At 38.7% G+C, this 71531-nt stretch overlaps 5 protein-coding genes and 1 pseudogene across 9 annotated transcripts in view; 3 read left to right on the plus strand and 3 right to left on the minus strand.

Annotated features, from left to right (window-relative positions):
- The first annotated feature begins 791 nt into the window (after positions 1-791).
- Positions 792-7947, plus strand: LOC127625403 (guanylyl cyclase-activating protein 1-like). Its single transcript, XM_052100686.1, has 4 exons — positions 792-1118; positions 3995-4144; positions 7264-7351; positions 7463-7947. Exons 1-4 carry the CDS (start codon positions 924-926, stop codon positions 7600-7602), a joined length of 573 nt encoding a protein of 190 aa, XP_051956646.1. The 5' UTR covers positions 792-923; the 3' UTR covers positions 7603-7947.
- A 1346-nt stretch (positions 7948-9293) lies between these two features.
- Positions 9294-19570, minus strand: LOC127624899 (probable dolichyl pyrophosphate Glc1Man9GlcNAc2 alpha-1,3-glucosyltransferase; annotated as a pseudogene).
- A 310-nt stretch (positions 19571-19880) lies between these two features.
- On the plus strand, positions 19881-23391 carry LOC127625313 (coiled-coil domain-containing protein 90B, mitochondrial-like). Its single transcript, XM_052100535.1, has 9 exons — positions 19881-20051; positions 20132-20251; positions 20578-20681; positions 20767-20868; positions 21021-21062; positions 21179-21250; positions 21351-21404; positions 21573-21687; positions 21980-23391. The coding sequence occupies exons 1-9, from the start codon at positions 19955-19957 to the stop codon at positions 22033-22035; spliced, it is 762 nt and encodes a 253-aa protein (XP_051956495.1). The 5' UTR covers positions 19881-19954; the 3' UTR covers positions 22036-23391.
- Positions 23392-29761: 6370 nt separating this feature from the next.
- LOC127625071 (pre-mRNA cleavage complex 2 protein Pcf11-like) lies at positions 29762-43732 on the minus strand. The gene is made up of 16 exons (XM_052100133.1): positions 43379-43732; positions 41328-41453; positions 40951-41133; positions 40652-40834; positions 37566-38563; positions 37259-37442; positions 36911-37148; positions 35256-36649; positions 35068-35119; positions 34802-34918; positions 34572-34686; positions 34288-34471; positions 33966-34121; positions 33721-33813; positions 33549-33584; positions 29762-30787 (listed from the first exon to the last, which is right to left on the minus strand). Exons 1-16 carry the CDS (start codon positions 43544-43546, stop codon positions 30575-30577), a joined length of 4440 nt encoding a protein of 1479 aa, XP_051956093.1. The 5' UTR covers positions 43547-43732; the 3' UTR covers positions 29762-30574.
- A 5401-nt stretch (positions 43733-49133) lies between these two features.
- Positions 49134-71199, plus strand: LOC127624900 (DNA polymerase theta-like). The gene is made up of 32 exons (XM_052099841.1): positions 49134-49171; positions 49548-49653; positions 49746-50439; positions 53657-53839; positions 55989-56119; positions 56371-56527; positions 56603-56711; positions 56840-57053; positions 57343-57484; positions 57582-57728; positions 57838-58050; positions 58699-58841; positions 58922-59120; positions 59203-59345; positions 59455-59648; positions 59740-59864; positions 63261-63504; positions 63676-66368; positions 66466-66606; positions 66777-66979; positions 67107-67347; positions 67440-67633; positions 68066-68194; positions 68299-68473; positions 68554-68668; positions 68750-68868; positions 69016-69200; positions 70115-70226; positions 70302-70426; positions 70520-70661; positions 70737-70840; positions 70926-71199. Exons 1-32 carry the CDS (start codon positions 49134-49136, stop codon positions 71037-71039), a joined length of 7974 nt encoding a protein of 2657 aa, XP_051955801.1. The 3' UTR covers positions 71040-71199.
- A 121-nt stretch (positions 71200-71320) lies between these two features.
- Positions 71321-71531, minus strand: part of LOC127625183 (baculoviral IAP repeat-containing protein 2-like) — an 11387-nt gene continuing 11176 nt past the window's right edge. For all 5 annotated transcript variants that reach the window (XM_052100291.1, XM_052100295.1, XM_052100292.1 and 2 more), the window contains one exon: positions 71321-71531. This exon is cut by the window's right edge and continues 173 nt beyond it. In XM_052100291.1, coding sequence (XP_051956251.1) covers positions 71511-71531 — 21 coding nt within the window. In that variant the 3' untranslated portion in view covers positions 71321-71510.

The raw sequence follows: 71531 nt of genomic DNA on the forward strand, positions 1-71531 counted from the left end.
TTGCATGACATTACTGAGCACAATGTTTTTTCACAATTTCTAAATTTTTCCATAAAAAAAGGTAATTTAAGTGCATGCTAATTAGCAAAGTGCCATTTTATGATCTGCAATAAAGTTATAGTGCATCCACTATTATCACTATTATCATCATTTTTGTTTGTAAAACTAAAAAGTGTGAAACCTTTTAGTTTTGGATGTTGTTATTATGTAAAATCATACCTGATTTTTTATCAGAAATTGTAACCTTTTTTATTTAAATAATTTTTCTTTCTTTTTTTACAAACTTTAAAAAAATTAATAAAACATGGATAAAAATCAACCTTAAAAACATAGCTGTATAAAGAAATTATTAAAATATTCAGTCAATTCTGTATGATCAGAATCCACATACAATCACTGACTTAACATTCTAGAATAAAAGTTTGTGGATTGAAGGATTATTATAGAGTCTACATTGAGAGAGAGAGAGAGCTATAGCTGTTAGACCTTAACACATTCTCCCTACTTTAAGCTTTACTGAACACTGTCCTCTGATGCACCCTGTATTACAATAACAGTACAAGCAGTTCATCTCAAGGAAACTCAAGACCTCTTATATAAGCTTGCTCTACTCTGTGCCAGTTACTCTTTTACCTGCCCATCAAGTGGAGTACAGCTGCCATTATCCCATTAGTGGTAGTTATTTTAAGTGACCACCTCTTTTTAGTGGTTCCTGGACATAATACGTTTAGACTCTCAGCATATTACCCTCTAGCTCTCTACAGAGGCCATTCTGCAGTTGTCACTGCCAATTTGCTCCTCATTGCTGGAGTTCACAGGCACCTCAAATGTAAAGGGCCAGCTGCCCCAAAGCAACTGCCTGGACCAGCTGCGGATCAGAAAGTGAGGGTGGGACTGGTTTCCTACCTCTGCAGGCCACAGCCATGGGTAACAACCATGCAAGTCTGGATGATATCCTTGCTGAAGATATGCACCACTGGTATAACAAGTTCATGAGGGAGTCTCCATCTGGCCTGATCACACTATTTGAGCTCAAGGCCATTCTTGGACTACAGGGTATGACTGAGGATGCGAACAGCTATGTGGACCAGGTGTTCTTCACTTTTGACATGGATGGGGTAAGATGGGGTCAAGTTTGCATTCTATAAAGTGTTTCTGTCTCGGTTTGGATCTCATGGCACAAATCATATATAACATCATTAACATTCTCTTTTATGTCTCCTATTATTTTCTACAGAACAAAGAAAGAAATTGAGGTTTGGAACAATATGATCAATATTCATTTTTGGGAGAACTATCCCTTTAAGTTGAACGAATCAGCCTTATGTTCTCTAAAGATTTGTGACAGTAAGATAAGCCTATTGGCAGATCTAATTATGTCACATGCGAAGAACAATCTTGCAAAGCAGGCCATCATGAGAGATCATCTTCCATAGGCTTGTTGCATAACTCTTTAATGGATATTTCAAAAGGACTAGGGATCTTTGGGCCAGTGATCAGGATGTGTAGAATAAGGTCAACCAAAGCAGTAAACCATTTATCTCTCATATACATGTCTAGAGCTTTTACCTCCTAATATTGATCTCAAGGCAGGTTACTTGCCCTCAGCAAAAAAAAAAAAAAAAAAAAAAAATTCAATCAAATTTAAATCGTAAGTTGCCAAAAAAAAGTTTAGAAATGGGAGAACTGGCAAAAAAAAAAAAGTAGAAATAAATAAAGTATGGAGGTTATTTTGTGGTGTAATCCTTCTGCATGAAGCTTACTTGGTTGGTTTACTGATATATTTAAAACAAATATGGATCTCAGTGTAGACTGGTCTGCTAAGATGAGAAAAGCGTATAATAGGGCCTTTCCCACTAGTGGTACTAAAGCCCGTTTTAGGTACCTTTCCCTGGGTCTAGTGCTTTTCGTCGCTTTCGCACCTGAGGAGCTATAGTTCCTCAAAGCCGTTTTAGGGGATACTTTTAGCTCCTACTCTGGGGTAGATACAGCCTGTTACTGGACAAAAAACCTGGATTGAGAAAGGAGATGAGCTCCACAGCCACTGTCAGTAAACAACTAGCTGCTAGCCTGCTACTTTTACAATTCCCTTAACAGATATAACATAAAACAAACAAAGTATATAAAGAGAATCACCCGTTTCACGTGTGTGTGTGTTTAAGTGTTTAAGGACTTTTTTTTAGGTTACAAACTGGTAATTACAAGGGTATTATGCTATAAATGTGGTTTATGAGTACATTTCCAGTGTACCCATAATAAAAATCGATTAAAAAAAACATACTAAAGGATTTTTTTGGGAATGTAAAAATGCAGAAAGTTTTTTGTGAGGTTTAGAAGTAGGTGTGTGCATGCGTGCGTGCGTCTTCATAGGGAGACACTATTTGAGTTTTCATTGTATCTGTACTGTGTGACTATACAGAAAATAAAGTGAATTCTGGATTACTACATCGACTTCCTCCTGGGATGACAGTAAATAATCATATGTTAAGTAAATGAGTGAGTAATTCAGTACAGTAATGTATGCATCATAAAAGCCTTTAATGTAAAAGATTGTGTTGATAAATAGGTTTATAGAGCATTTCAATATGTTGTCCACTGAGTTCAGCGTGTACTTCATGTTTAAAGAGTGCTTTTCACCACCTCATCTCATCCGGCTGCAGAATGGAGAACCGCACACATGCTTCACATGCCCAGTTTAAACTGTAACCTGAAGACACAAGCTGTGTCCAAAACCTGGAAAATGCTGCCTTCAGAGGCTGTATAAAGATGAGGTGGGATGAAATAAGGTGCTTTTTAAACTGTTCAGATAGTTCCATTCATCCAAAAACACTGGTTTATGATGCAGCCGCAGTTAGTATACAACAGCCCTAAACAAACAAAAGTGTAGCCTCGATCCCAGTGTTCTCTGTCATTGCTGTTGATTTTGTCGCTGTTGGCATTGAAATGTGCATGCAAACAAAGTAAAAAAAAGTTGATAATAGATTCCGTCATGTGAATGCAACAGGGAAAAAGTCTCCTCGTGTGATCCGCTCCTAGAGTGACTGAGGGAAAAGTACCTTGACTGTAGGTGGGAAAGGGCCTAAAGTCCTGAAAGCATTAGTTTAGGTCAAACAGCTTGTGCCACACATTGACCTTGCCGAAATTTTCTAAGGGAGGTTGTTCATCCTTAAATTATTTTACTGTTTTACAGTATTGAGAATCAATGCCAGCAAGGCCTCATAGACTATTCTGAAAATTCTCTCATAATTATCTTACCCTCATGCCATTCCAGATGTGTGTGACTTTCTTTCTTCTGCAGAACACAAACAAAGATTTTTTGAAAAATATCTCTGTTCTGTAGGTCCATACAATAAAATATGACTCCAGTGGTTAAATCCATGTCTTCAGAAGTGATATGAATGGTGTGATTGAGAAAAAGATCAGTCCTTATTTACTATAAGTATCCACTATCAATTTCACATTCTTCTTCTTGGGTTTTTGATGATTTGCATTATTTGTGCATATTGCCACTTACTGGGCACGGAGGAGAATTTATAGTAAAAAAAGGACTTTAATATGTATATGTTTCTCACCCACATGTATATCGTATCACTTCTGAAGACAAAAGTAACCACTGGAGTCTTATGGATAACTTTTAGGCTGCCTTTATGTGCTTTACAGAGCTTCAAAGTTCTGCCCACCATTCACTTGCTTTGTGAGGACTTACAAAGCTGAAACAATCTTCTAAATATTTTTCATATGTGTTCAGCAGAAGAAACAAAGGATGAGAGAATTTTCATTTTTGGATTTGAATGCCATCTTGCTCCCTAAAGTCAAAAAGTGTATTATTGGATAATGCGGTTAGTGTGGTGGAGCATAACATTATACATACAAATCAATGGCCAAGTGCAGAGCATCCTTAAAAGGCCAATCATCATGACTTTGCATGTCAAAAACATGAATACGACATAATGTACTTTCCTTGACTTGTTCCTCCCTTTCTCTTTTTCTTAAGGATGGATATATCAATTTTGTGGAATACATTGCTGCCGTTAGTTTAATGCTCAAAGGGGAAATCAACCAGAAGCTAAAGTGGTACTTCAAACTTTTTGACCAGGATGGCAATGGGAAAATTGACAAGGACGAATTGGAGACAATATTCAAAGTAAATGAAAGATTCAACAATTCTGTTTACATTAAGATTTTTTACAGCTTTCATTAGAGCTCTCTGGATTTTATCTGTAGCAAATACAATGTGAGACGAGGTTCATATCTGCTGATAATTGCTGGATTATCATCATAAAAAATATCCTCATATGCTCCCACATCAGGTCTTTAGTTAACGTGACATAAATAGAATGCCATTGCTGAAACTGATTCAGAAGTCAGGTGAACTTGGACCTTGGATCAGTCTGCTTATCTTGTGGATGATCTCATTTAATCCAATTAGGAAACTGGCTTCCTTGTGCCTTATCTGTACCTCAGTTTCTGAGAGGGCTGCTTTTTAGCATACCAATAGGATTGCATGTTCCAAGTGGTTCCATGTTCAGTTCACTTTGGCTGACCTCTGGCAGTGGTGGCTGGTTGCTATAATTGGCTATTCCACACAATACTGAAGCAGTTCAATTATCAAAGTTCTAGGGATAGATATATATAGTGTATGCAGCTGAAGTCAGAAGTTTACATCAACTTAGGTTGAAGTCATTAAAACTCATTTTTACCCACTCCACAGATTAGCAAACTATAGTTTTGGCAAGTCGGTTTGGACATCTGTGCCAATCTGTGACATCTGTGATACAAGTAATTTTTCAACAATTCTTTATAGGCAGATTGTTTCACATGTAATTGACTATATCACAATTCCAGTGGGGCAGAAGTTTACATACACTAAGATAACTGTGCCGTTAAGCAGCTTGGAAAATTCCAGAAAATGATGTTAAGCCTTTAGACAATTATCCAATTAGATTCTGATAGGAGGTGTACTGAATTGGAGGTGTACCTGTGGATGTATTTTAAGGTTTTCCTTCAAACTCAGTGCCTCTTTGCTTGACATCATGGAAAAATCAAAATAAATCAGCCAAGACCTAAAAAAAAAAATTGTGGACCTCCACAAGTCTGGTTCATCCTTGGGAGCAATTTCCAAACGCCTGAAGGTACCACATTCATCTGTACAAACAATAGTTCGCAAGTACAAACACTCTGGGACCATGCAGCATCACACCACTCAGGAAGGAGACACAGTCTCCAAGAGATGAACAGAGTTTAGTGTGAAAAGTACAAATCAATCCCAGAACAACAGCAAATGACCTTGTAAAGATGTTGGCGGAAACAGGTAGACAAGAATCTATATCCACAGTATGAGTGTATATATATATATATATATATACACAAAATTAGTCCTATATTGACATGAAAGGCTGCTCAGCAAGGAAGAATGCACTGCTCCAAAACAGCCATAAAAAAGCCAGACTACAGTTTGCAAGTGCACACGGGGACACAGATCTTCCTTTTTGGAGAAATGTACTCTGGTCTAATGAAACAAAATTTAACTGTTTGATCATAATAACCATTGAGGAAAAAGAGTGAGGCTTGCAAGCCGAAGAACACCATCCCAACCATGAAGCATTGGGGTAGCAACATCATGTTGTGGGGGTGCTTTGCTGCAGGAGGGACTGGTGCACTTCACAAAATAGATGGCATCATGAGGAAGGAAAATTATGTGGATATATTGAAGCAAAATCTCAAGACATCAGCCAGAAAGTTAAAGCTTGGTCACAAATGGGTCTTCCAAATGGACAATGACCCCAAGCATACCTCAGAAGTTGTGTCAAAATGGCTAAAGGACAACAAAGTCAAGGTATTGGAGTGGCCATCACAAAACCCTGACCTCAATTCAGTAGAAAATTTGTGTGCAAAACTGAAATAGCATGTGCGAGCAAGGAGGCTTACAAACCTAAATCACTGGTTCTGTCTGGAGGAATGGGCCAAAATTCCAGCAACTTATTGTGAGAAGCTGGAAGGCTACCCAAAACGTTTTCCCCAAGTTAAACAATTTAAAGGCAATGCGACCAAATTCAAACAAAGTGTATGTAAACGTCTGACCCACTGGGAATGTGATGAAAGATGTATAAGCTAAAAAATAAATCACTCTCTCTACGTTTATTATTCTGACATTTCACATTCTTAAAATAAATTAGTAATCCTAACTGACCTAAGACAGAGAAGGTTTTCAACCTTAAATGTATTTTAAACTTCTGACTTCAACTGTATGTATCCTGAGTTAGATACAGGGAAACAGAGAAAATAATATTACAATAGATGCCATTCACTTCTAAACCACGGTTATAAAATATGAAGTGCTTGGGGTTCCGGCAGCCCTGACTAATGCAGTATAACTGTGAGGACATGTACAAGTGCAAGACGCCTATATATACATATCCCATAGAGGATGCCAATATATTTAAGGTATGTTTCCATAGATTTATACTTTATGGGTCATTGATAGAAAAGGTTGTCAGAAATTGTCCAAATCTAGTTTCAAACACTTGTCAAGTTCATAGAAATCAAATCGTTGTGTCTATGAAGATTTAATATATTTGTGAAAAACATTTATAGTATTTTCTACCAATTTTTTTTTATTTAATTACTTAAAAAATGTCAAGTGGTGTTAACTATCAAGTTAAATGTATTAAAATTCTTTCCTTTGCTTCAACATATTTTCATACATATTTTTAAACAATATATATTTAGATATTTTTAATATCATTACTTTTTGAGTCAAGAATATCAAGACATTTCTCAGGATTACTCAACATGAATTAAACAAAATGTGCCTTTTCACAAATATATATATATATATATATATATATATATATATATATATATATATATTTGAACACTTCACACATTCTTAAGGGTCTAAAGAGGTCCTCACTGTCTTTTTCACAAGGCTACCTACATGTTGATTACACCATCTGACTTTGGACAAAAGTGTTTCAAATATTAATATTTTCAAACTTTTTTCAAGAATTTCAGCAATTTAATTAGACTTTTCTTCTGTGTCTGGTCACACCATGTGACATTCTATACTTTAAGCCCCAGAATATATCAAAATGACTTTGAACTCAGTAACTGAAAACATGTTCATCATTCAAGTGGTGTATGAAAGTAATTATTTTGTGTTAATTGCATTTTCATAAATTTTTGTATAACTCAATAGGTTCATACCACAAATGTATCACATCATGTTTAATAATTATCCCTTTTTGGTTCTACAAACTACAGGCAATACAAGACATCACACGAAATCGTGACATTGAGCCAGAGGATGTGGTGACACTTATATATGAAAAGATTGATGTCAATGGAGAGGGTAAGCACAAATTCCATTTAATTCATGAAAAATATGAATCTGAATGCAATTATATTAATCTTTCACATGTCTGTTGAGCTGATTGCATTTTCTTTCAACTGAAACTCTCAGGTGAGCTGACACTGGAGGAATTTATTGAAGGAGCAAAAGATCATCCAGATATTATGGATATGCTGAAGAAATTGATGGACCTCACTCCAGTCCTAGTTATTATTTTTGATGGACGACAAAAACCAACCACGGAAGGTTAGGCTGTTTAAACACCATCATAAGGACAAAATACAAAGAATACAAAAAAAGACAATCCCTGTTCTGAAATCAAAGTAGAGCTGAAATAGATTGGAGTTATACAAGATGTTTGGCAATTCAACTCTGAGGATCAGATGTACCTCTCCATGGCATCTGTGTGATCCCCTTGATAGAAAATTCAAGGGAGAACTCAGACTGTTGCCCAAACCTCGTGCTGTCCGATCCCAAAGGAGATACAGAGCTTTGCGTCAGATAGGTACTCTGATGCTATAAGGGGTTCAGAGGACTAAGGAATGAGCAATGTGGTGCTTTTTAAGGAAAGTCTCAGCGGAGAAGGCTAATAATATGATAAATAATGCTTATCCAACTTTTATTGGGTAAACTCATCATATAATCCGTGTATCGAGTGGAATTGTTTATGGCATCCAGAGGCATTTTTACGCTGCTATGAGAATGAATTGGGAGACAGTCCAGTCTATTACACAGTCTGAATTCCCTAGAACACTATGTCAATTATATAAGGTATAGGATACCAAAGGTACAGCACTTTATACAGGAAAATAGCAAATTTGCAGTTACATAATGCAGAAGAAATTAATTAAACGCATTTCCAGTTTCTGCTGTCTTTTTAGACAAAAACAATAATCTGATCAAAATACTTGTCAAATGGTAAAACTGAAAGTTAACAAAGTCTTGTTAAAAGCAACTACATGTTTCAGACTGATAGAGATATTTAAAGGTATTTCCCCCCTCTAATATCACTGTTTAGAAGTCTGAAAACAGTCTTGAACCCCCTAAAACACTTGGATTAGCTTTGAATTTGACAACATACATGACCCAACAGAATCTGCAAACTTTTTCAGATTTTCTGTGCTGATCTTGGCGGAAAATCTTTGAAATTCTGTGGATTCTTTCAAATAATCACCAGCTCCCCTAACAATAAATGTAAATAGTGTATCCATAGTATACATTAAATATACACCAGTGCAACTCAGTCGATATGATATTAATTTTGATGCAAAATAAATACAGACTTCAGGATATGGGCATGCTTCTTCACATGAGGGCAAGTTTGAACTCTTTTCGATTACTCTGTATTATCTGCATAGTGTTTTTTAAAAGCAAATATTCAATTAGAAGCTTTGTTACCATCTAGAGATGATGACATTTTCATACCATGCATGAAAATGTACACTGCATGTGCAAATGCCTCCAGAAACAGATCTTCTGTATTTAAACATTTTCAGTTTTGACACTTTTCAGGCAGTAAGCTTCAAGTACTCAGATAAGATTATCTTCCTCTACTGTGATATACATTCTTGTATGAAATATTTATGTTGCCTTACTTATAAAACTTTAAGCAAACTACTGTTTATTTTTATCCAAGAGAAAGTAAAGAAATGTTGAAGAAATAATGTTAAATTCTGTCTGTAGGTTACCAGTAAAAGCAAGTTACTGAGAAAATAAACTTGTACAAGCACCTTTAAAAAATAGACATTGGTTTCCACAGTCTACATAATACAAAGTATATAACTGAGCACCGAGACACTAATATACCACAATCCATTCCTAAACAAATCCCAAGAGATCAACTACAATCACTTATTTGATCCAAAGAAACATTTTGGTCACTCATCTAAATATAAGCAGTTCATCCAAATGCAAAGGGATAGTTCATCCAAAAATTATTTACTCAGCCACATGCCATATGAAACTTTTTTATTTTTTCTGTGAAACACAGAAGGAGAAATTTTGAAGAATGTTGGCACTGTCCCTTTTTACATACAATGAAAGTAATGGTGGACAGAACTTTTCGGCCCCTAACATTCTGTCTAAAACCTCCTTTTGTGTTCCACAGAAGAAAGAAAGTCCTACGGGTTTGGAACAACATGAGGACGAGTAAAGGTTCACATGATTCAGTGAGTTTTCATTTTGTTTGAAGTGTTTGAACAGGTAAGCAATAATATATACAGTCTGATGAAGGCACATGTCACTCCCAGTGCACAGTAAACTGAGGTAAGCATCAGAGGAAGGAAGGGGAAAATCTTCTGCCAGATAGTCAGTGGGTAAACTCACAGATGAGCTCCATGGGAATCAGGCCCAAGAGATATACTGCTTCCAGTGAGTTCACCAAAGCACCTCCCTTCCAGGAAAATCAATGTAATGGCACACATGATGAATGAATAACACTATAAATGGTTGTTTATTTAAAAATGCAATAAGTAAAAGACAACTAGTAATAAGTAATGTCATTATTAAATACTGACCTGAACAGATTTTTTTTAGAGAGGTGAAACTGAAGATTGTAAACAACATCATGAGAAAATGTTAATGGGCAGCAAATAAGAGGAGACACTGAAATCATTTAAGATCAGTGACTGTTATGAGATGGGTGTGGAGCTGAGGATTTCTTAAAGGGATATTTCATATATATATATATATATATATATATATATATATATATATATATATATATATATTGTTTCTTCACCCTCATGTTTTTCCAAATGCATGTGTCTTTCATTCTTCAATAAAAATGTATCATATGTGCCACTTTCATGCATTTCGTGCTGTCATTTTGGAGCTTGACAGCCCTAGTCCTCATTCACAGTCATTATATGGAAAAGACTCGCCAGGATATTCCACAAAAATTCACCTTTTATCTTCCACGAGAGACAAATAATTTTCTGCAAGAGGGTGAGTAAATAATGACAAAATTTGTAGTTTTGGGTGAACTATTCCTTTAATGAGACGTACCTTGGGTTGTGAAGAGGAGTGGAAATATGGAAGAATGACCAGTTGTACTGAGGATAAGACAAATCCTGGTGTCCTACCTACTCTCCACTGCAAGCAGACTGACAAAACTGTGTTTGTAAGATCAGCCGATTTTAAACCTGCCAATGTAAGAATACCATCAGATGAATACCTCAAAGGAAGTATGGCCATTAGAATGGCTTTTTCATGAACATGCTTGGATAAATGATCCAAGGACACAAACGACAAGACACCGCATGAATCCTCTTGCTCCATTTGGCCTATGCCATATCTTGAAAAGAGCAGGCAGCAACGGGAAAATTGACATGGTTTAAAATTACATCCACAGCTGTATGTCACAAATGGAATCAATGAAAATCTATTTATATGAAGATGCAAAATATCAATGCAAGTCAAAAAGAACTTACTAATATTGACAGTAACATACAAACAAGGGTTGCCAAAGGAAAAACTCTTGAACCAGACCACCAGCCGCTGATGCCAAGCAGTTTGAATCTCACACCTGAATGAAAGAAATAGTAACAAGTCATGACCAAGCTCATAATATGAACATACTATCAACTGATACTACTGTACAGTATACAGTATATTGTTTGTGTATTAAGATCAATGGTAATATTTGAGTTGTTGAACATACCCAGGATTGAAGAGGCTTTATCTGCTATATATTGCAAAGTGCCCATTTGTTGGGTGCCCAGTATGACACTTGAAAGGGAACAGTTGTAACAGGACTTGTGGAAGCTGACCCTTTTAAAGGTAAATTAAAAAGTTTGTCCTTTATCAGCTGGAAGTTTTTTTTTTTATATCTGCAACAAACCAGGGGTATAAAAGGTCCAAATGACACTGCAAATGTAGACAAGACAATTGTTCCAAGTGCTACCAATCGCAAAAGACTGAAACTTCTCCACAGCAATGACCCAACTGAACAAAAAGGTTGTTAGACTTTATTCATGTATTACACAATCCTTTTTTCTTAATTACTCAGAAAAAGAATTGCCTGCATTGTTCTGGGTGAAACAAAAACTTCTCAGCAGGTGCGATGTAGAGATATATGTGCATTAAGTTTAAAAGGATGGAAAACAGCCAAGGCCCCCTCCAAGTGTCTGCCTTGTTTATAGAGAAATGCTTTAATATATGCCTACAAACTTTGCAGAATATTAAAGACATAATAATAGTTCAGTTAAAGCTACACTATGTAACTTTTGACCCTCTAGTGGTTAAAAAATAAAACTGCTTGCATCTAGCAGAAGAACATTGTTTTGGAAATTACACAGTTTGTGCTTCGGCTCTGCTCCTCTGCGCGGATGAATATGGTTCGAGGCACCGGTGTACAATGGATACATCTTATCAGAGCGAATGGACAAATAAATAATGAAAGAAAGGAAAAGACAGATATCCGAATACATATCATCTGAGCAGGTGCCATATCATATGCTGTTGTTTTGACTTATTGAAAGCAGTGATAATTTGACATAAATGACGTTACAAAGTTAGGCAACGTTAGTTAACATTAGACACAATGATTGCTTGTCTAATGAGGTCACACGTTGTAAAGTTTTTATAACTGCAGGATATTCTGGCCCAAAAGACCACAGTAGTAACTAACTTATAGATTGTCATTGTTACCAACCAGTGGTCAACATAATTTCAAGAATCACATCTCCTTGGCAAGCCTAGGACTAAAGGATTTATTTATGGAAATGATTGCCGTTATAAAGAAAAATACACACGTATTCTAGCAAGTGAAATGTTCTGCACAGATTACAGTATAATTATTGTATTTCACTACACACACACACACACACACACACACACACACACACACACACACGTGTTATTACACAACTATACATAAAACATATAAATACAATATCTTACCTGTTGAGTAATAAAAAGCCAACTCTGGGTCACTTTTAAATCCTTTCTGATCTCTGAGTTGTCGCCACCTCTGAAAAGCCAAAGCCAAGCCGATGTTAATTTGGGTTTTATTATGGACTCTGTCACTTTCAGACTCTGCTCTGTTTGGGTTCTCTTACGAGAGGTTCTCTCGTATTGCGTAAGCTAGCTTACGCTACGGGAAAGATTCATCTTTTCTGAGATATTGAAGCCAAAAAATTATCCTTAATTTTTGTATCCATTGTCAACGCAGTCGCGGCAGCTGCAGACCTTGGCGGGCTAGCTAGCGAGCTCATAGGTTGCTCTGCGGCAACTGCTGCAGCCTATAGACGAGCTTAGGCGAACTCGCATCCAATGAGAGGCGTCCGGCGCTCACTGCAACAAAGCCCGCCAAAATGGGCGTGACTAGAGTGCATATAAGCGTGGTTCAGTAGGCTGGAACCCTGATTTTCATCTCTTCAGCGAAGCTCTTCGCATCTCTGAACTGGAAGCGGCGTCGCCGTTCGAGGGGCATCAAGCAAGCGTGGACAGCGCTCGAAGAAGCCGGCCGTCTTCGCCACCTTCAGCCGTCCTGCGAGCTCGCCATCCGGCGGCGTATCCTTTTAAAGCAAGCTAGTTCTTATGAACTTCACAAAAAGTACTGGCGTCTTTTTAAAGATGCCGCGCTCCTCTCAGCACCGGAGACCGCCACGTCATCTGCGCTCTCTGCCTGGGACTGGGGCATGCAGAGCTTCGCCCTAGCTGAAGGCGGATCGCGATCTCTGCGAGGAGCTTCGATGTCGACCCTGCGGGCTCGACTTCGAAGCGCTCAGGACCGAAGCCGCGCGCGCCTTCCATTCAGCAGCGCAGTAAAAGCGCCGCTCTCAAAGGCTGCGGAACCAGTGGTAGAAGCGATTGCCTCGCCGGAGCCCCTCCCTCGAGCATCGCCTTCACCCTCCCGCCCACTCGGGGCCGCGCAGTTGCCGCCCGGCGGCTGCTCTGCTGCCATCTCGGACGAAGCGGAGGATAAGGGCTGTTCCATCATGGCTTCGGACAGCGAGGTGGTCAGGCTCACGCGCCTCCTCCTCGGCCCAGGAATCCAGCAGGACCAGCGCCGGGTCGAAGGGGAACTAGCGCGCCTCCTCACACAGGCCGTCGACCGCCTCGGGCTCAGTGGTCACCGCCCCTGAACAGGCTCCCAACAGACTCCACGCCGCACCTTTGCCCGCCCTCCGCGAGATGGCGGTCTAAGCTGGTGCTCCGTCTAAGGCCTGCAGAACTACTTCCGCCTGTGTTGGCGGCGCCTATACCGCCGCCCGGCCAAGCGCATCTGCTCTGCATTCCATGGCCGTCTTACAGACAGAGGCTGTTTCAGATCTGACTAGCCGACTTGGGAGAAGCTGAGCGCACTATGCGCTGCTCTCTCTGTCCGGTCTCTTCGGTTCCGCGGTGAGTGGCATTGTTGACCGTTTCCGAGCCCAAGCCATGAATCTCTTTCTGCCTCGTCGCTAAGCTCCTCTGCAGGCCGCCGCGTGACCAGCCTCCTGCACGAGCCTCTTCACAGCGCCCAGCTCAACAAGCCAGACTTCTCAGCGTCGACAGAGCGGCCGCCCTCGATCGCGCTCAGACAGCCGCCCCCTGCGGGCCTCGGCCTAAGATTGTACTGAAACCTGAGCAACCGAAGTCCTCCTAGCGTTGTTGAGAAAGCGGCGGCTCAGTCCGCCCGCGGCGGACCACCGTCAAAGCTTAGCCCCTGTCAGTCCCCTTCTCTCAGGCTACTGCAGTGGTGGATTCAGCAGCCAACAAGCGGTGATGCTACCCGTTTGCCTGCACTCAAACGCCGTTTTCACGGCGACCCAAAGAAATCTTGTAAAGAGTAAACATGCCTTATGTGTAGAAAATGTGCCCACAATCCAGTGCTCACCCCTACACACAAGCATTACACATCCCGTGTCCCTATCAGAGCACACTCACATAAGCGGTTACAACCCGCTCGAGTGTTAGAGTTAATAAACGCGCCCACGAGCCCGTGCGTGCGCCCCTCCTCTGCCCGCTCTGTCACACGGCCAGCAAACACTTCTCTGTATGTAAGTCCCGTGCCCGTGGCTATGCTTGCGCATCACTTAACAGACGTGACTCTTTCCCCATTCACCTCAATCGGGAAGTCACTCACAGAACAGCCTGTCCATGCTGTCTGCGAGCAGTCCAGCATAAGCACAGTAAGCGCGCTCACACATTCTGTTCAGCGGCTGTGTGCGGCAATCAGAGCGATTTGGCCATTCACCCTCTAACATTACGGCTTCAAAGCGTGGGAAGATATTCCAGGGATATCCGAATGGGTGTTAAGCACAACAAAACAGGGCTATTTGCTACAGTTCGTTCGCCGTCCTCCTTGCTTCAGAGCGTGCTCGAAACTACTTTGAACACGGAAGCTTAGCGTGCATGCTTCGTTCATAAATAACAAACCTTCTGTGCAAAAGGGCCATAGAGAGTGCCGCCTCCCTGAGCGAGTCGGGGTTTTACAGCCGTTATTTTCTTGTCCCCAAGAAAGACGGCGACCTCAGACCAATATTAGATCTCAGGGTTTTGAACAAAGCGCTTGCAAAAGACAGTTCAAAATGCTTACAACCAGCAAACTCCTCGCGCATGATGCGCCAGGGGACTGGTTTATTTCTCTCGATCTGAAAAATGCATACTTTCAGATTCAGATAAATCCCGTCACAGGCCATTCTTGAGATTAGCCGGCGGCCAGGTTTATCAATACACCGTCCTTCCGTTCGGCCTGTCCTTAGCACCCGTACTTTCACGAAGTGCATGGGCCTTGGCTTCGCACCCCTCGCGGAGTCAGGGTTTGCGAATTCTGAACTATTTGGACGATTGGCTGATTTTGGCACAATCACATACGGAGCTTCTGTCTCACAGGACAGTTCTCCTCAGTCATCTGAACAGTTTGGGCCTTGCAGTCAATTGGACCAAGAGCTCACTACAGCCCAGTCAGGCAATTTCCTTCCTTGGAATAGAACTAGACTCAGTGGCAATGACGGCTCGCTTATCTACACAGCGGCGCCGTGTGCAGCGACTAGCAGCGTCATTTCAGATGAACAGCCTCACACCTCTGAAGAAATTTCAGAGAGTGCTAGGCTACATGGCCTCAGCCGCAGCAGTACTTCAGCTGGGTTTACTGCACATCGCCCGCTTCAGCATTGGCTAAACACCAGCGCGTCTCGCCGGGCTTGGGCCACAGGCGCCAGCCCATCAAGGTGACTCAGACCTGTATTTCAGCTCTGCAGCCCTGGACAGTGGCGAATGGTATCAGCGGGGAGTGACAATGGGAGCTGTATCTCGCCGAAAAGTCATCTCGACAGGCGGCGTCCAACACGGGTTGGGGCGTGGTCTCGCGAGGAGCTCTCGGTTTTCGGCCTATGGTCAGTTCAGGAAAAGCTCCTTCACATAAATTGTCTGGAAATGATAGCGGTCGATGCGGCTGTCGTCGCTTTCTCCCGGTCATTCAGGGTCACCACGTCCTGGTCCGTTCGGACAACAGATCTGTGGTATCCTACCTAAACCGTTAGGGCGGTGTCAGATCCAGGAACCTCTTCCATCTGGCGAACGCATACTGAGTTGGTCCCAGTGCCACCTGCGCTCGCTGAGGCGGCGACGCGTGCCAGGCCACCTGAGCGGCGGCCGGACAGACTGTCCAGAGACAATATTCCCCAGGGGAATGGTCCTGCACGCTCAAACAGTCCAGGCGTTATGGCACCTATTCGGCAGAGTGGAGATAGACCTCTTTGCGTCCAAAGAGAACTCTCACTGCCCAATATTTTTCTCAGCGAGGGCAGCTGGCCCAGGACTGGCCCAGGCGCCCGCTTACGCCTTCCCTCCCATCTCGCTATTGCCACAGGTAATGCAGAGGATCAGGAAGCGGCGTCACTCGGTGCTCCTCATAGCCCGCGTTGGGAGAATCAGACATGGTTCCCGGAGCTTACGCAGCTGTCACTGACAGCGCCGTGGCCCATCCCAGTGAGAGCAGATTTCCTCTCTCAAGCTCGCGGAACAATTTGGCATCCCCACCCAGAGCTGGGCTGCATGCGTGGGTGATCAGCGACTACCCGTCGCTCTGCCAGAAGGAGTAATAAACACGATCATACGCGCTAGAGCCCCTTCCACGAGAAGACTCTATGCGTCAAAATGGTCTGTGTTCTCAAAATGGTGCACCGACCGAGACCTGGACCCGCGGACATGTGGGGTGTCGTCGCTGCTCGTATTTCTACAAGAGCTGCTGGATAAGGGCAGATCCCCATCCACGCTCAAAGTGTATGTGGCGGCCGTTGCGGCGTTCGCTGAACCCCTGCACGGCCAGTCATGGGGTAAAAGCGAGCTGGTCATCCGGCTTCCTCAGGGGAGCTAGAAGGATGAACCCCAGCGCCCCCATCGGTTCCTATCTGGGATCTTTCTATAGTTCTCGAAACTATGAAAGCCCCCTTTCGAACCACTTCAATCCGTGGATTTGAAATACCTTTCACTCAAAACCGTTTTTCTGACTGCCCTGTCATCAGTCAAGCGTGTGGGAGACCTTCACGCGCTGTCTGTCAGCTGCGTGTCTTGAGTTTGGACCAAGTGACTCCAAGGTCATTTTAAAGCCTAGACACGGCTATGTTCCCAAGGTGATCGGTACTCCTTTCAGAGCACAGGTCATTTCCCTATCGGCGCTGCCAGCATCCGTTAGCGAACGCGGCGCCAATCTCCTTTGCCCGGTCAGAGCACTGAGATTGTATACTGCGCGCTCCGCCGCTTTCAGACGCTCTGAGCAGCTTTTCGTTTAGTTAGGGCGCACCAAAGGTCTCGCCGCCTCGAAACAGACACTATCTAGATGGATAGTGGACGCTATTGCTGCTACATACGGCGTCAAAAGACCTGCCATGCCCGTTGGGCATTAGGGCTCACTCCACTAGAGGCATGGCATCCTCGTGGGCATGGTCCAGCGGGATTTCCATTCACGACATATGTGTGGCAGCGGGATGGACTTCCCCTCCACCTTTGTCAGATTTTACAATATGGAAGTGCCCGCTCTGCAGGCAAAACTACTAGTGGTTTAATACGCTACAGCTCCCTGGTGAGCTGCACTGATGTGACACATTCCACACAGACCGGCACCGCCGCTCTGTCGTTCCCTTCCCACTATGTGCTTATGTATTACACAATCAATGACCCGCATTCTTGCCGGCCAAATATTATTTCCCCACTCATAAGGGCTCCCACGGGTCCCCCTTAATTCCCTGGGGCTCATACAGTGGATGCTTGGCGCGACGGCGTTGACAATGGGTTCCGTGAGCGTAAGCTAGCTTACGCATATCTGAGAGAACCTCTCGTAAGAGAACGTATCGGTTACCTAACGTAACCTCGGTTCTCTCTAGATGAGGGAACAGTATTGCGTAGCCGGCCGTGCTTCAGCGCCACGGCGACTTTTCGCTTCAGTCAATGAAAACCAGGGTTCCAGCCTACGAACTACGCTTATATGCACTCTAGTCACGCCCATTTTGGCGGGCTTTGTTGCAGTGAGCGCGCGGACGCCTCTCATTGGATGCGAGTTCGCCCAAGCTCGTCTATAGGCTGCAGCAGTTGCCGCAGAGCAACCTATGAGCTCGCTAGCTAGCCCGCTCAAGGTCTGCAGCTGCTGCACTGCGTTGACAATGGATACAAAAATTAAGGATAATTTTTTGGCTTCAATATCTCAGAAAAGATGAATCTTTCCCGTAGCGTAAGCTAGCTTACGCAATACTCGTTCCCTCATCTAGAGAGAACCGAGGTTACGTTAGGTAACCGATACGTTTTCTTTGCTTTTACAACTGGTGATTTTTGCCGTTTTGAATGATCCATGGTTTGTTGTGACAGCAAACTTTCAGCTTCACGCTACTCCAATACCATACATGTGCTACAGATGCCACAGCTTATTTTCTCTGTGTACAGATATGACGTGACACACACGGGTGAATGACATATGTATGCAATTTCCCGTGAAATCCGTCACGACATCTCTAAAATATAAATCATTATTATGGGTTTATCAAAGTGTATTTGGGTAAATACATGATTTGGAAGATGGATTTTTGTTGCAGTCTCTCATTAATAACATTTTGTTGTTTTTTTAACAAAATAAAGTTACATAGTGTACCCAAACCAAACAGAAAGCTGTTGTATTGGAAATTAATATCTGCAGGAAATCTGTCATTAACTTTACGTGTATGAGCCACATTATGGGATGCGTAACTTCACTTTTTTTGAATTTTTATAATATGCAAATTCTGCAAGGATACGGTCAACAATCAGAAACCCAAAGATCCATAGCAACAACACTGGCAGGATGAAAGACAGATTCCCTGTAAGGTCTCTTGCTTTGTCTTCTCGCAAACATTTGCAACACCTAGGCTAGAATAATGCAACAGTATTTAATCTTAGATCCAGCAGTATAAGTAGACAATTAATAGTTAAATAATAGTTGTGTATTTAAAGTTTCTAATCGTGAACAGGAATTTTTAAAAGTGACATACACTGAAAAAAATTGTAGGGGGGTTAAATAAAAAAATTAAAACCTTAGGAAACAATTTCCAAACAGAAATGTATAATAAATTTAACATACCATATTTTCAAGAAAAGGCTACACACATTTACTCCCAAAAGCGAGTAAAATGTACTTAAAACTGAGTATTGCAAACTGAGTAAAGCCACCTTTAATTAGATATTCTAAAGTTAAGTTTACTTTGTTTGCAATACTCAATTTCAAGTACATTTTACTCGCTTTTTGTTTGTACATTTTGTAGCATTGGATTAAGCCCTGCTTTTAAGTGTTCTAGCATAAGTTAACTGCAGACTGCACAAAACAAGAAGTTACCAAACGTTAAACAAACAAACAAAAAAAATGGTGTAAATAAACTTGCAAACAGTGAAACCATGTAAGCTCATTAATTATTAAAGCATGCTGGGAACACCAGCTTCAAATCATTATGCAAAATGTACTCGTTTTATTTATGAGTCAAATTTACTCAAATAAGCAAATAAATATGACAACGTTTTCTATATTAGGACTGAAACATGATGATGCATTATAAAGATAACAAACAATAAAACATAATATTTACTTTATAAGCTAGACTCCAGACCTTTTTAGTTTTACATGTTTTAATTGTTTACAAGTTGTGTAAAAAGTTACCTGGTACCTGACATACAAACTGAAATCGGCAACAGCAATCCATATAAAAGGATTGTTTAAAAAAAAAAAAAAAAAATCGAAGCAGTAATCACAAACGACTGTGATTGGTCCATCTTGGCCCACGTTGAGTACAGGAACAGGTACTATGTGGCTCCGCCGTCTTAACGGTGAATAATTCAAACAAAAAAAAGACATCAAGAAATTAATTAGCCAGTCAATTTCAATAAATCATAATTTAATAGTTTAAATATGATAATTATTATTTAAATAATAGTACCTAAGAACCTTACATTTGTTTTACCAGACAAAGCTAAAACACCTAAAAATACGTCCGGGCCGTTAAGCTCCGTCTATTTTATAACTTTGTTTCATGCTAGTGGTCATTCTACATACTTCTTCTATTTCACTTTTAACGTCGTCAAAAGTGCATATACTTTACCTTCTTCACAATACTATCAAACCGAACCTTCGTTCAGTCTGGCAATATTTGGTCAACAATGTCATGCTGGGGAATCTTTCTGCACAGACAATGTCAGTTCTCCTCCCTTTTAAAATTGCACCAGCTCAACATGCAACAAAAGTGTCAAAGGAGAGGTAAGGTAGCCTTGCCGTTGTTCGATGGACACATTGTTGTGAAACGCATATTTCGACAGACAGATGTCCGTTTCCTTTAGGGTTCCATGCATCGACCTCTGTGAACACTTATGATGTAAGGAAAGTGGAGTTAACGCCACTGGAGCAGAGGAAACTCACTTTTGACTCCCATGCGCTTGTGACAGAGCTGGAATCCAGCGGTATGTTTACTGTATGTGTCAGGCTGCCCAAAATATATGATGAAGCGCTTGCCATAGTTTTAAATACATGTGTTGCAAATACATTCCTAATGTGCATGTAGCTCAAATGTAAAATTAAAAGATTTAGATATGTATTTACATGTATCATTTATGTATGTCATTTACAGGTAGATTTATTTTTATATTTGATTAAAGACACATTTCAAACACCACACATTTTCAGTGTTTATTTAATGCTTGATTAAAATCTGGTAAAATTGGAAAGGTACTTTTTTTGTAATGCATTTTTTTTTTTCATCTTGTCATCACATATATGTATGTCTCAGGCTTTGAGAAGAGGCAGGCAGAAGTGATCGTAACCGCAGTGGTGACTCTTACTACAGCCAACATGGACATTGTATACAGAGATATGGTCACAGGAGCCCATCAGGTTAGCAAGCCGACAAATGTGCTGTCAGCTAAATTGACTGATAATGAACTCCATTTAATGGTATGGTTTCTTCTTCTTGTGTTAGGAAATAGCGCTTCAACAAATCATGGCTCATCTAGACTCAATTAGGAAAGATATGGTTATTCTGGAAAAGAGTGAATTTGCCAACTTGCGTTCAGAAAATGCTGTAAGAATGAAGTGTAATTTAGCATTTCTTTCATTGGTTTTGATTCTACAGTCAGAAAATAAAGCAAATATTAATACATGAATATACCACTCATATGAGACACATGATTTCCATTATTTAGTTATTTACCATTACAAATATTTTACACACAGAAATTGAAAACAGAACTGGAACAAATAAAGAACAGACTACAGGTGAGTAAATGGTATGTTCTGTGAATTTTAATAATCATTCATCACAAAAAACTTTGTTTATCCCATAGTGGATTGTTTAATGTATGCTGTGTCGCTCTTTGACCCAAACACTGAAGGAAGAAAGTCAAAAAATCAGAGCAGATGCAAAGTTAGATATTAATCTGGAGCGAAGTAGAGTTACAGACATGGTACGTATGCCTTTTTCCCATGAAAGAAATTCATTTGTTTTTTAAGATGACCATTTCGTAAACGCTTTAAATTCAATTGATTTATTTATTTTTATTTCAGTTTACAGAACAAGAGAAGACTCTTATGGAAGTTAGGACAGAGTTTCATAAAAAGGTGGGGTTTAAAAATGGTCATGCTCGCATGTCATCTTTTGACAACATAAACAATCATTAAAGTTTAAGGGAAAGGCAATTTATTGATGCACTCAAATATAAATTAATATTATTTCAAATAGAGCTTCATTTGTACTCAATTATGAAAAGAAAAATCAACATTTTTCAGAATGCAGAACTGGAAAGTGAAGCAGTGGAAACCTCAAAGACAATAGACATTCAAATAGCCTCTTTGAAAACCCTCCTGGAATCACTTAAACTGGAAACAATTCGTTATCTTGCAGGTAAGCACATATGAATTACAGGAATTGTAACTCTCAGTGGTGGCACTATTGAGCTATTATTGATTCCATACATTGTGTGGAAAATTTCATTTATTTAGCTTCTAAATTATTTGATTGCAAGCCCTTCAGATAAGACACTGAACTTGATAACAGATGAATACATTAATCAAGTGCAATTCAATTCAAAATCAAGTGCATTCAATATGACTTGCACATATACACACTAATAACATAATCTGTACTGTTGAATTGAATGATTAATTTATCAGATCTTTCATATTCTTTTTCACAGTGTGCATCCTCACCTGCTTGGCAATTGCATTGGGTTTCTATCGCTTATGGAAGTGAATCTAAAAAAAAAAAAACATTTGGAAGGGATTTTTGTTGATTTTAGTGGTGCTTGCGGAGCAAAGCATCACTATTATAATCTCACATATTTATTATTATTCCTTACAAAACTTCGGCACCTAACCCGTCCCACACTGTTTGTAGTAGATTGTAATTAGGTGTCAAAACAACAGGCCTATTGACGACACCTGTGCTATGACTTTTCTAAGGGGTTGAGGGTACGGCGCACACCTAGGGGCAAAAAACGTCCCGAGAGAGTCCTATAGGCATACTATGACAAGAGTCTCGCCCATGAAAACAATAGTTTTTTCCTACTTTGACAATACTGAATTTTGTGGGATCATATCTCACAATCAGAATGTCATAGAGACATGGGGATGCGCTCATTTCACTCAGCATTTCACTCAGGTCTCTACCAATCAGTCTTTAAGGATCATCTTGGAAATGGCTTACACCCCAGCAAACATTTACGGCACCCTAGCAACCGCCCCATAGACTTCCATTCAAAATGGCTCAGGAGGATATCTTCAGAACAGAATGTTGTAGACACTTGGGGATTGGCTCTTTGAGGGGATTGAGTCAGGTTAGTACGCAGCCAATAAGAATAACTCTGGTCACTGACTAGCCATGCACTAGCAACCAGCCCTAATGACTTACATTAAAAATGTCTGAGAGTGCTAACTTTGGATCAGAATGTACTACAGACATGACAGTTAGCTTATTTCACTTGGGTTAGCAATCAGTCTTCATGTATCCACTTGAAAATCTACTTGGCCCTAACAACCATTTAGAGCACCCTAGCAACCATCCTCCTTGACTTCCATTCCAAATCGCTTAGATGGTATCTCAGGATCAGAATGTTGTAGAGACTTCATTGTTTGCTTGTATTACTCTGACAGCAAGCAGCCTTCTTAGTATCACCCTGGCAACTGCCTAGCAACCTGATGGGGTTACCCTAGCAACCAAGTAACAAATCCCATGCCTCTACACCAGTTCATCATAGAGACGTTTCATTCATTTGACTTAGGGTAGCAAGGAGGCTTTTGAGTCTGACACTGTTAACTGCCTAGCAACCAGAGGGGGTTACCCAAGCAACTATGGAATGACACCAATATCTCTGCACCAGAACATCCTACTGTTATGGGGGTGGCCTCTTTCAACTTGGGACAACTTAGTGTGACATTGTGGTGAGAAATTTTGCCACAGCAAACACCACTCACATCTTCATCAGGAAATGTACCTATCTAGTTGTTATTACAATTTTATTACATTTCAATATACATGGTTTTGTGAGGAACATGAATATATTGTTCTTTAATTTTCCTTTAGATATATATATACAGTGAGGAAAATAAGTATTTGAACACCCTGCTATTTTGCAAGTTCTCCCACTTAGAAATCATGGAGGGGTCTGAAATTGTCATCGTAGGTGCATGTCCACTGTGAGAAACATAATCTAAAAAAAAATCCAGAAATCACAATGTATGATTTTTTAACTATTTATTTGTATGATACAGCTGCAAATAAGTATTTGAACACCTGAGAAAATCAGTGTTAATATTTGGTACAGTAGCCTTTGTTTGCAATTACAGAGGTCAAACGTTTCCTGTAGTTTTTCACCAGGTTTGCACACACTGCAGGAGGGATTTTGGCCCACTCCTCCACACAGATCTTCTCTAGATCAGTCAGGTTTCTGGGCTGTCGCTGAGAAACACGGAGTTTGAGCTCCCTCCAAAGATTCTCTATTGGGTTTAGGTCTGGAGACTGGCTAGGCCACGCCAGAACCTTGATATGCTTCTTACAGAGCCACTCCTTGGTTATCCTGGCTGTGTGCTTCGGGTCATTGTCATGTTGGAAGACCCAGCCTCGACCCATCTTCAATGCTCTAACTGAGGGAAGGAGGTTGTTCCCCAAAATCTCGCAATACATGGCCCCGGTCATCCTCTCCTTAATACAGTGCAGTCAGCCCTGTCCCATGTGCAGAAAAACACCCCCAAAGCATGATGCTACCACCCCCATGCTTCACAGTAGGGATGGTGTTCTTGGGATGGTACTCATCATTCTTCTTCCTCCAAACACGGTTAGTGGAATTATGACCAAAATGTTATATTTTGGTCTCATCTGACCACATGACTTTCTCCCATGACTCCTCTGGATCATCCAAATGGTCACTGGCAAACTTAAGACGGGCCTTGACATGTGCTGGTTTAAGCAGGGGAACCTTCCGTGCCATGCATGATTTCAAACCATGACGTCTTAGTGTATTACCAACAGTAACCTTGGAAACGGTGGTCCCAGCTCTTTTCAGGTCATTGACCAGCTCCTCCCGTGTAGTTCTGGGCTGATTTCTCACCTTTCTTAGGATCATTGAGACCCCACGAGGTGAGATATTGCATGGAGCCCCAGTCCGAGGGAGAATGACAGTCATGTTTAGCTTCTTCCATTTTCTAATGATTGCTCCAACAGTGGACCTTTTTTCACCAAGCTGCTTGGCAATTTCCTCGTAGCCCTTTCCAGCCTTCTGGAGGTGTACAATTTTGTCTCTAGTGTCTTCGGACAGCTCTTTGGTCTTGGCCATGTTAGTAGTTGGATTCTTACTGATTGTATGGGGTGGACAGGTGTCTTTATGCAGCTAACAACCTCAAACAGGTGCATCTAATTTAGGATAATAAATGGAGTGGAGGTGGACATTTTAAAGGCAGACTAACAGGTCTTTGAGGGTCAGAATTCTAGCTGATAGACAGGTGTTCAAATACTTATTTGCAGCTGTATCATACAAATAAATAGTTAAAAAATCATACATTGTGATTTTTGGAGTTTTCTTTTTAGATTATGTCTCTCACAGTGGACATGCACCTACGATGACAATTTCAGACCCTCCATGATTTCCAAGTGGGAGAACTTGCAAAATAGCAGGGTGTTCAAATACTTATTTTCCTCACTGTATATATATATATATATATATATATATATATATATATATATATATATATATGTATATATATAATTAAATTCCAACAGTGATTTCACACATTTTGCTTAAAACTAAGGACATATCAGCAGAGCCTCATTAGGAGTTTGACCATTTTTTGTAATACATCACACTTTTCAAATATCAAAATGTTCATCTATTTGCAATTTATACTCTTTTAAAACAAAACCTGTAAAGTTGTTTGTGGGCATTTTTTTACATACATGAAAAAATTATATTGACTAAGGAAAGAAACCATACAGTACCACAGTTTCTTTTCTTATAAGTATTTCAGTTTGTTTTCATTAAACCTTATCCAGAAGCTGAATTTCATTCTGTATATTGTAGCCATTTAAATGACAAACAATGGAACCATAGAACTTAAAAGCATGAGATACTGTATTTATACTTAACATATTCAAATAAACTTTCTCAATGGGTCAAACTGTGCCATTACAAAGCAGCGTAAACTGCTGATTCAATGCTTGAATTAATGTATTAGTTTTCAATAATGATTCTTTTACTTTTTTTGTTGTTGTTATATATACATCATTTCAACCTTGTTGATGAGCACACCATGAGGCTGTGTATTTTACATTTAAATACACAACATAGTTTTCCATGTTACCCCCTTTACATACCACAATACAGCTAAATGGATTGTATAAACATTACAAATTAAATCGTCAGGTATACATATGGTGACATTTCACACATTGATGTTACTGAAATAAATGAAACATACAGAGAATGTTTCATTAGCACTGAAACTTTATTTAGACTTGTGACATATTAAAATAAACATTCTCAATGGGTGAACAGTGTGCCATTGCAAAGCAGTGTAAACTGCTGATTCAAGCTTGAAATTTGCATTTAATTTTATCCCCTTTTTCAACAATTTGGAATACCCAATTCCCACTATTTACTAGGTCCTCATGGTGACATGGTTTCTCACCTCAATTTGGGTGGTGGAGGACAAGTCTCAGTTGCCTCTGTTTCTGAGACAGTCAATCCACGCGTCTTATCACGTGGCTCACTGTGCATGACACCTCGGAGACTCAAAGCATGTGGAGACTCATGCTACTCTCCGTGATCCACACACAACTTACCACGTGCCCCATTGAGAGCGAGAACCAATAATTGTGACCATGAGGAGGTTTCCCCATGTGACTCTACCCTCCCTAGCAACCGTGTCAATTTGGTTGCTTAGAAGACCTGGCTGGAGTCACTCAGCACGCCCTGGATTCTAACTCGTGACTCCAGGGGTGTTAGTCAGTGTCAGTACTCACTGAGCTATACCCTGGCTTTGATTCAATGCTTGAATTAATTTATTAGTTTTCAATAATTATTTTGAAAAATAATTTTCAATAAATATATTGAAAAAATATTATATTATTATTTTTGTTTTACAGTTGAAGTCAGAATTTTAATACATTTAAACTCAGTTTTTCACAATTCCTGATATTTAATCATAGAAAACATTCACTGCTTTTGGTCAGTTATGATCACTATATTTAAAATATGTGAAATGTCAGAATAATAGTAGAGAAAATTATTTATTTCTGCTTTTATTTCTTTCATCCCATTCCCAGTGGGTCACAAGTTTACATACACTTTGTTAGTATTTGGTATCATGGCCTTTAAATTTTTTAATTGGGTCAAAAGTTTTGGGTAGCCTTCCACAAGCTTCTCACAATAAGTTGCTGGAATTTTGGCCCATTCCTCCAGACAGAACTGGTGTAACTGAGTCAGGTTTGTAGGCCTCCTTGCTCATGTTTGAAATTAAAAATCAAACATGATTTTTAATTTCTGCCCACAAATTTTTGGATTGAGGTCAGGGCTTTGTGATGGCCACTCCAATACCTTGACTTTGTTGTCCTTAAGCCATGTTGCCACAACTTCTGAGGTATGCTTGGGGTCATTGTCCATTTGGAAGACCCATTTGAGATGCTTTAACTTCCTGGCTGATGTCTTGAGATGTTGCTTCAATATATCCACATAATTTTCCTTCCTCATGATGCCATCTATTTTGTGAAGTGCACCAGTTTCTCCTGCAGCAAAGCACCCCCACAACATGATGTTGCTACCCCAATGCTTCATGGTTGGGATAGTGTTCTTCGGCTTGCAAGCCTCACTCTTTTTCTTCCAAACATAACAATGGTCATTAAGTCAAACAGTTTAAATTTTGTTTCATTAGACCAGAGGACATTTCTCCAAAAAGTAAGATCTTTGTCCCCATGTGCACTTGCAAACTGTAGTCTGGCTTTTTTTATGGCAGTTTTGGAGCTGTGGCTTCTTTGCGGAATAACCTTTCAGTTCATGTCGATATAGGACTCGTTTTACTGTGGATATAGATACTTGACTACCTGTTTCCTCCAGCATCTTCACAAGGTCATTTGCTGTTGTTCTGGGATTAATTAGCACGTTTTACAGCACACTATGTTCATTTCTAGGAGACAGAATGTGTCTCTTTCCTGAGTGGTATGATGGCAGCGTTGTCCCATGGTGTTTATACTTGTGTACTATTGTTGGTACAGATGAGCGTGGCATCTGGAAATTTCTCCCAAAGCTGAACTAGACTTGTGGAGGTCCACAATTTGGCTGATTTCTTATGATTGTCACATGATGTCAAGCAAAGAGACACTGAGTTTGAAGGTAGACCTTCAAATACATCCACAGGTAAACCTCCAATTTAGCACACCTCATATCAGAAGCTAATTATCTAAAGACTTGACATTTTTCAAGCTGCTTTAAGGCACTGTTAACTTAAGTGTATTTAAAGTTCTGACCCACTGGAATTGGTATAGTCAATTAAAAGTGAAAATCTGTCTGTAAACAATTGTTGGAAAAATTACTCTCGTCATGCACATAGTAGACATCCTAAACGACTTGCCAAAACTCTAGTTTGGTAATATCAAATCTGTGGAGTGTTTAAAAAAATTAATTTGAATAACAACTGTATATACAGAATTTCAACCTTGTCCATGAGCACACCATGCGGCTGTATAATTAACTTTGAAATGCACAACATGGGTTTTCATGTTACTCCCCTACCCCCTTTACATACTACAATACAGCTAAATTAATTGTATAAACATTACAAATTAAATCGTCTGGTATACAGGTGCTGGTCATATAATTAGTATATCATCAAAAAGTTTATTTCAGTAATTCCATTCAAAAAGTGAAACTTGGATATTATATTCATTCATTACACACAGACTGATATATTTCAAATGTTTATTTCATTTCGCTGATGAATAAAACTGACAACTAATGAAAATCCCAAATTCAGTATCTCCGAAAAGTAGAATATTACTTAAGACCAATACAAAAAAAGGATTTTTAGAAATGTTGGCCAACTGAAAAGTATGAACATGAAAAGTATGAGCATGTACAGCACTCAATACTTAGTTGGGGCTTTTTTTGCCCCAATTACTGCAGCAATGCAGCGTGGCATGGAGTCGATCAGTCTGTGGCACTGCTCGGGTGTTATGAGAGCCCAGGTTGCTCTGATAGTGGCCTTCTGCTCTTCTGCATTGTTGGGTCTGGCGTATCGCATCTTCCTCTTCACAATACCCCATAGATTTTCTATAGGGTTAAGTTCAGGCGAGTTTGCTGGCCAATTAAGAACAGGGATACCATGGTCCTTAAACCAGGTACTAGTAGCTTTGGCACTGTGTGCAGGTGCCAAGTCCTGTTGGAAAATGAAATCTGCATCTCCATAAAGTTGGTCAGCAGCAGGAAGCATGAAGTGCTTTAAAACTTCCTGGTAGACGGATGCGTTGACCTTGGACCACAGAAAACACAGTGGACCAACACCAGATGATATGGCACCCCAAACCATCACTGACTGTGGAAACTTTACACTGGACTTCAAGCAACATGGATTCTGTGCCTCTCCTCTCTTCCTCCAGACTCTGGGACCTTGATTTCCAAAAGAAATGCAAAATGTACTTTCATCAGAGAACATAACTTTGGACCACTCCAGTCCTTTTTGTCTTTAGCCCAGGCGAGACGCTTCTGACGCTGTGTCTTGTTCAAGAGTGGCTTGACACAAGGAATGCGACAGCTGAAACGCATGTCTTGCATACGTCTGTGCGTGATTCTTGGAAGCACTGACTCCAGCTACAATCCACTCTTTGTGAATCTCCCCCACATTTTTGAATGGGTTTTGTTTCACAATCCTCTCCAGGATGCGGTTATCCCTATTGCTTGTACACTTTTTTTTTCTACCACATCTTTTCCTTCCCTTCGACCTCTCTATTAATGTGCTTGGACACAGAGCTCTGTGAACAGCCAGCCTCTTTAGCAATGACCTTTTGTGTCTTGCCCTCCTTGTGCAAGGTGTCAATGGTAGTCCTCCCCATGATTGTGTAGCCTACAGAACTAGACTGAGAGACCATTTAAAGGCCTTTGCAGGTGTTTTGAGTTAATTAGCTGATTAGAGTGTGGCACCCAGTATCTTCAATACTGAACCTTTTCACAATATTCTAATTTTCTGAGATACTGATTTTGGGGTTTTTCATTAGTTGTCAGTTATAATCATCAATTAAAAGGAACGCACACTTGAAATATATCCGTCTGTGTGGAATGAATGTATACATTATCCAAGTTTCACTTTTTTAATGAAATTACTGAAATAAATCAACTTTTTGATGATATTCTAATTATATGACCAGCACCTGTACATATGGTGAAATTTCACACATTGATCTTACTGAAATAAATCAACAGAGAACGTTTCATTAGCACTGAAACTTTATTTAGAATTATGGATAAACAGGACAAGTTAAAATTTGAGTCATAAAGCACACACAATAATCAGTTTTCACACAAGACACCATTTTTTTTTTCTTCTGATTTGTTTTTATTAGATATTCTGCAAAAAAAGCAAAATTGCCCTTTGAACCTCTGCAAACAAATTAGACACCCGTTTTTTTTTTTTTTTTTTTTTTTACTGAACACATATTACACTGAACCAAATACAGTAGCAAATGCTGAAATAACTATTTACATAATGAGGTCAGGGAAATCAATTGGAGTATTCTTCTGATAAATTATAAACCATCAATTATCAATAATTTACAAGTAAGCCCCAATCCTGGATTTGGGGAACAGCCAGCTACTGAAAAGGGTTTCCCTCTAGTTTTATAACAAAAATGTCTTTAATTAATTAGTATTCATTCACTATTCCCAAAAGATTAGTATAAATGCCTCATTCCAAGAACCAAAACAAAAAAAAAAGTATTCAAGGAGTTTTCCACCCAAAACCTAGTTGATCAATACTACACAAAGAATACCAAAATTATCTTTATTTATAAATTAAATTATACATACACATTTACCCCCCAACGTACATCTTTTGAAGTACATTTCATTGGGCATTCACATGGCAAAAACACCAGAATTTTGCAGGCAAATACAAATACAAAAATGTATTTAAAGTATCACTAGCTGAAGTGCCTGCCCCAGCAGCTGTGCAATATAAAAATATCCTTTCTTTACAAAAACACAAAAGACCAGCTAAAGTATACCACAAAAACCAGTGGCTAAATAGCAGCATAGTTAGAAAATAATTGCACTGGTTTCTGATTCTCCTTCCAACTTAACCTGAACCTCCTCTTTTACCATTGGTCCATCCGCATCATCCTCAGAAGGTTCTTCTTTAATACTGGAGCATGAGGCCTCATCAACCTGCTCTTGTTTGATGAAAGCCGTTAAATGGTTTTCTGGAAGCATTTTATTGGGTGAAGGTGTGCAGTCCACGAAGGAGGATGTCTACAAAAAAAGGAAGAGTTTTGCCAAGAATAAAGCATGATTTTAGAAAGATCTTTGTTTTACGTAAATGACAATAACTCAACATAACACTAATGTGAAGGAATAGTTCATCCAAAAATGTATTCAGCAGAACACAAATGAAGATTTTTAGAAGAATATTTCAGATCTGTAGGTCTATACAATACAAGTGAAAACCACATAAAAGGAAACATAAAAGTAATTCATACGACTCCATTTGTTAAATCAGTGGTTCCCAACCCTGTTCCTGGAGGCCCCCCCAACACTGCACATTTTGTATATCTCCCTTCTCTGACACACCCATTTCAGGTCTTGGAGTCTCCACTGAAGAGCTGTTTCAGAAAATGTGTTGATAAAATTTGTAACCATGCTGTAAACAAATGAACAGTAGGGCTGGGGAATAAAATCTGTTACAAATCACGATTCTTGAGCCAAACTATTTTAATATAGTCTCTCTAATGAAAAATGTATTTTATCTTAATTCTACAATGATTAATGGATAAATAACAGAAGCTATATTTGTGCAGATTTCCACATAACAGGGTTTCTCTGAGAAGTTTTGTACTTCCTGTACGTTTAGTCCTGTTATAGCCATCAAAGCACCATTTGTTCACTGTCAGACATCAAAATTCTCTGCTGTGATCACCATTCCTGTTATTAGGCTATGCATAATCAAAACGTTTATTTTTGAGTAGTTGTGGGGAGCATTTGTCAGAAGTCATTCGGCAGATTCTGTCTGCACTGTTTTAGTAGTTTAGCTGTAAAACGGCTTATCAAACTGTTGGATGCCATAAACTGCAGGCTATGTGTTGTGCTCCTGCATATTTATAATCTAACAGCCAGGGTATTCATGCGCAGTGGTGGGTAAATTTGTACATTTACCCACCCACTATTGACAAGAAATGCCGCTAGACTCAGATGCGTGCATGAGGAATCGCAACTGATTATATTTAAAAGAAGAGACAAAAGAAATGCCGACGATGTGCATGTCTGATTTGCTTTTTTGTTCAGAAATTTATTTGCGCTTTGGCAACAACGTGCGCAGCGAGATCGTGTCTCGCGGAACGTACTCAAATGGTGAATTCTCACTTTTTTTTCCTCTGTCATTCATCTAGTAGCAGTTTGTAAAAATAGTGTTGTTGTCTATGAGAATGCTTCAAAGGATCTCAGACTATCTCAGGATGCATATGGAATGACATTGGCACTACAGGTGAATTGTCATGTCTCATAATTTAGTACAGCCCCAGAAATGGTTCTTGTACAGGTTTACTCTTTAGCCTCCATTTGTATGTTGCAAAATTATCATTATGATCATTGTAATAGCTCATGTTAATATTTGTTATATTTTATATTCTAAAAGAAAGTTAGTTTGATAAATTAAAATGACATATTATATATATTTATTTGTTGAATGCAAATTGACATAATGCAGCCTTATATATGGTTCCTTTTCAATAACAAGTCAACTAGCTCAAACAACACAACCGGTCGATTGGTGGTTTTAAATGGGTAGTTTGCACATAACCTACCTTTTACCTGCAAATTATATATTTCAGAGTGAAAATAACTGTCATTTCAGACATCTGTTCTTCAATAGACCTTTCTTTCTGAGAAAAAGGAGTGAACAAAGTTTCTTTTTTTGAAGTTTTTATATCAAAACAAAATCGCAATACAGAATCGCAATATAGCAATACATATCAATCAAAATATTGCTGAAATATCAAATTGGGAGGTTTTCCAGGCCTAATAAACAGCTTTTAGTCTGAGTAAAACAATAGGCCTGTTGCATTCTATAAGTTCATTAACGTTAGCGAATGTCTATCTGTAGATATTTCTGATATTTGCAACCCTGCTTGCTGTGCACCAATTATCCGGTTCACTGACTAAATGTTTGTACCACTAGTGTGAGGAAACAATTTTTTGGGCATGTGCGTTTGACAGCAGTCTAGATTTTGTTAGAACAATAATCTAATGATGGGACAGATTATTTTACTGGTTGCATAAAGTCAAGCAAAATACACTCGGTGACCACTTTATTAGGTACACCTACTTCATAATTCATGCAATTATCTAATTAGCCAATAGTGTGGCAGCAGTGCAGTGCATAAAATCATTCAGATACGGGTCAGGAGTTTCAGTTAATGTTCACATCACCCATCAGAATGGGAAATAAAATGTGACATTACTGATTTTGCCTGTGGCATGAATACTGGTGCCAGACGGGCTGGTTTGAGTATTTCTGTAACTGCTGATCTCATGGGACCTGCCATGGTTGAAATCACTGATGACATTATTCCCCATTCTGATGGTTGATATGAACATTCACTAAAGCTCCTGACCCATATCTGCATGATTTTATGCATTGCACTGCAACTGGCTGATTAGATAATCCTAGGATTATGTCGGTGTACTGAGTGTATTCTGAATTAGGAACACTACTACCGTCTCTATGACTTATGTTTTTATATGTTTGTGTGCAAGCATGTGTTGTGGTTTGCGTGTTTAACCGGCCACCATCAATTACGTATAAACTAAGTCGCAGGACCCTTCAGATAATGGGAAAAAAATATTTATAAAAATTTTAATAAAAAATGTGACAGATGCCAGAAAATGTGATTTAATAATTACATATTATGCAATTAATCGTGATTACATTTTTTAATCGACTGACAGCACTAATCTTAAGACATATTCCCCTCACATTTATGTATGCACTTATAAAACAGCACAAACTGACACTTACATTTTTGTAGTCTTCATAACATGATGGATGGTATGTCTGAAAGAGTAGGAACAACTTTCATTCAGTATTCATTGACTGTCAAAATAAATGGAAGATATACACACACACACACACACACACACACACACACACACACATATACACATATATATAAAAACACTAAAATGTTTACCTTTTCCTCAACTCTGATTGCATTCTTCAGGTGCCACTCCTCCTCTTCCTCCTCCCAGTACATCTCAAACTGCTCCTGGCAAATCTCACATAACTGAGGTGAGACAAAGTAAAAGTTTTTAACGGACTCCAGTTGTAACCGCCAGTTCAAATTTCTTTGAATACGAGTAATTCAGTAAATACATGTAAATCCAGTAATATTTAAAAAATGCTAATCATATATCAGAGTGGCTACATTTGTCATACCTCATGAACAACATCTGCTGCGGCCTTCACACTTTGGAACTCTCTCTCTTTGGCTGCTTCCTGAGTTTTCTGAACAACCTCTTCATAAACTTTTTCAAAGAACTGACTCTTTGCCCTCTCCTCGAGATCAGCAATTTCCTCAAATTCAATCCAATCCTAAAAACACAGCATTTCTTTGTCAAGTTTGAATAAATCCCTTATTCCAGGAGTGCATTTTGAAAGATACTTTCAGTATACTGAGAAATCTACAAAATGCTGTTTCTGATTAACAATATACATTATGTATTAAAAATTGAAAGTGATGGAGTTGTTTCTGGCTCACCGTCAGACTGTAGTACCACCTCCGATGTGTAACTTTCTTACTGATGTCCTTCTCAGAACGATTGTGTCTGTAGTGCCAGTCCAAATGATCTGCATACACATCCGTCTGAGATGCAGTAAAACGCATGCCACAGGAATAGCACTGGATTCCAGTATATAGTTTGGTAATGATACTGTCGTATCTCCTGTTAGGTCAAAATAAATGTACACACAATCTCAATGTTACATAATTAATCTTTCTTTTTGCATCGCTTTCGTCTAAAATCTAGTGTTAAATGTACATACGTTTTCATGTCATCCAAAACAAAACCAGTCAAATCTGGCACATTATCATCTTCTTCTTGTTCCTCCTCTTCCTCTTCTTCAGGCACAGATTGAGACTGAATTGATGTTGTGGAATCTGAAATCATTTTAACAAACCTTTAAAATAATTAAAAGAATAAGAGTATCCTATAAATGTGTAACAGTGTATTATATAATAAAGCGTGCAATTTAATACCAAACAGTATGCATACCAGTTGTTGAGTCAGTTTGTGAAGCTTTTATTATTCCAGTAGATATAAGCTTTGATAGCAGGTCATTTACATCTATTTGACTAAGTGCATCAGGATCAGGCTGTTGAAACTGGGAACCTGAGAATAAAAACATTAATATTTTCAAATCAACATTTTGCTTACCATTTGCACTTGGACAAAAGTGCAATAAAATTGAGACTGAAACACTACTATTATTGTACAACTTAAATTCAGGATATTTGAAAAATTCTTTAAGAAAAACTCACCTGGCTGGAAAGGCAATTGGTTTTGTGGCATGAAGGGCTGAGTTCCCAACATCTGCAAATACACAAGGCAAAACATCACTTTTTAACCACTAAGAACTGTATATATTATAACAAAGACTATTAAAGTCAACTTTTGTATTGCTGTGCTGTCAAGAAGTGAAAGACACTTGGGAGTATGGAGTACTTACAGGAGGAACATTTCCAACACCTGGACTAGGGTATGGAGGAGGTCTATATGAATTCTGGAATTCTGATGATGTAGGAACAGGCACGCCGAAGTTTGGTGCTTGTGGAACATTTTGCTGCATGGGAAAAGGTTGGACTGGGCCCCCAAAAGTGTTCATAAGTGGCATATTGAAATTGGGTTGTGACATGGCAGGGTTTACCACAGGACCTTGAGATGGATCGTACATTGTTGGCTCTTGTGGTCTCAGCTGATTTTGGATATTTGGACCACAGTATCTCGGGGGAGCTTGCGGGTCATATCTTGGCATGACTGGCTGTGCATCAAATATTATGGATTCTTGCTGCACTGGGTTCTCAAAGCGCATCCCACCTGACGGACTGTCAAATCTAACTGTACCCTGCTGTTCATCATAATTCATTAGTCTAGACTGGAACCTTGGTTCATCATATCCCGGCGGACCCTGTGGCATGCGAGGATTATCAAACCTTGGCGGACAAACATATCTGTTTTGATCATAATGAATTGGGGCTTGAGGCTCAAACCTTACCATATTATGAGACTCAACATATCTCATAGGCCTAGGAGGTACTGGTGGGTTATTAAACCTCACAGGTCTTTCATGGGTGTTGAGAAATGGTCTTTCAAAGCGGGGTACATGAGGGGCATCATATCGATGGCCAGGGAACCTTATGGGTCCGTGACCACCAGACCCATCATATCCACCTGTATTGCCTTCAAATCGAGGAAGATAATGTCTAGGTGGACCGTCTAGTCTTGGAGGACCGTCTAATCTTGGTGGACCATCTAATCTTGGTTCCCTCATAAGACTAGCTTCCCCATCGTAGGGAGCTTGAGAACTCTTATATCCATCAAATCGCTGAGGAATATTCGGTCCATCATGCCTTGGGATGTTTGCCTGCACATTGAGTCCTTCAGAAGGGTGAGTTGTTGTATGCCCAGGGGATTCGCCAAGGTTTCGTTCACTTCTTCCCTGTTCCAAGAAAGGTTCATGCCTCGGAAGACTCTCTAAACTTAATGGACCATCATCTAAGCCAGTGCCAGAGTGCACACTGTTGGGACTTTCAAAACGTGGACTGATGTCTCCTTCGGAATGTTGATCCATTTCAAATTCAGCAGGCGATGATGTCCGCTCAAATGACAGTCCTTTTCCAGCTAACTCATCCAAGCTGACGGGGCTTGGTGAATTTCTGAAAGTGGAACCTCTACACAAGGGGGCCCTATTGGTTTTTCTTGGATCATCATGGCCCGAGGCTGGATTTATGGCATCTCTAGGCTTTTTATGGACATCTGAGGTCTCACTGAATTGTTCACTCTTTTCACGAGGATGTTGATAAGTCAAGTCATCATGCAACGACAATTGGCCCGCTTTGTGCACTGTGAATATTTACAAAATGAATATAGGCAAAATAATTAAAACTTTGTCTCAGTACAAAGCATGTCAGTGACAATACCACATACAAAAGATTTACTTTCATTTAAGTAAAACGTATCCTTCAGTGTCCTAAAGGGTGCATTTGGACAACTCGTATCAAACAGGTCATATCAAAACAAAAAATACAAAAGACAAGTTAAAATTCACTTATCACTATTGACAAATGGGGTTTCAATAATTAACCATAATTTTTTTTATTTTACCTGAGCGCTGGAGCTGTGTTCTTCTCAACTTGGATTTATGTTCAAGATAAGAAAGCTCAGCATCACTTATTGTTTCTTGTGATTTATTTTTTGATGAGTACATTCCTTCATCAAATGATTCATCCCAAGAGTCAGAGCGTTGTCTCTCCTCCTGATACTGAAAAAGTTGATTTATTTGATGGGCTACACTGAGGAATTCTTCATTGGATATTTCGCCATTAGCATGCCTTTTGCTTGCCTGCAATCAAAAATGTCCAGTTTAGAAATGTTGTAGAGTAGTGTGGTATTACAGCAGGGAAAAATTATCTCAGCATACGTATCAAAGCATAAAGGATGAAATTGGCACACCTTTCTTAAAAGATCCATTTTATTTGCAGAATTGAGTGCTTCTGGTATTTTTAAGTTGGCATCAATGCTCAGCCGATGTTGCTTAGGTGTACGGGGTGTGGTGGGTCTCTGAGTAGTGTTCCATGTCTTGTGTCCTGGGGCACCCAATCTTCCACGTGAAAGATCTCGCTCCGACTGTTTGGGACTGTTCACAAATTTTTGTTTTACATATTTGGATGACCAAGGTGTTCATTTTATGACAAAAAACAAATATATCAGTGAATTTTTGTTTTTTATTTAAAAAAAAAAAAACATGTAAATCACTTACTGTTTATTTTCCTCCCATCCACTCCTCCACCTCTTGCCATCCTTTGTGTCTTTGTACTCTGCAGGAGATATTCTCTGTTGTGGTCCACCCTTCTGATCTGCAGGTCTATCCTCGAGTGGTCTTTTTAATCGCCTTGGTTCTGGAGCAGTTTTCTTAGTAGTACTCCGATCATCTCTTACATTTTTCTGTGGAAGAGCAACTTCATTATGTGGATGTTTGCTTGGCTGTCTAACCTTTCCACATTTGGGAGGTGGAGTAATACTCCTCGGTTTTCTTTTTGGAGATGATCGCCTCTCTTTTCTCTTGGGAGAATGTATCGGTGGGGAACGGGATTTTGAGCGAGACCTTTTTCTAAAATTTGCTCTATTGACTTTAATTTCTTGTTTGACAAAGCTCTCAAGTCTTCCATGCTTATTTAAAGAGCCATTTATAAGCTTTCCTCTGGTGATGCTGGGTTTCTGGTGATCCATGCTTTTGTCAGTGTCATCCCTATCTTTTTTCTCAGAACTCCTTTTCTTCTCTCGGACATCTTCCTCTTTTAAATTGGTCTTGTCATGCGTCTGCTTGGACAACCGTGGGTCCTTCTTATTAACTTCAGCTGTTCTTGTAGGTTCAGACTCCATCACTCTGGGTCTGACAAGGATACTTTTGCCAGATGGCGACACAGACTTGGATTTAGCCCTTTCGTCAATGGCGGAGTTATCTTTTTTTGGAATCCTTATCTTGTCCAACTTACTCTGTCTTTCTGCTGATGCTTGGCCTCTTTTTTCAGAATTCAGAAAACTTGGGGTGACCTGGATCTCCTTCTTTTGTATTACTTGTTCCTTTGTATTTACAGCTGTTGTACCAAATCTGTTTATTCTAGGATCCCTTGTTGAAACTTTTTCTGAAGATGTTTGAGGCCAAGGTTTGGTTTGTGCTGCAGGAACAGTCTGGGTGACCATTGGTGATACTGGAACATTGATATGTTGTTTTGTGGCCATAGCCGGACTGGCAGCCTTGAGGATCAAAATAAATATATACACCGATCAGCCACAACATAAAAACCACCAGCCTAATATCAAGTGCACAAGTACCCTTGTGCTGCCAAAACAGCGCCAACCTGCAATTGTACAGAGTGGTTATCTGAGTTACCATAAACTTTGTAAGCTCGAACCAATCTGGCCATTCTTTGTTGACCTCTCATCAAAAAGGAGTTTCCATCTGCAGAACTGCCACTAACTGGATGTTTTTTGTTTTTCTGAGTAAATTCTAGAGAATGGTGAGTCACAATCATCCATGTGATTATCTAATCAGCCAATCATGTGGCATGGGTCAGGAGCTTCAGATAATGTTCACATCAACCATCAGAATGGGGGGTTTATCTCAGTGATTTGGACCGTGGCATGATTGTTTGTGCCAAATGGGCTGTTTTGAGTATTTCTGTATCTCCTGGGATTTTCACACACAGCAGCCTCTCGAATTTACTCCGTTTGGTGCCAAAAACATCCAGTGAGTGGTAGTTCTATGGATGGAAACACCTTGTTGATGAGACAGGTCAACAGAGAATGGCCAGACTGGTTCAAACTGACAAAGTCTACGGTAACTCAGATAAACGCCCTGTACAATTGTGGTGAGAAAAATAGCATATGCGGGTTGGCGCTGTTTTGGCAGCACGAGGGGGACCTACCCAATATTAGGCAGGTGATTTTAATTTTGTGACAGATCAGGGTATATACACTGTAAAAAATACAATTAATTTGTAGGCAAATTAAAAAGAACTTCAAGAATTGGATATATTTTTTTATTGCGTTGTAAAGTCCACTTTAAAATAACTTGAGCAATCATATATGCAAGATTTTTTTTTTCTGCATGGAAGGCAACATGTATATAAAATCTATACTTAGATGGACACTTCAATTATTTGAAAATTTTGAAGGCACAAATTATATTGCTTTGAAGGCACAAATTATATTGCTTTCGTTAATTAAATGTATAATTATAAAAAAAATGAAGGTATTATGGCAGAAATAAAAATTAAACATCCACGTAGGTCACAGCGTAGAGGCTACACCGCAAGTTTGACACAGATATGTTAACCGCCTGAAGGATAGATACTATTAATGCTAAACCAGATGAATAAATTTTAACACTAAAATATCAGGAAAATTAAACTGTGTTGCTCCTGCTGCTTCTTCATCCAATGGATCCCAGCATTAGGAAAGAGTGGCTGCAGATATATTTAACAAGGGCTCTTATCGTTTCAGTCTAGTATCAACAGTTTGTGGCAGTGCAGATTGTCTTGATAAACTGTCACAATGTAACACAGACTTTGCAAATAGACTGTTCTTGAAGTGTAGGGGCAGTGTAAACTACAAAACGGTGTTATATTTTAGCATCTTCAAAGTAATCACCCTTTAACTAGAATTTGCAGACATGTACTCGTGAGATTTTTTCAACCACTTCTTGGGATGCTTTTTAAACAGTATTGAGTTCCCATCTATGCTGGGTACTCATTGGCTGCTTTTCTGTATTATTTGGTCCAATTTCAAAAACTTTTTTTAATTAGATTTTTTATGATTAAATTAATGTGGTGGCACAATTGTATGTGTGTCAACAAAACAAATTTCAAACATTTAAGCATACGCCTTCAAATCAAAAGGTTTTTAAGATCATGAGAAAAACTTCAGTCAAGTGTTTCAAAAGTAGACCGGAAGAGTATATTGAATCCAAAAGCAAACCCACAACACATAAGCATTTCCCATGCAAAGAGGGCTATACAGTAGCGCATAAAAAAATAAATAAATAAATTTAAAAAAAAAAGCCCATTTTTTTCTAAGGGTCAAAAAAAAGGAGTGATTGAAAGAAAATTCTACACAACATCATAGCTCACAAGAAATGTAACATTTATTTATATACCTGAAAAGGTTCACATGACCAAAACATTGCAGTTTTGCAATATTGTATTTAGATTGCAAGCTATGGCAATGTGTAGGATCCCAATATACAACTGCAAATACTAGCGTGCAGATGCTTTAATTTCAGCAGAGCCTGCTGCCAAGTCAACAAACATAATTGAGACAAAAGCACATCACTATTAAACTCACCAATTGGGCTTTTGTTTGCTCAAGTTCAAGCTCAATCTTCTTTTGCTGAAGCTCTAGCAATTGCTTTTGCTTTGCAAGCAACTGTTGCCTAATTATTTGCTCTTGTGTCAAGCTCTTCTCACTGACAGTGGGATGAGTTGGAGGTTGTAGTGTAGAGGGCTTTGGAGATGTTACTTCTTCAGTCTAAAAAAAAATATATATATTTCAGATAAACACACAAATAGACTTCCGGCCAATAAGAAATTCCTCCTATCCCATGAAAATTAAAGGACCACAGACATAACTCTTGAAATACTCACCGGCTTTAAAAATTTGGGGTTGACGTGAATGCTGGCATTCACATTTGGTGGCAAAGGTTTAATAGGCCAAGCAGGATCTAATGAGTTCACACGCACATCTACTGCATACAGCTTCTTCAAGGGGAAAATTTCATCCCATGTGGAACGCAATTTGAAGAGACTTTTTCTAGTGCCCTCATCCACCTGAAGTGAGGCAAAAGAAGGGAGTGGGGTGGGAGGAACAGAACGTCTGACTCTCCAGTTTGTTTTACACAACACTGAAAAACCATATAGATAACCATTCCACTAAAGCACATTATGGTTTTAAAATGAGGACAAATATCACAGGACATTTAATGAGATGTAGGGCGGTGAAAACAACGCAAGGAATTATGTACCTTCTCAAAAACACAAATAAAGGAATTGACTAGGTTCTTAGCAAACACTTCAAGGTATTGTCCTCCAACATTCTTCACTATGGAATCCACTAAGTATAAAACTGGAAGCTTCTCAGCAGGAGATGCCTAAAGTGATAGAAAACTGACAAGTTTAGAGAACAACATGGGAGAAAAACACAACTACATTGAATTAGAGCCATATTGGTGAGGTCATTTCATGTTGATGTTGGCTTAACACTAAATTAAGACATTAAAACATAAAAATATGTGAAGCAAAGTACAAAAAAATGCCATTAGTTTTGTAGTTGGAAAAATAGAAAAAATCTTCAAGGATCCCATGAAAAAAAGAAAATCAGAAAATGTTCAGTGATTTGTGATGTAAAAAAAGGTACCAAGTTTAAAAAGAAGAAAAAAAAAAATGTAAAAAGTACACTGTTGAAAAAAAGTCTTCAGTCTTCAGGTTCAGTCCAGTCCATCAAGCAGGAACAGTATTGTTAGATTTCACAATTCAGTTTGTTACTGTAATTTTTTTTATTTTATTTTATTTTTTTAAGTAGAAGTTTTCCCACAGAGGCCCTGTAGTACCAAGCACAAGACTTTAGATTGGGGCAGGAAGATTATTTTATTTACTTTGGTATATTTGTACTTTACCATGATTTCAAGCTCATTATCCATTTAAAACACAAGTTTATATTTAATCCATGTATTGAAAAACACTGAAACTTTCCGTCTATACATCAAACATGAGGTCAGAAAAGGATTGACAAGAAATTGTTCCAAAATGCCCCAGTGAATAAAGAAATTGTAATGAAGCTACACAACTTGAATATTTTAAGGGAATTTTAACAAATGCAACTATGGAATGCCATAAAAAAAGGACAATGCACCAAGGCATTGCCATGGTGTTTAACATTTAAATAAAGCTAAAATCAATTCTGCAAACATATTACCACAAAAATACACTGGGAAATAAAGACAAAAGGACATTTCACATGGTTTATTGTCACAATTGAATACCATTTATTAACAATGCAGTAAATAAAAAAAGAAATTACTCAGCAATCTAACACCCCAAACCCTTTATTGATGAAAAGTACACAGCAATTTAAATGGCGCACATTTGTATAAAGACCTTAAAGCCAGACATGCTCATTCTCACGGAGCAGCCAAATAAGACTATTAGGCAAACTGGTGCAAGACTTCAAATACGTTGCAAACAAAAACACATTGACATTTAATATAAATATTATAAGACTATAATGAAACCACGATTTCAAATACTCCCCAGCTATCCATGTACATGGGCACCAAACCTTGTGTGCCAAATGATAACTACAGGAATGATGAGAAAGCAAAAGCTTCTACTACACACTCCTAATTACTTACAAAATAAGAGGATATGTTTTGCCACCCAAGTGAGAATCAAGTCAACTGTAAAAGATAACAACGTGTGCAAAGTACAATATCAACTAGAAACCGACGAGAACTCAAGTCGCTGGCCAGAATACGTAATAGTAAAATTCAAAAGTTAGCATCTTTAGATTTGCTAAAAGTATGGTTATATTATTCATGAATCATTCAAACTTTAACAGTTGATTACATATGGCCGGTAAGATTAAATATGGCTACATGCGTAGCCATCGGATGCATTTCGTTACTTATTAAGGAAAGGAAGGTTGACACGGCTTATTAACTTTAGCTCAAATTTGCGTCAAGAAATAGTAATATTTGATGAGCAGCTGATACCCAACAATCTGACAAACATAACGGTCTTAATTTGTTCATGTGGTGTACAATTGATTAACTGGCACAGAACGTCGGGAAATACTGATTTAAATATTAAATAGATTGCATTAGAAAACAATTAATTAAATTCGGACTGATGATGAACTAGCATTAAAACTCGTGTTTACGTTTATTACACAATGTGGTTGGCGAAGAAGCCGCCCTGTTCCAGGCCTCATATCACGTCGTCATTTAACAAACAGGCCTCATTCGAGCTAGAGACGATGACTAAAACAAAACAAAAATAAATCTATTTTCATAAAAACCTTGGAAATTTGTGCTTCAATTATTGCGACGATATCCTTGGTGAATTGGATGTTCTCTTCGGCTAGAATGGTGAGCATGTTGATGTGCGGTTTGCTGTTGAAAGTCAGATCTTCCAGCGAGGACTCGTACTCGCGACAGGCGTCCTCCCTCGCGCCTTCGTCCGACATCTTTGAGCCGTTGAGTAGACACAATTTTCACTAATACACAAACATTAGCTGCAACACAGTCCATTTAAGCATCTGTACTTGCTCTTCGTTTCCTTTGTACGTTGAATGTCGTGTCGTTTATCTCATCTCGCGTCTTTCTTCTAACGATATTATCCGTTTCTGCTAAGCGGTGTAAAATGTCCGTCGTGTTTCAGTAGAGACTGCGTGTCATACGAAGTATTTTATACTTTAACGTGGGGTCACTGGTTTCCAATTGGCTACGCAAAATGGCTCGAATTGGATTGGGCGATGAAGACTTTCAAATGAATGTCATTGGCCAAAAATAGAACTGTGATATTCAAGAAGAGCCTATCATAAATAAATAATACAACAAATGAACAAAATCACAACAGAGTACGTCGTCATCGTTACACTTCAACTCGAGCTACACAGACTGAAGTATCATTTGCATAGAGATTTCTAGTGGGTTCAAAACAATGTTCATTATTCTCAAATTTGTAAAGATGTTTTTTGTTTGTTTTTATCTTCTGTTACCGTATCTCTGGATCTTAATGGTTTAATTGTGTACTCCCTAACAATGGTAGTCAATGATCAGTGAATATATATTTTTTAAGGTTAAATGAAAACAAATTATTTTCCAAAAATAATTATGATTGTTTCAATGTTCAACAACCTAATTTCTTCAGATATCAGAGCTGTGACTACAACACATGTAATATTTTATTGTGACTTATTTGTGTATTTTAATATCTAAGGACTTCAAGTAATAGATCACCCAAATTATAACAACAGCATTTTTACAAATAATAAAAATGTCAATCCTAATTCAAAATGTATTTTCAAAAAGATCTCTGGACAACTAATTTATATTTGTAGATGAATTACAACTTGTAGATGAATTGACAGACTCGTCTGTGAAACTTTCTCTCAAGCCAAAAATCTGAAACTGATCCAACTTAGACATTGTGACCTTAGGTTTGTTCTGCATATTTTCATTCTTTTCCCTCAGAACTATGATGCTACTATTAACCTCAAGTTCAAGTCCTCTGGAGCCCATTGAGTGTAAATGTTTTTGGCTTTGTCAGGTCTTCTGTCCAAATGAGTGCCCATAAGAAACTGGGGTGAATTGCAAACATGGTGAAAAAAAGCAGAAGGCCTGAAACTCCAGGCTCTGATTCGTTGACAAGTCTTTGGTTCATTTACTTTAGAAATCTCTGTCACATCAAAACAGTCCATGTCCATACTGTTTTGACAAGAGGGAAACAAGTCTGCAGAGCTATTGTACTTGTCCCCATACTCATCATACACAGTCTGTTTCTGCTTGACTTTGCAATTTACGGAATGGAGCTCACTTTGTGCACAGTACCTGAAATATTTGCCCTCTTCATGGTTTAGTGGACAACAAGCCACAGAGAGCCTGCTCTTGGTTAATCTTCTTCTTTGTATAGTGAGGTCCTTTCTGTTAGGGAGATGTGTTATGCTCACAATGTCAAGACTAAATGGTATATTTAGATCATCTTTTTCCTAGTTTTTCGTGAAGAATGTATTGTGTTCAGAACATTGGGAGGCTGAGGGTTGTAGGTATTGTTCTTAATTCCAACATTTTCTGCACATTAATTTTCAATGTTCTCTTTCCAATTTATGAAACATAATCCAAGGGATTGCCATGAGAATGAGGGTGTGAATCCTCCACTGCTGAGTTGAGAATTCAACCTTGCACATGATGACAGATTATAATTAAAGCTGTTTATTTATTTTCCTTGTGAACTTTGGGAGTCTTTCTGTTGTGATAGACAGATATTGTTGGCAGATTCAGAATGACATGAATGTGAATTTGCTTTTTTAAATGACCAATTACAGTGGATCCAGCCAATGTTTTAGTTGGAGTAATTATTTGACAGGCCACTAACTGTCCAGATGTCAGAACCAGCGAAGAAGTGTTATTTATTAACATTTACTTAAAATAAGGGGGAAATGTAGAAACCCAACTCTAAATTAAATTAAAAAACATACCTTTAACCCAAAAATTATACATTTTCCAACAAAGCAGTCTTGCACAGCTTTGATAAGCAGTTGGTGAACAGTACATGTACCATCAGATTTCTCCAAATCAATAAATCTGTGAACAACACATTTTAATATTAGCGACATGTAATAAGCAGAAATAACTGTTTAAAATCTGCATATATTTATAGAAACAGTTAATCCAAAAATTGTAATTCTCTCATCATTTACTCATCCAGATATGTATGACTTTCTTTCACTTGTCAAACTTAAATGAAGATTTTTAGAAGAATTCTCAGCACTGTAGGTCCATAGAATGCAAGTGAATTGTGACCAAAATTATGATCCAAAAAGCACTTAAAACAGCATAAAAGTAATCCATATGACTCCAGTGGTTTAATCCTGAAGTAATATGATGCTGTAGGTTTGGGTGAGAAACCAATGTTTAATGTTCATGCATGTACATTCACAGGTCTTCTGTTTTGGATGATTCACATTCTTTGTGCATATCGCCACCTACTGGGCTTTTGTGCAAATATGATTTTTTTAATTCTTTTCCTTTCCTTTATCCCTACTTTTTTCCTTTCTCTTCTCTGCCCAGTAGGTAGCGATGTGCAAGAAGAATGCAAATCGCTAAATATCAAAAGAAGAACTTGGTCCTCTTGTGAATGTGCATAGGCCAGCTGGTGAAAGTGTATGTGTATATGTATATGTAGATGTATGGATTACTTTTATACTGCCTTTATGTTCTTTTTGGATCTTCAAAGTTCTGGCCACCATTCATTGTATTGTATGGACCAACAGAGCTGAGATAATTTGAAAAAAATCTTAATTTGTGTTTTGCAGAAGAAAGAAAAGTCATACACATCTGGGCCATGATGAGAGTATTTTCATTTTTGGGTGAACTATCACTTTAAATGAAGTAACTGCTTAAAATCGTACCTTTGAAGGTCACCAGCATTAATGCCAAAGAAGGCACAAACATCCACCAAAAACATCACACTAAATATATCTTGGTTTCTGGATCTTAATGGACAGCCTGTACCTGTAGTCCACATTTTGTAAGTCACATGTGAACGCATGTTGCCCTAAAGAAAAGTATTCAAAGCTTAATCATTTCCACTGTACAGACAGACACTTAAACACACACACCTGTAATAGCAATGTTATAACAACAGTAATTACAAACACCCATACTTCACAGGAATAATCTGCAAAAATGCCGAGCAACCAACCATTTGAACTGCATCACAACACATACTTTTTATTGGTTCCTGAGACAGCCTTTGCAGCATGGGTAGAAAAAACAGTCTTGCAGGGAAAGGATTGTGCAACTCACCAGAGCCCTTGTGTTGCTCATGAGTTCTTATTTAAACAACTGGTAAACATTAAAAAAAAAAGACATTTCAGAGGAAGTTCATTAGGTTGATTTCATATTTAAAATCTATTATTAAAAGTATAAATAATGTTGTTCAAAGAAAGAATAAAAAAAGAGGGAACCGCAAGAAAATGCTAAACTTCCACACACAAAAAACAAACACGCAAAACATTTAAAAAATTTGGCAAATGTTTCTGCTCCTGAAGACATGGATTTAACCAATGGAGATGTATGGATTACTTTTATACTGCCTTTATGTGCTTTTTGGATCTTCAAATTTCTGGCAACAATTCATTGCATTGTATGGACCAACAGAGCTGAGATACTTGTGTTCCGTATTTTCAAATACAGACAGAGCTAATATCTTGCTCTATGCTTTCTCCCACATTAGTGATGGGTCGTTCGCGATCGAGTCGGCTGTGTCGGCTCTTTGGTGAACGTTGGGAGCCGGCTCGCATATCAGAAGAGCCGAATCTTTTAATAAAAATAATATATATATATATATATATATATATATATATATACATAAAAGATATGAATAATCAAAAGATTTAAATGAATAGAATTAACTAATTCAAAGAGCGAAAAAATGAATACAATAGACCTAAATGCTCAAGCGCACACACATTCGTTGTGACTGTCTGCTCAGACAAACAGCCTCACATGTTGTTCCTGTCAATCAGAAACGCAGTGTCAACCAATGAACCAAAGATGCGTGAGGGAGGGCGGAGCCAACTTATTATGTTGTTCATATTGTATTCGTTTTGAATTGTTACATTTATATGCACTTTGTTTTTATACATTATATATTAAAGTTATACTTTAAATGCACATGTGAAATAGCATCTTTCTTTTTTAATTTATTTCAATTTGTGGGATGCTGTAGTTTTTCAAATTGTTATTTATTTTTCTTTGATATGGTGCAATATTCTATTATCAGTTCCGCTGCTCCCTACACGCATAGCCCTACTACCCAGTCTGGGTGTGGCATCAACTCCCTAGGGGGGCACAATGTTATTGAAGGAACCGACAGCAGTTGCGAAACACAGACGATCACTTCACGCATCATTTCATCATCATTTCATGCCATTTAACTGTGTTATATTTTCATTTATTAAGGGTTAAAAAACAATTAATATAACGTTTTTTTATTAAGTTATAGTGTATTATTATCATGTTTGATACCGTTTGAAATAATGTGCCAAAATCTTGCGCCTCGTTCATACGGCAGGAGTCAGTGTTGCATCATTAGGATCACATCAGCTAGAAATACCAAGGGTTCACTCTAAGCAAGGAGAGTCTGCCAGCCGCAGCTGGAACCAGCTTCCAGAAGAGATCAGATGTGCTCCTACAGTAGTCACATTCAATCCAGACTCAAAACACATCTGTTTAGCTGTGCATTTACTGAATGAGCACTGTGCCACTGTGTATCCGACTGTTTGTACTGTATTTTATTTTATTTTATAATCTAAACTGTTTCAATTATTCTTATTTTTTTAATTCTTATTTTAATCTCTTCTATGTAAAGCACTTTGAATTACCATTGTGTATAAAATGTGCTATATAAATAAACTTGCCTTGTATCGTAGCTAAGCGAGAAATCCATGGAATATAACAATAATATACATTTGTAATGTAAATATTATCTTCCGTCACATTAAAAGAAAATGTGCCATATTAATTGAATTCTCCTTTCTTGATACCAAAAGTTTTGCTAAAGTTGAATGAATATTTTGTCCTTTGTTTATAAAATCAATGGCGGAACTTTCAGCATTGTCTATGTTTTTCACCCGGGACAACTGTATTGAAACACCGCGGGCTCTTTGATTTGTGTCTGTTTTGTTTTTGTTTAACTTTGTTTTGATTTCTAAGGATTGCCATTCAACATTCAAACAAATATTGAAACACACAAACAGTGAGGAATGAAACATCACGTAAACGAGTTTACAATAGTGTTATGTAATTGACTTTATTATTCTGAAGAAAACAAAAATGGCAGTAATGTTATGAATACTTTTTAATTCACTGACATGAGTTTGTATATGTGAAGCGACGAGAGGTAGCAGTGCAACAGCTACCTTAGCAAACATTGACCTTTTTTTTTCTCTCACTCAGCTAAGATATTATAGGTAAAGTTTATGAATAAATAGTCATTTATTTATTTATTTATTTATTTATGTGACGACTACATCAACGACAAGGAAGATGTATTTGGGACAGCATCGGATTGTAAAGAAAAACAGGTAAGAGATGTCAGCAAAATGAAACTGTTTAGATTTCTTGTTTGTGTATATGTACACGATTGTGTTTTCAAACTTGAAAGACATGGAGCTTTCGATGGTCCCCTTCTCACTTAATCTTAGACCCTTCTTTAACTGACTTTCAGAACTGTGTTTAATGTACACAATAAATAAGGGAGACTTAATCATACTGATATTTAATTAAAAAAAAAAGTTCGTGTTTAAATTACAGAGCTGTTTATTAGTATGGGTACTAGATTCCTATGTATCACATAAATGGTTAAAACCTATTGTTTTTGTTTAAGCAGCTTGTCATTTTCCCCCAACATATGAATTGTAATAATTGTTAACACCAACACTGGTTGTTTTTTTTATATAGCATAGTTCTTGAAGATGAAAAATCATCACAAAGACAATCAGTTCACCAGCACCGGGCATGCTCCTCTGAAACAGATATACAGAACGGAAGATGCAATGGGCCAGAAGTATGTTTTTATATTCTCTTTGATTTATAACATTGTTCCACTTATAAGCTTTGTTTTATGTTTATGTCAATAATTGCTATTTCTCCTCAAAGCAAAGCCAGAATAAGCAATTGATGCCAGGAGACTCTACTTTAGCTATGGATGAGGATATTTTACAAGCTATGGCGGAACTGGGTCCCGAGATCTTGAAATTCAAGAAAGATGAAAACATTCAACAAAGCTCCACATCTGTAAAGCCATCTGGATCTGAATTACCATCAATGAAGAAAAGCACTGACTTACCTGTAATACCAGAAAGTAGTTGTGAGCAACAAATGCAAAATGCAGAAAATATCAGCCCCACAATTCCAGTGTCTGCATGGCCATCATCAGAATGTAAGAGATACAGAACACAAGTGAAAAAAGAGAAAGATTGGAGGGATTTGGCTCAGAAGCTGTTATTCAGTGAAACCAAAAAGACAGAAGCAGGAGGGCAGGCTCATGATTGTGAGTTGAGGGACACAGAATATTCTTCACCGCAAAATAACTTTATTTCCTTGAAAAAAACATCCAAAGGTGCAAATGACAGGTCACATTTAAAGTCCAGTAAACACATCAACACAGAAGACTCTCTCACTACCTTCAAGGATTACATTCTCTTCAGTCCAAGACATATGGCAGCTGCAAAAGAGCAATCTGTGTTGCAACAGCAGAAAAGATCACTCAAAAACCTTTCAGTTTCGGTGCTCACTCCTCCACCTGGTCTGGATCTCAGCATCCTCACTGATGCTACACTACCTGATGCAGGTAGGGTACTGATAGATGTCTCCACTGTTGGCTTGGTTGCTGTCACTATGCAAAAAATTATTTTAAAGGGGACCTATTATGCAAAATTCACTTTTACATGGTGTTTGCACATAAATGTGAGCAGTGTGTGTACACAACCACCCTACAATGTTAAAAGTCCACCCACTCCTCTTTCTTATATGTCTATTAATCAAAAACAGTGAGTCAAAAAGAATAGTTTTGGCCTCGCCCACGACTGGTGACTGACTCCACCCTATTATCATAGATCCTCCTCTACACACACACACAGTCCGGCATTTTCTTTCTTAAGTATCATAAGTGTTCTGTTGTTGGCTGTAAAAGAGAACATAAGAGTCCTCATGTACTCCCAGCATCAGAGCCACTGAAGATGCAGTGGACAACCCGGACTGGTAATCTGGCATACCGGGCATTTTTCCGGTTGGCCAACGCAATTTGGGGCTGATCAGGGGTGGACTGGTCATCGGGAGAACCGAGCGGTATTTACGCTGTCAGTCATATAGTTTCTGATTTGTTGTTACTGTAGCTCATTTGCATTTAAAGAGACACTCAAGGCAAGGCAAGGCAAGGCAAGTTTATTTATATAGTACATTTCATACACAATGGTAATTCAAAGTGCTTTACATAGAAGAGATTAAAATAAGAATTAAAAAAATAAGAATAATTGAAACAGTTTAGAATATAAAATAAAATAAAATACAGTACAAACAGTCGGATACACAGTGGCACAGTGCTCATTCAGTAAATGCACAGCTAAACAGATGTGTTTTGAGTCTGGATTTGAATGTGACTACTGTAGGAGCACATCTGATCTCTTCTGGAAGCTGGTTCCAGCTGCGGCTGGCATAATAGCTAAAAGCAGACTCTCCTTGCTTAGAGTGAACCTTTGGTATTTCTAGCTGATGTGATCCTAATGATCTGAGTGATCTGTTGGGTTTATATTCAGTGAGCATATCTGCAATATATTGAGGTCCTAGCCCATTGAGTGATTTATATACCAGTAATAATACTTTAAAATCAATCCTAAATGTAACTGGGAGCCGGTGTAAAGACCTGAGGACTGGTGTGATATGTTCATATTTTCTGGTTCTGTTCAGAATCCTGGCAGCAGCGTTCTGTATGAGCTGCAACTGTCTTATGGTCTTTTTGGGAAGGCCAGTGAGGAGTCCATTACAATAATCCACCCTGCTGGTGATGAAAGCATACACAAGTTTCTCTAGGTCTTGACTGGAAACAAAGCATCTAATTCTTGCAATATTTTTTCAGATGATAGTATGCTGATTTAGTTATTGCTTTGACATGAGTACTGAAACTAAGGTCTGACTCTAGAGACACACCAAGATTCCTGACTTGATTTTTAGTTGATTGACCCCTAGCGTCAAGGTATGCATTCACCTTGAGAACTTCATCTTTGTTTCCAAACACAATGACTTCAGTTTTGTCTTTGTTTAACTGAAGAAAGTTTTGGCACATCCAACTGTTTACTTCATCAATGCATTGGCACAGGGAGTCAACGGGGCTGTAATCGTTAGGTGATAGGGCTAAGTAGATCTGTGTGTCGTCTGCATAGCTGTGGTAAGCAATTTGGTTCTTTCTCATTATTTGGCTCATTGGGAGCATATACAGGTTGAACAGGAGTGGCGCAAGAATTGAGCCTTGAGGGACTCCACATGTCATGGACGTCCACTCAGACTTATGGTCTCCTATACTCACATAATAACCTCTCCCTTATAAGTATGACTTGAACCATTTTAGGACCATCCCAGAAAGCCCCACCCAGTTTTCCAACCTATCAAGAAATATGTTGTGATCGACAGTGTCAAATGCAGCACTGAGGTCGAGTAGTACCAGTACTGATAATTTGCCTGTATCAGTATTTAAGCGAATATCGTTTATTATCTTTATGAGTGCTGTCACTGTGCTGTGATGCGATCGAAGCACAGCGTAAAATCAGCGTGTTTTTGATTCCACCCAAAAAGAGGCATTTATAACATGGTATAATAAATGATCCGTGGGGTATTTTGAGCTGAAACTTCACAGACACATTCTGTGGACTCCTGAGACTTATATTACATCTTGTAAAAAGTGGCATAATAGATCTCCTTTAAAGGATAAAAAATTCAGAACTGGTTGTGAATATTGTCTTTTTTTCAGGTTTTATTCATGTGTTTTTCTTCAACTTCCAGCACTTTCATGTCCCAGAGGTGAATTTTTACTAGAGCAAACAGATTTCAACTTTTTTCTTTTTGTTGTATGACTGGATTTATTTTTATTTTTTTTACGAGGCCATCATCATTTATTTTTGGCTCTTTTTATATGCCTTTTACATCTAGATTTGATTATTTTAGCCTTGTCCCAGACCCAGATTTTCAATACTGAACTACGAAACTGCATATAAAAATACTAATTATTACATGTTTAAAACTATGATAATTTAAACAAAGACTAACATAAATGTAAACCACTTTTTTACCCAGTATTTATTGTGAAATTATTTAAATGTTTTCCAAAATAATATCTGCCCTAAAGTGGCAAATGTCTTTCTTTAAAAAAAATAAATAAATAAGTGTACTTGTTAACTAAGTGAAGAATGTGCTTGAGATGAAATACGAGAAGTGATGTTTAAAGAAAACATTGAAAAATCAAGTTATATATCACTTGTGAGCAGAACATTTTTACAGGGTGTCATTTTCAATCAAGTGATAATTTTGCCAAATTATAAAAAGTGTGAAAATATTATTTACTTGTGTCTATTAAGGATGCATAAATTGAGAGATATGAAATTTGCCTTAGCAAGAAAAATTAAGTCTAATTTTTATTAAAAAAAATATAATTTCCATCAGTGTCATTTCTACCACAGAATTCTATTAAACACAATACAGAATTTGAGATGTGCTGGAAATGACACTTGAGGTGGGGATTTTCAAACTTTTAGAAAAAATGGCATACATCTCCAGTATACACTGTTGAACATTGTTTGTTGAGAAAATAAAAAGTGGTCTAGGAGAATACGTTTTAGAAATCCACAGTGCTAAAAGTGCCCGAAGTTGAAGAAACACAACCATGTTATATTTGTAGGTTTTTACCTTTTTACTGAATTGTCCTAACACAAAAATCAATGAAATATGATTGATTGGTTAATCAGTATGGATGCTTCCATGTCATTAATTAATTATTTTCTGTTTGTTACACTAAACAGCCCAAAGTATTCATATGGGATATCCTGCTGATCAGTCAGATAAGCTTTTGCTCTCCAGTTGGGGGCTCCCTAAGCCTGTTCTTGAGAAGTACCTTTGTCTAGGAGTCCAAAGAATGTTTGAGTGGCAGGCGGAATGTCTGACCTTGGGCAAAGTGTTGGAGGGCCAGAACCTGGTATATTCTGGTAACTCTAGGTTTTTCTTATTTACAGCAAATATTTACTTTGTCTTTTTGATGTTTTCATAGAAATCACATTCAGTGCATCTGGAAAGTATTCACAGCGCTTCAATTTTTCCACATTTTGTTATGTTACAGCCTTATTCCAAAATTGATTAAATTAATTAATTTCCTCAAAATTCTACACACAATATCCCATAATGACAATGTGAAAGAAGTTTGTTTGAAATCTTTGCAAATTTATAAAAAATAAAAAACAAAATAAATCACATGTACATAAGTAATCACAGCCTTTGCCATGACACTCAAAATTGAGCTCAGGTGCATCCTGTTTCCACTAATCATCCTTGAGATGTTTTCACAACTTGATTGGCGTCCACCTGTGGTAAATTCTGTTGATTGGACATGATTTGGAAAGGTACACACCTGTCTATATTAGGTCCCACAGTTAATAGTGCATGTCAGAGCACAAACCAAGCCATGAAGTTCAAGGAATTGTCTGTAGACCTCCGAGACAGGATTGCATCAAGGCACAGAACTGGGGAAGGGTACAGAATGATTTCTGCAGCATTGAAGGTCCCAATGAGCACAGTGGCCTCCATCATCCGTAAATGGAAGAAGTTTGGAACCACCGGGACTCTTCCTAGAGCTGGCCGCCCGGCTAAACTGAGCGATCGGGGGAGAAGGGCCTTAGTCAGGGAGGTGACCAAGAACCCGATGGTCACTCTGACAGAGACCAGCGTTTCTTTTTGGAGAAAGGAGAACCTTCCAGAAGAACAGCCATCTCTGCAGCACTCCACCAATCAGACCTGTATGGTAGAGTGGCCAGAAGGAAGCCACTCCTCAGTAAAAGGCACATGACAGCCTGCCTGGAGTTTACCAGAAGACTCCTGAAGGACTCTCAGACCATGAGAAAGAAAAGATTGAACTCTTTGGCCTGAATGGCAAGCGTCATGTCTGGAGGAAACCAGGCACCGCTCATCACCTGGACAATACCATCCCTACAATGAAGCATGGTGGTGGCAGCATCATGCTGTGGGGACATTTTTCAGCGGCAGGAACTGGGAGACTAGTCAGGATCGAGGGAAAGATGAATGCCGCAATGTACAGAGACATCCTTCATGAAAACCTGCTTCAGAGCGCTCTGGACCTCAGACTGGGGTGAAGGTTCATCTTCCAACAGGACAATGACCCTAAGCACACAGCCAAGACAAAGGAGTGGCTATGGGACAACTTTGAGAATGTCCTTGAGTGGCCCAGCCAGAACCCAGACTTGAACCCGATTGAACATCTCTGGAGAGATCTGAAAATGGCTGTGCACCGATGCTCCCCATCCAACCTGATGGATCTTGAGAGGTCCTGCAAAGAATAATGGGAGAAACTGCCCAAAAATAGGTGTGCCAATCTTGTAGCATCATACTCAAAAAGACTTGAGGCTGTAATTGGTGCCAAAGGTGCTTCAACAAAGTATTGAGCAAAGGCTGTGAATACTTATGTACATGTGATTTTGTAATCGTTTTTTTATTTGTAATAAATTTGCAAATATTTAAAACAAACTTCTTTCACATTGTCATTATGGGGTATTGTTTGTAGAATTTGGAGGAAAATATTGAATTTAATCAATTTTGGAATAAGGCTGTAACATAACAAAATGTAGAAAAAGTGAAGAGCTGTGAATACTTTCCGGATGCTCTGTACATTGCATACTGGAATGACATACAACAATCATTTATGTGAAGGAAAGAATAAGATGTTATAATAGTCTGACAAATAATATTCTGTTGGGTGTTTTTAAACCTGTGAAATAGAAAATAGAGGTAGCACTTTCTTTTACAGTACTGTTCTACATTTATTACTATATAATCACAACAACTACAGTAATTACTAGGTATTAACCCTAAACCTAACACTAACCCTAACCTTAACCCATATTAAGTACATGCAGTTACCTAATGTTACACAGTTATTTCTTGGGTAAGTACATAGTAAGTATACTGAAAGTACACACACTGTAAATTGAAGCGCAACCAAAATAGATGTAAATTTACAAGGGAAGTAGTTGATAACTTCTGGTTATAGGGTACTTTCCTAGAATATTTGATATATCTGAGCGAATAATAATAATAATAAAACAAATCTTTTGTTTCTCTCTTCAGCTCCAACCAGTGCAGGGAAAACTTTGGTTTCTGAGTTATTAATCTTGAAGAGAGTTCTAGAAACTGGACAAAAGGCAATGTTCATACTCCCTTTCGTTTCTGTTGCACGTGAGAAGATGTTTTATTTACAGGTTGGTTCACATTTCATGAGTGCATACATCACTGTAAGCTGTCATCTAGTACACTGATCATTTATTGTATTTTCCTTCTTACATGCTTGTCCTTGTTAGGGGCAACTATAAATGCAAAATACTAAATATTTCAATCCATGCATGTCTGAAGTTAAAAACTTGTCCATTTTCTTTATGTTGAGAGTCCACACAGTTTTTAGGGGAACTTGTTTCAGTTTTCCTAACGTGCATGTTTGGATATTTTCACTTAGAATGTGTTTCAGGAGGCAGGGATCAGAGTAGAGGGGTACATGGGTAACACTTCTGCAGCTGGTGGGTTTTCAGCCCTGGATGTTGCTGTGTGCACGATAGAGAAAGCTAATGGACTCATTAACAGGCTTATTGAAGAAGACAAACTGGATCTACTTGGTAAATTTCTGACACCTCTCATGTTACTGTGCATTAAGGAAATCTTGTAAAACAAAGTGCTTTCCCCAATTGCAGGAATTGTTGTGGTCGATGAGCTGCACATGCTTGGTGACTCTGGTCGTGGATATCTGTTGGAACTTTTGCTGACTAAAATTAAATACATTGCACAAAGAAATGCACTAAGGTGTGTGTACGTCAGTGTTGAAATGTGATATTCAAAAAGACAACAATGCTCCAGTTCTTATGATAATATAATATAATTATAAGATAACCAATATTAATACTGACAACTCACATCTTTCCAATTTGAAGGTGCTCTGGCCCACGTACAACTGCGGCTGTGCAGATTATTGGTATGAGTGCCACACTTCCAAACTTGGATCTTCTTGCCCGCTGGTTAAATGCTGAGCTTTATAGCACTAACTATCGTCCTGTGCCACTGATGGAGTGGGTCAAGATTGGCACAAATGTCTATGATGGCTCTCTGAACCTTGTCAGACAGTTCACTCCATCTCTTCCTTTTAAGGTGATAGTTTGGCATATTTGTTGGTTTCTTTCCAAAACATGTATGTGTATACATTATTGTATAACACAGGCTCTACTTTGCCTTTTAATGTTAAGGAACCAAATCTTTTAAAGCTGAAGTGTGTAATTTCTGTACCACTGTGAAATCAACATAAAAAGTGTTTACTTTTAGTTGACTCTGCATGTTCAGCTGAAAAGAAAAAAAAAGATAATTTCAAGTTTGAAGAAATAACACACAACAGCTTTAACATATGTTCAAATACAAATTCAAAATATTCTTCTGTCCTTAGGGAGATGATGATCACATTGTGAGCCTCTGCTTTGAGACAGTGCAGGATGGACACTCTGCTCTGCTCTTCTGTCCTTCAAAAAACTGGTGTGAGAAGCTGGCAGATAGCATTGGCAGGGAGTTTTACAATCTCCATCACAAAGGTTTATTAATAGATATGTGCAGTTGTAGATGTTATGCATTTTCATTCCATTAGTGAAGTAGTGTGCTCAAACATTATCATTATAATTATTTTTGCAGAGATGCAGTCAGGCTCTGGAGTGCAAAGTATTTCTCTGAAACCAGAAGGTCTTCAGGATGTGGTGGCCCAGCTTAAGCGGACTCCTGCAGGCCTAGACCAAGTCCTTCAGCGGACTGTTCCCTGGGGGGTAGCCTTCCACCATGCAGGTACTTGCACTTTGATCATGTTAAATCTACATCATTAAACTAAAATAAGTTTATAATTGCCTATTATTACTATTTAATTAGAGTGTTTATTAACCCCCCTTTGTTTTAGGTTTGACATTTGATGAGCGGGACATTCTAGAAGGTGCTTTTCGTCAAGGCTACATTAGGGTGCTAGTTGCCACATCCACCTTGTCCTCTGGTGTAAATCTGCCTGCTCGTCGTGTGATTATCAGAACTCCTGTTTTCAATGGTCATTTGTTGGATATAATGACTTATAAACAGATGGTTGGACGGGCTGGGCGTAAAGGTGTAGACACACTGGGTGAGTGCCAGATGTTTCAGAGGCAGAGGTTAATTGTTTAAATAAAAGGATGTAAAATATAAAATGGTAATTTAGCAAGCTTGTGGCTACTGTTAAAGTGATAGTTCACCCACAAATTATGATTTTTAGAAGAATATTTAAGCTCTGTATATCCATACAATGCAAGTGAATGGGTGCCAAACTTTTGATGCTCCAAAAAGCACATAAAGGCATCATAAAAATAATCCATACGACTCAAATGTTCTCTCTGCCAGTAGGGGGGTGATATGCATGAAGAATGTGAATCTCCAAAAACACAAGAAGAAGAATGTGAAAGTGAAAGTTAAAGAGAAGATTGAGCAGGGAAAATAAATTGTAGTAAAAAAGGACTTAAATATTTATTTGTTTCTCACACCTATCATATCGCTTCTGAACACATTTATTTAACCACTGGAGTCTTGTGGATTACTTTTATGCTGACTTGTGTGATTTTTGGAGCCTCAAAATTTTGGCACCCATTCTCTTGCATTGTATAGACCTACAGAGCTGAGAAATTCTTCTAAAAATCTTAATTTAAAGTTGAACAGTGTTGCACATAATATAACCTATTCAAGATGTTTAGTAATAAATTGTGTTATAAGGGATGTAATGAGGGATGTGCTCATTCAGGTGAGAGTGTGCTGGTCTGTAAAGAGGCTGAGCGTGTGAAGGGGTTGAGCCTCATCCAGGGCACACTTAAACCAATCAGCAGCTGCCTGGTGAAGAAGGAGGGTGAAGGTGTTACTACTAGCATGCTCAGGGCCATCCTAGAGGTAGGAACTTCTGTTTTTTTTTTGTTTATTGATTTTAGTTTATTGTGTTGCTTTAAGTCCATCTCCTTGTTTTATTGAAGATTATTGTTGGAGGAGTTGCCAGCTCACCACAGGATGTGAGGATGTATGCTTCCTGCACTCTGCTAGCAGCAAATATGGCAGCCGAACAGCCACATCAGGAGGGAACTGAATCAGAATCTCGAAGCAAGGGTGCAATTGAGGCATGTACAGAGTGGCTGATGGACAATGAGTTCATTCACATACAGAAGGAGGGAGATGGTAAGAAAACATTGACTCATTAAAAATCATCAGTATTTTTGTGCGGTAGATGTTGGCAATGTGTTATTTGTTTATGTCACAGTGGAGAGGTACTGCTCCACGCATCTAGGCTCTGCGACTCTGTCTTCATCTTTATCACCACCAGAGGCCTTGGGGATTTTTGCAGATCTCCAGAGAGCAATGAAAGGATTTGTTTTGGAAAATGACCTGCATATTCTCTACCAGGTAGACAAAAAAGTTCTGTACTCCACTTTTATCATCTAAAGTACAGATTGTTTCTTTATACAAATTACATGGGTTATAAACAAAGCTTCACATGCCATGCATTTCCAAGATAACACCTGTGTATGTGGACTGGACAACAATTGACTGGTACCAGTTCTTCTGTATGTGGGAGCAACTACCCTCTGCAATGAAGCGAGTGGCTGAGATGGTGGGCATCCAAGAAGGTTTCTTGGCTCGCTCCGTTAGTGGAAAATTGATTGCTAAAACAGAGAAGCAACGCAGACAGATGGCTATTCATAAACGGTACTTTGTATTTTGTGAATTCAGGGTGTTACACTAAATTAATGTTTAGAATTTGATAGTATAATGTCACTGTGTAATTTTTGTCCTGCAGTTTTTTCACAACATTGGTTCTGTTCGACTTGGTTAGTGAAGAACCTATTGGAGCTGTTGCAAAAAAGTATGGCTGTAGCCGAGGACAGCTTCAGTCACTTCAACAGTCTGCCTCAACATATGCAGGTACATTGGCATCTATTCATACTATCGGCACATTTCAGTATAAGAGACAACCAATGTGAGATTTTTTTTAAATAGATTTATGTCTAGCATGTACAGTGGGTACGGAAAGTATTCAGACCCCCTTAAATTTTTCACTCTTTGTTATATTGCAGCCGTTTGCTAAAATCATTTAAGTTCATTTTTTTTCCTCATTATTGTACACACAGCACCCCATATTGACAGAAAAACACAGAATTGTTGACATTTTTGCACATTTATTAAAAAAGAAAAACTGAAATATCACATGGTCCCAAGTATTCAGACCCTTTGTTCAGTATTTAGTAGAAGCACCCTTTTGATCTAATAAAGCCATGAGTCTTTTTGGGAAAGATGCAACAAGTTTTTCACATCTGGATTTGGGTATCCTCTGCCATTCCTCCTTGCAGATCCTCTCCAGTTCTGTCATGTTGGATGTAAACGTTGGTGGACAGCCATTTTCAGGTCTCTCCAGAGATGCTCAATTGGGTTTAATCAGGGCTCTGGCTGGGCCATTCAAGAACAGTCACGGAGTTGTTGTGAAGCCACTCCTTCGTTATTTTAGCGGTGTGCTTAGGGTCATTGTCTTGTTGGAAGGTGATCCTTCGGCCCAGTCTGAGGTCCAGAGCACTCTGGAGAAGGTTTTCGTCCAGGATATCCCTGCAATTGGCGGCATTCATCTTTCCCTCGATTGCAACCAGTCGTCCTGTCCCTGCAGCTGAAAAACACCCCTACAGCATGATGCTGCCACCACCATGCTTCACTGTTGAGACTGTATTGGACAGGTGATGAGCAGTGCCTGGTTTTCTCCACACATACCGCTTAGAATTAAGGCCAAAAAGTTCTATCTTGGTCTCATCAGACCAGAGAATCTTATTTATAACCATCTTGGAGTCCTTCAGGTGTTTTTTTAGCAAACTCCATGCGGGCTTTCATGTGTCTTGCACTGAGGAGAGGCTTCCGTTGGGCCACTCTGCCATAAAGCCCCGACTGGTGGATGGCTGCAGCCATCTTACTTAAAGACTTACTACAACTTTCTCCCAGCTCCCGACTGCATCTCTGGAGCTCAGCCACAGTGATCTTTGGGTTCTTCTTTACCTCTCTCACCAAGGCTCTTCTCCCCCGATAGCTCAGTTTGGCCGGACGGCCAGCTCTAGGAAGGGTTCTGGTCGTCCCAAACATCTTCCATTTAAGGATTATGGAGGCCACTGTGCTCTTATGAACCTTAAGGGCACTTAAATTTTTTTGTAACCTAGGCCAGATCTGTGCCTTGCCACAATTCTGTCTCTGAGCTCTTCAGGCAGTTCCTTTGACCTCATGATTCTCATTTGCTCTGACATGCACTGTGAGCTGTAAGGTCTTATATAGACAGGTGTGTGGCTTTCCTAATCAAGTCCAGTCAGTATAATCAAACACAGCTGGACTCAATTGAAGGTGTAGAACCATCTCAAGGATGATCAGAAGAAATGGACAGCACCTGAGTTACAGTGAGGAAAATAAGTATTTGAACACCCTGCTATTTTGCAAGTTCTCCCACTTAGAAAACATGGAGGGGTCTAAAATTGTCATCGTAGGTGCATGTCCACTGTGAGAGACATAATTAAAAAAAAAAAATCCAGAAATCACAATGTATGATTTTTTAACTATTTATTTGTATGATACAGCTGCAAATAAGTATTTGAACACCTGTCTATCAGCTAGAATTCTGACCCTCAAAGACCTGTTAGTCTGCCTTTAAAATGTCCACCTCCACTCCATTTATTATCCTAAATTAGATGCACCTATTTGAGGTCATTAGGTGCATAAAGACACCTGTCCATCCCATATAATCAGTAAGAATCCAACTACTAACATGACCAAGACCAAAGAGCTGTCCAAAGACACTAGAGACAAAATTGTACACCTCCACAAGGCTGGAAAGGGCTACGGGGAAATTGCCAAGCAGCTTGGTGAAAAAAGGTCCACTGTTGGAGCAATCATTAGAAAATGGAAGAAGCTAAACATGACTGTCAATCTCCCTCGGGCTGGGGCTCCATGCAAGATCTCACCTCGTGTGGTCTCAATGATCCTAAGAAAGGTGAGAAATCAGCCCAGAACTACAGGGGAGGAGCTGGTCAATGACCTGAAAAGAGCTGGGACCACCGTTTCCAAGGTTACTGTTGGTAATACACTAAGACGTCATGGTTTGAAATCATGCATGGCACGGAAGGTTCCCCTGCTTAAACCAGCACATGTCAAGGCCCGTCTTAAGTTTGCCAATGACCATTTGGATGATCCAGAGGAGTCATGGGAGAAAGTCATGTGGTCAGATGAGACCAAAATAGAACTTTTTGGTCATAATTCCACTAACCGTGTTTGGAGGAAGAAGAATGATGAGTACCATCCCAAGAACACCATCCCTACTGTGAAGCATGGGGGTGGTAGCATCATGCTTTGGGGGTGTTTTTCTGCACATGGGACAGGGCGACTGCACTGTATTAAGGAGAGGATGACCGGGGCCATGTATTGCGAGATTTTGGGGAACAACCTCCTTCCCTCAGTTAGAGCATTGAAGATGGGTCGAGGCTGGGTCTTCCAACATGACAATGACCCGAAGCACACAGCCAGGATAACCAAGGAGTGGCTCTGTAAGAAGCATATCAAGGTTCTGGCGTGGCCTAGCCAGTCTCCAGACCTATACCCAATAGAGAATCTTTGGAGGGAGCTCAAACTCCGTGTTTCTCAGCGACAGCCCAGAAACCTGACTGATCTAGAGAAGATCTGTGTGGAGGAGTGGGCCAAAATCCCTCCTGCAGTGTGTGCAAACCTGGTGAAAAACTACAGGAAACGTTTGACCTCTGTAATTGCAAACAAAGGCTACTGTATCAAATATTAACATTGATTTTCTCAGGTGTTCAAATACTTATTTGCAGCTGTATCATACAAATAAATAGTTAAAAAATCATACATTGTGATTTCTGGATTTTTTTTTTAGATTATGTCTCTCACAGTGGACATGCACCTACGATGACAATTTCAGACCCCTCCATGATTTCTAAGTGGGAGAACTTGCAAAATAGCAGGGTGTTCAAATACTTATTTTCCTCACTGTAAATATATGAGTGTCACAGCAAAGGGTCTGAATACTTAGGACCATGTGATATTTCAGTTTTTCTTTTTTAATAAATGTGCAAAAATGTCAACAATTCTGTGTTTTTCTGTCAATATGGGGTGCTGTGTGTACAATAATGAGGAAAAAAAATGAACTTAAATGATTTTAGCAAATGGCTGCAATATAACAAAGAGTGAAAAATTTAAGGGGGTCTGAATACTTTCCGTACCCACTGTATGTCCAATTCATCCCAACCTACAATGGTAAAATTTGGTTTACAATTTTGGCAGGAATGGTTACAGTCTTCTGTAATCGGCTTGGATGGCACAACCTGGAGCTGCTTCTATCCCAGTTCCAAAGTCGTCTGAGTTTTGGAGTCCAGAGGGAGTTGTGTGATCTGGTTCGAATTTCTATACTGAACGCCCAGAGAGCACGTATGCTCTACAGCTCTGGATTCGTTACTGTGGCAGACGTGGCAAGGGCTGATATTACAGAGGTGGAGAAGGCCCTCAGAAAAGCCATCCCTTTCAAAAGGTAACAGATGAACTTTGTTCAGCTTGAAGATTTATTTTATCTCATGTTTGTCATTTTTGGGAAGCATACGGCATGTGTGAATCCCATTCCAATCACTTTCAATATTGAAACTTATTGTTATGTCTTCATATTTATTTCAGAATGTGAGTATTTTATGTCATATCTCTGCAGCTCCAGACAAGCAGTGGATGAGAGTGAGGTGGAGGCTCATGAACGCAAGAGCATGCGTTGTATCTGGGTCAGTGGAAAAAAGGCCTTGACCGAAAAAGAGGCTGCTCAACAGATCGTAGCTGAGGCCAGACTGCTCCTACAACAGGATTTGGCTGTTCTTGGGGTGGAGTGGAACCCGAACTCCCTCTCAGCAAATGCCCAACCAGATTCCAGTTCACTAAAGGAATTGTTAAATGAAAAACAGACCAGGTCAAGGAGTCCAGTACATGAACAGGGGCAAAATGATGAAATGAGATCAAGAGAAGCAGAGGCAGAACAGAATATATTAGTGGACAAATCTCTTGACACTCATTCTCCTATGAGGCCAGTAAAGTTCACTGGTAATGTGGAAAAGCCATTGGACATTGACTCTGTCACGGAAATCACTATACATCAGGCAGATGATGTAACATCTGCCCAGTGTCAGTCAGCTAAGAAGTTTGAACTGCAGTCAATTGCATTGCACAAAGTTCTTAAATCCATCAATTTGAAAGACAAGGGTTGTCACAACAACCCGATAATTGCTGGGTCATCAAATTTTTCTTTAAAATCAGTTCAAAGGAACTTGGGACAAAATTCCAGTCTAGAGAGTAACTTTATCTCTGACAATGACCAACATTCTGCAAGACCACTCTTAAAACGCAGAAGGGTGGATTTTGACGATATTGCTGGAGCAGGACCTACAATCATTGGAGCTAAAACAACAACACTAATTGCAAATGACAGTAAACCAACGAAAACTGTCGAAGAGCTTGGCTCTAATTTTGAGGAACCTGAATCTGATTGTAGAACAGATAAAGAAAATATAAAATTCCAGTCTTTCATTGCTGAGCAGAACCTAGTCGTATCTCACTTATGCCGACCACTTCAGGATGGGGAGGCCCCAAATGCAACCCATGTATTCCCTTCAAATAAGGGGAAAAAGTGCACATCTAAAACAAAACATTTAAATCAAACTGCAAATGAACTTCAGACTGAAACTAAAAATCAACTAAACAAATTAGCAGTTACAACTAGTTTCAGGAATTTCAGCCACAGAGATGAGACAGCAAGCCTGAATTATAAGAATGTTCAATCAGATTTTAGCTCACACATAAAACCCAGGGTTACAAATGAGTTTGAATATAATTCTGAGAAGTTTAGATCTCCTGACTTGTACACAAATGAATTGGAGGAGTTTGGTGATAGTTTTCAGCTTGATACACAGACTGAGAAAATGTTGCTTCAGGCGGATGATTTTTCAGATGGCAATGCTAACTTAAAAATTTTCAAGGAAAGTAAACAGGATGGAAACCATGTTGATTTAGGAGGTAAGATGAGAATTATCAAACCGTTATCATCATTAGAATATAAGAAAAACAAAGACCCAGCTGAAGGTTGTGGCCAAACAAAACAACATCACAGCCCCTTGCCAATTGAAGTCAAACCTAAATATAACATTTCACTTACAGACAGCCAGTTGGAGAATATTTTAAATTACAGTAATCAAGCTTCTGAAGAAGAATCATGTGCAAATAAACCAGCTGACCAAAAAGAAAATCATGAGTCCACAAACAATAGCCCCAACAGGAGCAGCAGCTTTCTATTTGACAGTCTCTATGACAATTCCATCTTGGATGCCATGGTGGAAGCAGCAGTGGATGGCAAGGATGAGATGGTCGCTAAGGTACGTGCTAATTCAAATGACCCTTCTTCTCCAGAACTCAATCAGGAGAGGAGAGAATCTGTGCCAACAGACGATCAAGAAGCAATGCAGTGGGGTGAATCATCTTTCAACTTGTCAGAATGGGGAGATTCATTACTTATTGGAGAGCACTACCTTGAAAAATTCAACAGTGTTGCCAAGAGTTGTGAAGGACCAAGATTGGGCCCAGACGAAGCAGAGAAACCCACATATATAGATGACATTGTGTCTGAACTACACTTATCTCAAAGCAATGAACCTCGTTCAGAAATGACATCTGAAAGACCTGTGTTAAATGGTTATTCATTTCACATCAGCCCAGGAATGCAGGACATTTTTGATCAATGGTCTGATCAGTTTTCAACTCTAGATGAGGCTTCAAGGCAGTCACTTTCAACTGTGGTGGAGCCTAATGTCATTGCTATTCACGAGGAGCGAGCTGTTTCCCCAACAGCACACGCAAACCATGGGATTGAGTGGGGATGTCCAAGAAACGCAACAAACGAAGACTTAAGGGTTGTCCAGGCAAAACCAGTGACCCCTAATGACCTGATTCCTCCCACAGCTGTTAATGATCCAGTCACACCAAGGGTCAAAATGACCACCTCAGCTTTACAATCACCACTTAATCACAAAACTAAGCAGGGGTCTGAATTGGATCCAAATTCCAATTCCATTACACAGAAAGATGATCAACCTTATTTGAAGACAAACTCAGTGTTAGAGTTGGAGACGACTCTGGCTGATGAGGGCTTTGCAAGACTTTCTCAATGCCCATCACTTCCTGCTTCTAACTCCTGCAGTCCAGAGTCATTTACCATAATTGATGTGGCAAGTGATACAAGGCTTTTCCAAACATTTGTAAAGGAGTGGAAAACAAAGGAAAGATTTTCACTTGCTGTTGCCTGTGAGAAGATAGACTGCAGCACTATGAGACCTGAGAACGTTATAGGTGGAAAATTTAAAAAACGTAAGACTTTAAAAAACTAAATGAGTTTATATCCTAAAGTTGAAGAAAATGCAATTTCTTAAAGTTTATAAACTTTCATGTTATCCTCTTTTTGAAGCAACTTCTCCCTTGAGAAATAAAAGAAAAGATGGCTTCCTTTTAAAAGGTCATGATGACCTTGTTGTCATTGGTGTATCGATATGCTGGGGAGCAAAAGATGCATATTTTGTATCCCTACAACAGGAGCTGTCAGAAAAAGGTATTGAAGATGTGTCACTTATAAACCCAAACTAAGGTCTAAATGTAATCGATCTATTGATTTATTTGAAATTTGCAAAGCACAACTTGTGCAGAGAGACCTTAAAAAGCATTTTCCTTTATAAAATATCACTTAACATAATGCTTCCTCTGAACACTTTTTCCAAACAGGTATAAGTGCCAGCTTGGCTCCACCACCTCTCGATGAGAATCTGACCATGGAGGAAAGACTGAAGCAAATTCAGTGCTGCTTGGATCAAGCATCATTCTCAGATGCTGAGAGAGTGATGGTTACTTATGACTTTATTCAGCTGTACAAGACACTTCTTCTGGCTTGCGGGCTCACTATGCATCTTAAATTTGAAGACCCAAAGGTTGGACAGGATGGTCTATCTAAAGAGAATAATTGTTTGACACAGCATATTTGTATATTTCCATTTAAAAAATAGATTCTCATAAGGTAGGGTTTCTAATTCAACCATTCTTTTTACTTAAATATAGATTGCATGTTGGCTTCTGGATTCAAGCTCCAAAGAGCGAACCCTCCACAACATGATTACCAGCTTTGCTCCTGAGGATCTCCCGATGTTGGAGGGAATCAGTCCCGGTCAGGGTGTACAGAGCTTAGGAATCTTTGGAGATGCCAGTCAACCTGGACGCTTCAGAGCTGCCATTGAGTCTGTTTTGGTCTTCAGAGTCATGACGCACCTCAATATTTTCCTAGAAAAGGATGGTTTCTTAGGTAACAAGCATAATTTTAGCCTCTTCAAAATTGTCTAGACAAAAAATGGTTATGTTACAAATTATTTGATGTCCACTTCATTTGATTTGTAGATGTGTTTAAGAAAGTGGAGATGCCCACCCAGTACTGCTTAGCTCTGTTGGAGCTGAATGGAATTGGGTTCAGTGTTGCAGAATGTGAGACGCAGAAGCATGTGATGCAGGCCAAGCTCAGCACCCTTGAATCTCAAGCCTATCAGCTTGCAGGACACAGCTTCTCATTGACCAATCCGGAGGATATTGCTGAGGTCACTCTCATTCTCTCCACTCAAAATAAAGACAGGCTTATTTTATTATTTGTTATTTTACAGGTACCCCTGTTTACAAGTACATTCATAGAAAAACTTTAAACATCAGGGAATTTTAAAATAGGGATTTCCAGGCCTAAAACATTCCTGAACATATGTTATGAAAGTTACAGAAATTTCTATATTGAATGTCATTTTTTGTAGTAATGCTCTACTCTAAAATCTTTAATTGGCTAGAAAGTGCTATTCATAAGTGCATTCTCTATAAACTCCAATCCAATGAGTAATCGTTGAAAATTCATGGAAATACCATAAAAATGTATTTGTCAAAAAGTTTGGGAACCTTAATTTGAATACATTTAAACTTTAATGTTTCAATTCTCCTTTTCCTGTGTAACAAATATCTATACTCCTTTATATCAACTGTTATAGGTGTTGTTTCTTGAGTTGAAGCTGCCTCCCAATGGAGATTTAAATGGTCTAAAGAATAAGAAGACTCTGGGCTACACTAGAAGAGCAGGATCCCGTGTAAAACTTTCGAAACAGTTCAGCACAACCAAGGTTCATTCCACAGTCCAATAGATTCTCAGAGTCATTACATATTTCAATCGTTTAAACCTGTGGGATACACTTCCTAAATATGCTCCTCTCCTTTTTTTAATCAGGATGTTTTGGAAAAGCTCAAACCATTGCATCAGTTACCAGGAGTTATCCTTGAGTGGAGAAGGATCACAAATGCTTTGACAAAAGTGGTTTTCCCCTTGCAAAGAGAGAAGAGGTGGAACACACAGCTGAAGATGGACAGACTATATCCAATCTCACAGTCACATACTGCCACAGGTGTGGAACATGAACATATAACCTAAAAGAGACCTACTTCTTAGGACAGTCAAATGTATTTGAATGTTTGTCTTTCATAGGTCGGGTGAGCTTCACAGAACCAAATATTCAGAATGTTCCAAAAGATTTTGAAATTCAGATGCCAACCTTAATTGAAGAAAGTCAGCCATCACAGCGCGGTGCAAGCAAGACATGGTACAGACTTGTATTGTTTAAATGATTTTCTCCTATTTTATTCTACATTTAGTATATTTGTTATTTTTATTTTCATTTCAGGTGTAAAAAGTCAAAGATAAATCGGCAGCTGGCACCTCTTTTAAAAATACCAGACAAATTACCAGAGAAAGGGATGCCATTTTTTGTGAGCATGAGACATGCTTTCGTTCCTTTTTCAGGTATTACATTTTGCTGTCTAGATTTGGAGTTTCTTTGCACAAACAGCAGCCTGTATCATAATAAAGGAGATGTTATCTTAAGAATATCAGTGGGCTTATGCAATTTTTATGCCACATAAACAGTTTCGATTTTACGTATTTCGTTAGGAGGGCTAATTCTGGCTGCGGACTACTCACAGTTGGAGCTCCGTATCTTAGCGCATCTTTCACGGGACAGACGACTTCTCCAGGTGCTCAACAGTGGTGCAGATGTGTTTAAAAGCATAGCAGCTGAGTGGAAAATGGTGGACCCAGCTTCAGTTAATGATAATCTGAGACAGCAGGCCAAACAGGTTAAGCACATTTTACTTTATAAGTGATTATTGTGAAATAATTTTTAAGCAGCAGTTTACATCACAGCTGAATTTCATTTAACATCATATTTTCAGGTTAAAGGGTTAGTTCACCCCCAAAAATGTAATTCTCTTATAATTTACTCAAAAATCACATAAGTCTTCAGAAGTGACATGATAGGTGTGGGTGAGCAAAATATCACTTTAACATTCTTCTTGTGTTTTTTGGTGTTTCAAATTCTTCATGCATTCTGCCCCCTACTGAGCAGGGAGAAGAATTTAAAGCAAAAAAAGGGGTGGCTTAAATATTTATCTGTTTTTTTACCCACACCTATCCTATCACTTCTGGAAATATGGGTTAAATCACTGGAGTCGTACGGATACATTTTATGATGCCTTTGTGTGCTTTTTGGAGCATCACAATTTTTGGCACCATTCACTTGCATTGTATGGACCTACAGAGTTGTGATATTTTTCTAAAAATCATAATTTGTGTTCTGTAGAAGAAAGTCATACACATCTGTGATGGCTTGAGGGTGAGTAAATTATGAGAGAATTTTCATTTTTGAGTGAACTATCCCTTTAATTTGGTAAATTAGCACATTTTGTCTTCTTTGAAACAATGTGTGTTGTGAAAGGTGCTTTACAAATAAAACTGACTTGACTTCTGCACCTGAATAGGTATATGGCTAAATCACAAAACACTTTACAACCCGCTTCGATCAAAAAGATGTAAAAATTCCAGATCAGAATAATTCTCAATTATTTTCTTTTAAGAATTCACACATCTCTGAGTTATGATCTTTAATATGCTTATCATTTCATGTTCAGTCCCAGCAGAAGCTTGAGGATAGATTGGTGGTACTACTCTTACTGAGAGTTTATTGGTTGTCTCTGAAATCTTACGTCAACAGATTTGCTATGGAATAATCTATGGCATGGGAGCAAAGTCACTTGGAGAGCAAATGGGCATTGAGGAGAATGATGCTGCCTGTTACATTGAGACTTTTAAATCCAGATACACAGGTAAAATAAAAATTGGAAAGCTGTGCTTTCAGAATATGCTGCAATGATATTAAGTGTAATTTATTTTACTTAAAGGCATACAGACCTTTCTTCGTGAAACTGTGAAGAAATGTGTGGTAAATGGCTATGTGAAGACACTACTTGGCAGAAAGCGTTTCTTGCCTGGAATAAAGGACTCAAATTTGTACATAAAGTCTCATGTAAGCATAATCTTCATTGAAATTTTCTGAAAAATGCTTCTGTGGAATATGTGGTAAGGAAAGGTCTTTGTAAATGGGACTCTTTCTTTTCAGGCAGAGCGTCAGGCAGTGAACTCAACGGTGCAGGGCTCTGCTGCTGACATTGTCAAATTAGCAACCATTAACATCCAGCGCCGACTGGAAGCAGCTTTTCCAGAAGAGCCCACATCGCATCAGCACCCTACAGTCAGATTGGGTATGACAGACTTTATCTTACAACCTTTTTAGTATTAGATGATGTGAATGAATTTTGATTTAATGTAAATTTTAGGTGTTCGGCACAGAAATCAGTTAAGGTATCCTCGAGGAGGCTTTTTTATACTTCAGCTGCATGATGAACTCATCTATGAAGTTGCAGAGGAAGATGTAATCCAGGTAATTAGGATGTTTTTCTGAATATGTAATTTATAATAGAATCTATAAATATATATATATAGCATTTAAAATACATTTCTTACAGGTTGCACAAATTGTGAAGCGAGAGATGGAGTGCGTTGTTAAATTATATGTAAAGCTTCACGTAAAAGTCAAAGTGGGACCAAGTTGGGGTAACCTTCAAGACTTGGACATCTAAAAAATATTCTCTTAATATTTCCTCTTTTGTATTATTCGTCTGTTTACCATCATGGTTTAAGTGTGTTATTAAAACACTACAGATTTTACAGATGTGTTTTGTATATATTCAGGTAATGATGTAATTTTTAATCTGAAATAAAATGTTACAGATGCTTTATAAAAATATGAAGAAACTGTGCAAAACTTAAAATGCAATTTTTTTTATATTTCTCTTAAAATCCATATTTGATTTATTACAAAACAAATTAAAAAGATGAATTAAAATGAATGGAAAAGACCTGATGTTTCATTCTTTATTTAAGAAGGCTTTATTGAAATCCAGATAGAACATTCCTTTGGCTTGTTAAAGTTGTCCTCCCCATTTAATAGATGTGAATTTCCTTTAACTTTTAAATTTAGGATAAAATAAGCATTATTTCAATAACAGTTTTGTTAATTGGTTTCTAGAAGGATACTGTAGCTATTCATTTTATGATAGGAAAGTACGGAC

Source organism: Xyrauchen texanus, chromosome 31 (genome assembly GCF_025860055.1).
Source record: "Xyrauchen texanus isolate HMW12.3.18 chromosome 31, RBS_HiC_50CHRs, whole genome shotgun sequence".
Taxonomy (NCBI): domain Eukaryota; kingdom Metazoa; phylum Chordata; class Actinopteri; order Cypriniformes; family Catostomidae; genus Xyrauchen; species Xyrauchen texanus.

Bases quoted from the DNA above. Each gene is read 5' to 3' on its own strand.
- LOC127625403 (XM_052100686.1), top strand. From the start codon at position 924: ATGGGTAACAACCATGCAAGTCTGGATGATATCCTTGCTGAAGATATG. The intron at 1,119-3,994 runs GTAAGATGGGGT...CTTTTTCTTAAG, and splicing joins TCACTTTTGACATGGATGGG to GATGGATATATCAATTTTGT. The intron at 4,145-7,263 runs GTAAATGAAAGA...TACAAACTACAG, and splicing joins AATTGGAGACAATATTCAAA to GCAATACAAGACATCACACG.
- LOC127625313 (XM_052100535.1), top strand. From the start codon at position 19,955: ATGTCATGCTGGGGAATCTTTCTGCACAGACAATGTCAGTTCTCCTCC. The intron at 20,052-20,131 runs GTAAGGTAGCCT...CGTTTCCTTTAG, and splicing joins ACAAAAGTGTCAAAGGAGAG to GGTTCCATGCATCGACCTCT. The intron at 20,682-20,766 runs GTTAGCAAGCCG...TTCTTGTGTTAG, and splicing joins TGGTCACAGGAGCCCATCAG to GAAATAGCGCTTCAACAAAT.
- LOC127625071 (XM_052100133.1), bottom strand. From the start codon at position 43,546: ATGTCGGACGAAGGCGCGAGGGAGGACGCCTGTCGCGAGTACGAGTCC. The intron at 33,814-33,965 runs GTATGACAAATG...GTCTCACCTCAG, and splicing joins CAGCAGATGTTGTTCATGAG to TTATGTGAGATTTGCCAGGA. The intron at 30,788-33,548 runs GTAAGTGTCAGT...CTTTTTTTGTAG, and splicing joins GTTATGAAGACTACAAAAAT to ACATCCTCCTTCGTGGACTG.
- LOC127624900 (XM_052099841.1), top strand. From the start codon at position 49,134: ATGTATTTGGGACAGCATCGGATTGTAAAGAAAAACAG. The intron at 50,440-53,656 runs GTAGGGTACTGA...TACACTAAACAG, and splicing joins TGCTACACTACCTGATGCAG to CCCAAAGTATTCATATGGGA. The intron at 57,485-57,581 runs GTTTATTAATAG...TTATTTTTGCAG, and splicing joins TTACAATCTCCATCACAAAG to AGATGCAGTCAGGCTCTGGA.